Below are 65,046 nucleotides of genomic sequence, written 5' to 3' on the forward strand. Positions count from 1 at the left end.
AATATTATGAAGTATTTTTATTTGATCACCCAAGAACATACCTCAACTTGAGGACCCAGATTGTGGGGGCAATAAGCTGACTTTGTATAAATATACAAAAGTATGAAGGCTATTGCTTAACGCATTGTAAGCCGCCCTGAGTCTCTGGAGAAGGGCAGCATATAAATCAAATTTTTTTTAAAAAAAAGTTGAGCAAATGTGATGTGGATCTGAAATAAAGGCCATACTGGAATGGGCAGTTGCAGCTGCTTTCTGCTTGTGTGAGCTGGAATTCAGACACAAGTCTCCTACACATTTGGTCCTGTCAATTGGATAGGATAGGATAGGATAGGATAGGATAGGATAGGATAGGATAGGATAGGACAGGACAGGACAGGACAGGACAGGACAGGACAGGACAGGACAGGACAGGACAGGACAGGACAGAACAGAACAGAACAGAACAGAACAGGAGAGAAAAGAATAGGAAAGAATAGAACAGAATAGAATCACAGGGTTGGAAGGGATCTTGGACCTTGAATTTTTTAGTCCAACCAGCTGCCTATGGCAGGAGACCTGGACAAATGGTTGTCCAATGTTTTCATCAAAATTCCAGTGATGGAGCACCCAGATGGCAAGCTGTTAAACTGTTCTTACTATCAGGAAATTTCTCCTTTGTTCAAAGTTGGCTCTGTCTTTAATGAGCTTTCATCCGCTGTTTATTGTTCTACCCTCTATAACATGCTATTGTACAGTAAAATACATGGCCTTTTTTGGACAATTTGTACCCTGCAGATCATTCCAACAATCACCAGGAAGTCGATCTTCACTTGAATTGCATCTCTTTTAACTCACTATGGAAATAGCATGTTCTCTGACAGTGGCTATATTCTACATCAGAAAAACCTTCAGGAGAGTTGTGACTATTACAATTTCCATAGATGTATAAAAAATAAGATGCTTGAACTGATTGTTGCTGGGTGTTAATTCGGAGTCTGCAAAATATGAAACATATCCTGTTAGTGTGCTCCCTGCACCACTGCCATTTACATAAAAATAAATAAAACCAGTTATTCACTCTGTGTCCTTCCCTGGGCATTACAGATGGACCATTCACAATTCCACAGTCTGACTAGTGAGAATTACAGGATACATCCTAAGTCTTCCACTGCTCTGATCACTAGAATTACAACGTGGTTTCCAGAAACGATAAGTCTGAAGAAATCAGTTTCTTCACCAAAACCCCAACAACAGGCTTTGTTGCATTCTGTTAGCAGAGGCCCTGAGTTGCCCCACATGTTGGTGGTGTCTAACAATTTGATTTGCAGGCTTCCGGTTTGGCTTCCGTCGCTGCCAGATGGTCCCTTGAGACCGCCAGCCCCGTCGCCTGTAAAGAGCCGCCTTTACAGCTGAAAGGCGGCTCGAAAAACTCCGTTTCCATAAGGAAACGAGAGACAGAGCCGGCGAGGGCAGGTAGAGCCCTCTGCGAAGTCCCCAGAGTTCTTTTTTTGTCTCTGGGGAGGAAGCAGGATGAGGCTCCCTATTTTCGCTCGCCGCTGCTCCGGGCTTCGGGAGAACTCTGCGCTTGCAGAGCCAGGTGATGGGACCAGACCAACTAACGAAAACTAACAGATTCTTTGAATAAGTAGGATGAAATCCGGACCTGGGACCCTAAATTGCAAGTATTTCTAACAACCCTAAGACTGACTTTAAAAGTAAAGAAGAGTGGAAGGGGGAAAAAAGAAAATTTAAAATGGCGACTGGCTGAGGCTTGAGAAGAAAGCCGAAAGCGAAAGTCCTTCCGTTTGACTAGTTCAATATGTTACAAAGTAATTGAGACAATAGCGCTGGCTAGAAGTGAAGAGAAAAATTCCTATTTCATGCTTCTTCCTTCTTAGAGACTTGATATTGATATTGTTTGGAGAAAAGTTTTCTTCTTTAAAGGGAAAAAAAATCTGCTTGTGTGGCAGGATGGCGTTAAAACTGACAAAGCCAGACAACCAAGCTGTGGGGGGGGGCTCCCCCATTTATAAACCACATGAACAAGTTTTGAGCTTGCAGACGCAGAGGAATGGCTTTAAAGATCTAACGCAATTTGTTTTGGAGGAGATGGCAAGACATGATGAGATTGCGAACCAGAACCTTGAAAAATTTAGACAGGAAATTAAAGAGTTGGTTCAACAAAAGTATGATAAATTCAAGCAACATATGATAAATTTCTTAGACGCAATGATAAAGATGGATAAAGAGATTAATTTAGAAATAGAGTCTAAAATGAAGGAAGTTGATCATAAGATTTCTAATTTGGATAATAAAATATAAAGAATTGAAAATGATTTAACAATGATTCTAGAAAATAGCTCAGAAGTAGAGTCAAAAATAAAGGAAGCTGACAACAAGACTCACAATGCAGATAATACAAAACAAAGGATTGAAAATGAAGTCATAATGATGCAATTCAGATTTATGGAATTTGTGGTTAGAATTAGGGGCATACAGGAAAATAAAAAAAAAGATTTGAGAAAGACGTCTGCTGAAGTTCTGGCTGGGATTTTAAAGGTTAGTCCTGAAGAGGTATCCTGTAAGATTGATAAGGTCTACAGAGAAAATTCTTGGTTGGCAAAGCAAAGGCAGTTGCCTAGAGATGTGGTGATTTACTTTACTGATAAAAGAATAAGAAATGATATTGTGCAAAAGTCTTTTAACTCCACTCTTGAAATGCATGGAAGGAAGATTTGGATATTTAAAGAGCTGCTGCCCAAGATGTTAAAAGATAGAAAGGATTTTGGATTTTTGGTGACTGAGCTAAAGAAACAAAACATCCCATTTAGGTGGGATGCTCCAGTTGGAATAATATTGAGATATCAAGGAGAAAGATATCAACTAAATACTGTTGAAAAAGCGGAAGAATTTTATTATAAGGTTCTTAAAATGGATTCAACATCTCTATGTATAACACATGAGGGGAATAAAGAAAAGCAAAATCAACAAGAGATTGAAACCCAGGCTAAGCAGATGGAGGTGGAGGCAATGGAAAAACAACAAGTTACAGAGGCCTTTTTGGATGAGCCGCTTTTCGATTCTCCTTCAGAGGCTATAGTTGGATCACCTTTAAATACAAGAGAGGCGGCTTTGGATTCTAATGTGATGACTTATCAAGTTACAGACCAGCAAGGAAATCAATCAGCTGATATACAACTCTTAGAAAGGCAACCAGGATGGAGATCTAAGCCACAAAAAGTTAAGAAAAGAAGAAGCAGGACCTACAAAAATAAAATTTTTTGAGACCAAACAACAGTTTAATGCCAGTTACTTAAGAGACGATTAAATACATGAAAATATAGCTGAGGCAAAGTATTGGATTATACTATTTTGAGAAGAATGACAGATCTCTGCAGTGCTGTGCTTTTGGGATGTGGAAGATGGCCTTTAATTGAGTGGATTGGAACTTTCTATTTTGGACTCTTTGACAAATAGATTACGCTTGTGCTGAGCTACAAGGCAATAGAACTATGGGATTGGGGCATGCAGAAGATCTGGTTGTTACCCGAACACGGTGGTTGGAATGAATAATCTAGATGAAAGACATTACAAAAGACACTATATGGAATATAAATATAAAGTCACTCGGTTTTTTGATATATGAAAACATTTATCATTGATGGGGGCAGATGGTAATTGAAGATACCGAACATACTGTTGGAATTTGAATTTGATGTTACCCTAACATAAGGTGACCAGATTTTAAGATTGGTAAAGAGGGACACCACTGTGGGCGTGGCTTATTTTGTGGGCGTGGCTAGCTGGTCATGTGACTGAGTGGCCGTGGCTACCTGGTCATGTGACCGGGTTGCCATGGCTATGTGTATAGGGACTATTCAGAGGGCTGAAAAAAGTCATTTCTGACAGGTCCTCGCACTTTTGACTGGTCCTCACACTTATGACCATCCTCACATTTATGCCCATGCAGCATTCTTAACAACCATGTCACTCATTTCACAACTGCTTCTCTTCACCATGGTGATAAGACTGGGCAAAAAACGTAAAATGTGAGGACAGTCGTAAGTTTGAGGACTGGACAAAAGTGCGAGGACCAATCAAAAATAACTTTTTCAGCCCTCTGAGTAGTCCATATGCACAAAAGGACTAACCAGAGGGCTGAAAAAAGTCATTTCTGACAGGTCCTCGCACTTTTGACTGGTCCTCACACTTATGACCATCCTCACATTTATGCCCATGCAGCATCCTTAACAACCATATCACTCATTTCACAACTGCTTCTCTTCACCATGGTGGTAAGATAGGGCAAAAAACGTAAAATGTGAAGACAGTCGTAAGTTCGAGGACTGGTCAAAAGTGCGAGGACCAGTCAAAAATAACTTTTTCAGCCCTCTGAGTAGTCCATATGCATAAAAGGATACAGCAATAGAGAGGGATGAAGGAAGGGAAGGGAAATTAGAGTAGGAGTGAGGGTAAGAGGGGGAGGAAGAGAGGAGGAGAAGGAGAAAGGAAGAGGAAATAGGGAGGAGAAGAAGAGGGTGGGGGAAGAGAAAGTAAGAAGGAAAGAAAAGAGAGAGGTGGTAGGTTTGAGGAGAAAGATTGCTGTACAATAAAAAAGATGAAAGGGAAGAAAGCCAACCCCAAACAAATATAAAGATATTAAGATAAAGAATGAATGGTTAAACTTTAAAGAATAAAAGAGAACAAATATAAATAAATAGCAGTAATTAGAAACACACATACAAACATACAATTTATTTTCTTTGAACAGAGTATTTGGCCGGTTCACAAATTTAAACAGTGTTTAGTCACTTCAATTAAATTTACAATTTCTATATTTCCTTTTTGCCATATTTATTCCTCATCTATTTTTTTAAAAAAAACCAATATTACCCTTCATCCTCATCTCTAATCTTAATCAAATTCAATTTTTCCCTTCTATTCTATATTATACCCCTTTCCATTGTCATCTATTTTTATATCCATCCTCACATTGTTTAATTATGTAATTATGTAATACAGTTGTTTAATACAAATTCAACATTTTAATATAAATCAATTAGTTATAAAACTATCTTTTTTGTATATTAATCAATATGAACATGAATATTCCAATTATTTCCATGCAATCCAATTTCTTACAAATCAATTAATTATATTTACCAATAATAATAAACCAAATAATTTCCCCCATATATTCCTCTGAACCACAATTTAACTATTTCTGCTTTCAACACAATATACAATTAATAGTATCTCAATTATTACAATTCCCTAGTTAAATACAGCTTTTTTTTTCTTTTGTGTTTTAAAATCTTGAACTCTCCTCCTAAATTTCCCATTGTTTGCAGTTTTTCACCTACCTTTTTTGGGGAGGAAAAATAAAAATAAAAATAAATCTCTCTCTGCCTCATTTTGTCACGTTGCACCAAAGATCCTGGTTTCGGTTTCGGTTCTGCAGCTTAGCTAGGGGAAAAAAAACTGCTTCAGGAACTCTTTACACTGATTGCCTGTAGGGCGGCCCTTTGAAATTGCTAAAAATCGGGACTGTCCCGCCAAAAGCGGGACGTCTGGTCACCTTACCCTAACATGGGTGAGGTTCAACAATCCAGTTGAAAGACATTACAGAAGATATCATATGGATTACAAGTTTAAAGTCATTTGAGGATTTTATTTATATATGGAAATATTTTTTTTTTAGTGGTGTGGGCAGAAGAACAAAGATATTGAAAATATTATGTATGGTAGACCTGTAGGAAAGTGGGTAGAGATAGGTTAGCATATTGATTGTTTAGTTTAGGAAAAGGGATGTTATGTTATATTAATATACGTAAAAGATTTGAATTAAGAGATATATGCATGGGGGAGGAGGAAATGGATAGATTATGAGTAGAAATTGCTAAATTAGGATTTATTATATAATTTTACAGCTGAATGTTGCTTTGAAATGTATAGTATAAGGGGGATATAATAATATTGTTAGAAAGAAAGGGTCAGCATATGGGGGGGTGGAATAAAAAGGATGGGAAAGTATTATATAATCTGTTACTAATTTGGGTTTTATTTTGGAGAAGCCACAGGGGGAAGGGAGGGGGAGGGGGTTAGGGAGGAGGGGGGGAAAAAGGGGGAAAATCTGTATTTGAAAAACTTTTTCAATTAAAAAAAAACAATTTGATTTGCAGAACTGTTATTAAACACTTTGGAATCCGAGGCTACTATATTGTTTTCAAATGCACACAGACGTTTAAACCGTTGAACTTCAGAGTGGCCTGTATCTGACACATCTAGAACTCAGTGTGTGTGCAGAATCACTTTTAAGTAGACCCAAACATGAATTCTGACATGGCTCATGTGTCCTGAGCATGCCTGTCATAAACATGACTATGTAGAATCACAGCTTTATGTTTATTGATAAGAAGGCTGGAAGGGGTGGAGTGAAATTTTATACAGGGGGAGGGGAGATGAAGGAGGCAAAGTTGTTCTGGGAGTTTGTGTGTAAAGCTGAAAAAAAACTGCAAAGCAAGTTAAGTCTTAGCACATATAGCACATTGCTGTGGCAGAGATTGGGTTAGAAAGGAAGTCAGCTAAGCATTAAGAAGCTTTCCAAATATTTCCATTCAGTTCAATCTCCCCACTTTTTTTTCTTAAAAAATAAACTCCTGGGTGATTCTTTCTCTCCGCTCTTCAACCAGCCAGTCATTCATCAAGGTAAGTCACACATTTTGACACCCTCTTTACGCGCATAGTAAATTTAGCAAATTAAGTTATTAAAGGGGAGGGAGACTGGAGGGCAGAGGCAGAAAGTTTAGCTTCAGCACTAAATTGGGGGAGGAGGAAGGGAGATACATTGAGGATCTGAGGGTCTGGCCTATTAACTTATTATCAAACTATTAGGTGCTTTTGCAAATGATACATGCAATTCATTCTGTTGCTGAAATCAGCAATCTAATTTAGCACTGGCTTTGGTATCTGTTAGCAAAGAGCTAAGGAGGCTGACCTTAAATGCTTCATTATGTAAGAAATGTCTGTCTAACTGGCAGGTTGTTGCTGAAGATTTGCGCAAGTGGGCCCCTTGCTAGAACAGGGAAAGATTTATTTTTATTTATTTTATTCGATTTTTATACCGCCCTTCTCCTGCTGGACTCAGGGCCACAGCCAAAGATAAAAACAGTGCATACAAAATTTAAAATTTTAAAAGAATTAAACTAGTATTGGCCCAATAAAATTTAAAATTATCCCAACTAAAACCAATTTAACAATTAAAAATATCTAAGGTGGGAGTTCAAGCCAGCCCAGCTTGACCCCCCCCCCCCCCTGCCTTAGATAATGTGGCATTTAGCTTAAGTGCTATCAAGAATGTCCAGGCAAAGTCCAAAGGTAGAAAGTTTATCATTAATATGTTAAAAACAAATTACAGGTGAAGAACTTAGATAATTAAGTACACTCTCTATGCTTATTATGGGATGTTACCAGAGGTGGGTTTCAGCAGGTTCTGACCAGTTGTGGAGAACCGGTAGTGGAAATTTTGAGTAGTTCGGAGAACCGGTAGTAAAAATTCTGACTGGCCCCACCCCCATCTATTCTCTGCCTCCCAAGTCCCAGCTGATTGGGAGGAAATTGGGATTTTGTAGTAACCTTCCCCTGGTTTGGGAAGGGAATGAACGTTTTACAGTATCCATCCCCTGGAGTGGGGTGGGAATGGAGATTTTACAGTATCCTTTCCCTGCCATGCCCATCAAGCTGTGCCACGTCCACCAAGCCACACCCACAGAACCAATAGTAAAAAATTTTTGAAACCTACCACTGGATGTTACATGTCTCGAATAAATCAGGATCACGTGATGAAACATAAGGAAATTCTGATGTGTAGTTGTGGTTTTCTGGTATAAAAACTGTTGCATATCTGTAGGCACACTTGAGTTGGACTTGGATCCCAAATGTGCATTTTTATTTCTGTGCAAAAATAAAGCATTAGATCCTAATTTCCTCTACACAGCATGATATTATCATCCAATTGTACCAGATAAAATGAACCCAATGATGGATGGGCCCACACTTTCTAGAGCAGCGGTTCTCAACCTGGGGGTCGCGACCCCTTTGGGGGTCGAAGGGCCATTTCACAGAGGTCACCAAAGCCCTCTCTCACCCCCCCCCCCATGCCTTCACTCACCCTCACCCTCTGCCTCTGTTGGATCGCTGTTCGCTTACCCTGCCCACTCCCAATCTATTGCTGCCTCCTGAGTCCCAGCTGATGGCTAGAGGGGAAAAAACTGTTTAAATTCTTGCTGTGGGGCTTCAAAGGGCCGTCCTACAGCTGATCAGTGTTAAAAGAAAACAAATGAGTAGACCGGTGCCTGCAAAAATAGAAAAAACAGCCCCTTTCAGCTTCAGCATAGGTTAATTACCATAAGTTGATTTGATCAGCCTCCCGACTCTCAGCTGATTTGCTCTCAGCTGTTTTGCGGAGGGCTCTGTTGCTAGCTAGCTGCGAAGAGGTAAATTGTTGGAGCACATTTTTTCTCCCTAGCTATGCTGAAAAAGCGAAACTGAAAGTAAAGCAGGGTCTTTGCTGCAACGTGACAAAATGAGGCAGAGAGAGATTTCTTTTTCCTTTTCCTCACCAAAAAAGGTTGGTGCAAAACTGCAAACAATGGGAAATTTAGGGCAAAAGAGGAGGTTCAAGATTTTAAAACACAAAAGAAAAAAAGCTCTATTTAACTAGGGAATTGTAATAATTGAGATACTATTAATTGTATATTGTGTTGAAAGCAGAAATGGTTAAGTTGTGGTTTGGAGGAATATAGGGGGAAAATTATTTGGTTTATTATTATTGGTATAATTAATTGTAAGAAATTGGATTGCATGGAAATAATTGGAATATTCATGTTCATATTGATTAATATACAAAAAAGATAGTTATATAACTAATTGATTTATATTAAAATGTTGAATTTGTATTAAACAACTGTATTACATAATTACATAATTAACCAATGTGAGGATGGATATAAAAATAGATGACAATGCGAAGGGGTATAATATAGAATAGAAGGGAAAAATTGAATTTGATTACGATTAGAGATGAGGATGAAGGGTAATATTGGTTTGTTTAAAAAATAGATGAGGAATAAATATGGCAAAAAGGAAATATAGAAATTGTAAATTTAATTGAAATGACTAAACACTATTTAAATTTCAAAGAAAATACATTGTATGTTTGTATGTGTGTTTCTAATTATTGCTATTCATATTTGTTCTTTTTTATTCTTTAAAGTTTAACAATTCATTCTTTATCTTAATATCTTTAAATTTGTTTGTGGTTGGTTTTCTTCCCTTTCATCTTTTTTACAGCAATTTTTCTCCTCAAACCTACCACCTCTCTCTTTTCTTTCCTTCTTACTTTCTCTTTCCCCCCCCTTCTTCCCCTCCCTACTTCCTCTTCCTTTCTCCTTCTCCTCCTCTCTTCCTCCCTCTCTTACCCTCCCTCCTACTCTAATTTCCCTTCTCTTCCTTCATCCCTCTCCATCGCTGTATCCTTTTATGCATATGGACTACTCAGAGGGCTGAAAAAGTTATTTTTGACTGGTCCTCGCACTTTTGACCAGTCCTCGAACTTACTGTCCTCATTTTACGTTTTTGCCCTATCTTGTCACCATGGTGAAGAGAAGCAGTTGTGAAATGAGTGACACGGTTGTTAAGAATGCTACAATGGGCATAAATGATGACCAGTCATAAGTGCAAAGACCGGTCAAAAGTGCAAGGACCTGTCAGAAATCACTTTTTTCAACCCTCTGGGTAGTCCTTTTGTGCACATGGACTACTCAGAGGGCTGAAAAGGTTATTTTTGACTGGTCCTCGCACTTTTGACCAGTCCTCGAATTTACGACTGTCCTCACATTTTACGTTTTTTGCCCTATCTTATCACCATGGTGAAGAGAAGCAGTTGTGAAATGAGTGACATGGTTGTTAAGAATGCTGCACAGGCATAAATGTGAGGATGGTCATAAGTGTGAGGACCAGTCAAAAACGTGAGGACCTGTCAGAAATGACTTTTTTCAGCCCTCTGAGTAGTCCCTATACACATAATCATGGCCACCCGGTCACATGACCAGCTAGCCACACCCACCCAGTCACATGACATCCAAGCCACGCCCACAGAACCGGTAGGAACCCACCCCTGGTTGGGGGTCACCACAACATGAGGAACTGTATTAAAGGGTCCCGGCATTAGGAAGGTTGAGAACCACTGTTCCAAAGGGAAAAAAGAATGGGCCAATAACTAAATTTAAAAAAATCCTTGCAAAAATCATCAGAAAAAGATAACATGAGCAGCCTATGTTAAACTTTGAAAAATCACTCAACCCAATTTTTAAATGTGCTGATCACATGTTTGACCACACAAAATAATATTGCTCAACTTTTTAATGATACCATGTGCCCATTTATATATGGAAAGGAAACATATATAATTAATCTAAGATTTAATCTGGGTATAAACAGTAAAATCTGCATTCCATACTTTATAAATCCATAATGCTTCATATAATGATATATTCCAAGTCCTGGGCATATAGAAATATACTTTCATCTTTAAAACATACCAATATTTAAAAACTCTTTAATAAATTTATAGGTACTAGTCAGGGTTGGTATTCACTTACCTTCGCTACTGGTTCGCAAATATAAGCACGTTTCACACATGCGCAGAAGGTAAAAAACGGGACGTGATGACATCCGGGCAGGTAGGAGGAGCCTCCTGTTGGTGGCGCTACCAGATCGCGTGATCCAGATACAGGTGAAACTCGAAAAATTAGAATATCATGCAAAAGTTCATTTATTTCAGTAATGCAACTTAAAAGGTGAAACTAATATATGAGATAGACTAATTACATGCAAAGCGAGATAGTTCAAGCCTTGATTTGTCATACTTTTGATGATTATGGTTTACAGCTCATGAAAACCCCAAATTCACAATCTCAGAAAATTAGAATATTGTGAAAAGGTTCAATATTCTAGGCTCAAAGTATCCCACTCTAATCAGCTAATTAAGCCATAACACCTGCAAAGGGTTCCTGAGCCTTTAAATGGTCTCTCAGTCTGGTTCAGTAGGAAGCACAATCATGGGAAAGACTGCTGACCTGACAGTTGTGCAGAAAACCATCATTGACACCCTCCATAAGGAGGGAAAGCCTCAAAAGGTAATTGCAAAAGAAGTTGGATGTTCCCAAAGTGCTGTATCAAAGCACATTAATAGAAAGTTATGTGGAAGGGAAAAGTGTGGAAGAAAAAGGTACACAAGCAGAAGGGATGACCGCAGCCTGGAGAGGATTGTCAGTTAAAAGGCCATTCAAAAGTGTTGGGGACTTTCACAAGGAGTGGACTGAGGCTGGAGTCAGTGCATCAAGAGCCACCACACACGGACGAATCCTGGACATGGGCTTCAAATGTCATATTCCTCTTGTCAAGCCGCTCCTGAACAACAAACAACGTCAGAAGGGTCTTATCTGGGCTAAAGAAAAAAAGTGGTCCAAAGTCCTCTTTTCTGATGAGAGCAACTTTTGCATCTCATTTGGAAAGCAAGGACCCAGAATGTGGAGGAAGAATGGAGAGGCACACACTGCAAGATGCTTGAAGTCCAGCGTGAAGTTTCCACAGTCTGTGTTGATGTCATCTGCTGGTATTGGTCCACTGTGCTTCATTAAGTCCAGGGTCAACGCAGCCATCTACCAGGAGATTTTGGAACACTTCATGCTTCCTTCCGCAGACAAGCTTTATGCGGATGCTGACTTCATTTTCCAGCAGGACTTGGCACCTGCCCACACTGCCAAAAGTACCAAAACCTGGTTCAATGACCATGGGGTTACTGTGCTTGATTGGCCAGCAAACTCGCCTGACCTGAACCCCATACAGAATCTATGGGGTATTGCCAAGAGAAAGATGAGAGACATGAGACCGAACAATGCAGAAGAGCTGAAGGCCGCTATTGAAGCATCCTGGTCTTCCATAACACCTCAGCAGTGCCACAGGCTGATAGCATCCATGCCACGCCGCATTGAGGCAGTAATTGATGCAAAAGGGGCCCAAACCAAGTACTGACTACATATGCATGCTTATACTTTTCAGAGGTCCTATATTGTTCTATGTACAATCCTTGTTTTATTGATTTCATGTAATATTCTAATTTTCTGAGATTGTGAATTTGGGGTTTTCATGAGCTGTAAGCCATAATAATCAAAATTATGACAAATCAAGGCTTGAACTATCTCGCTTTGCATGTAATGAGTCTATCCCATATATTAGTTTCACCTTTTAAGTTGCATTACTGAAATAAATGAACTTTTGCACGATATTCTAGTTTTTCGAGTTTCACCTGTATGAAAACCAATCCATTTTATATCCCTGATCTTCTATTTCTTGCTTTAATTTAAATTCACCCTTTTCACCTAATAATTCTTTATATCTTATAATTTGTTTCCCTTTAAACATCACTGGATAAGAGAAAGCTTCATTTGTAGATATCCAGACCAGAATCTTCAGATACTGATATTTTTTAATCTTTTCCCAATTCAACCATAAGGCTTCACGTATTTTGTGTCTTCTAAAGTACCCCTGTGTTTTAGTTCCTTTATACCACAAAAAGGCATGCCATCCCAACAACAAATCATGTCCCTCCAAGTTTAATAATCTGGGTTTTTTTAATAGTATCCATTCTTTAATCCACATTAAACTAGCTGCTTGATAATAAAGTTCAAAGTTAGGTAAACCAAAACCGCCCCTCATTTTAGCATTTTGTAACAACTTAATTTTTATTCTTGCCTTTTTCCCTTGCCAAATATATTTCAGTATCATTTTATTCAATTCTGTAAAAAAATCCTTATTCGACTTAATCGGAATTGTCTGAAATAAATACAAGATTCTAGGCAAAACGTTCATCTTAAAAGTTGCAATTCTACCAATCAAAGATAATTGCAAATTTCCCCATTTTTCCAAATCTTATCCTATCTGTCGCTTAACCTTATTATAATCATTTTCCTTAAGAAAACTACACCTCGTTGTCAGTTGTATCCCCAAATATTTTACCTTGTTCGTGACCTGGATCTTTGAAATCTCCATCAGTTCTTCTTTTTGCTTTTTCAACATATTTTTAGTCATTATCTTTGTTTTATCTTTATTAATTTTCAAACCAGCTACTTTCCCAAACTCTCCAATGTTTTCCAACAATTTATTTATTGACATTAATGGTTCTTCAATAATAAAGACCAGGTCATCTGCAAAGGCTTGCAACATATATTCTTCTTTCTGAATTTTCATACCTTTTATTTCTTTTTTCTTCTCTAATATTTCTATTTAAGACTTCCAATGTCAATATAAACAATAATGGGCACAGTGGACATCCTTGCCTAGTGCCTTTTTCTATTTCAATAAAGTCAGTTGATTCTTCATTTATCATTACCTTGCCCTTTTGTTTAGAGTATATATCTTCAATTGTTTGGCAGAATTTCTTACCAAAGCCCATCTCTTCCATTTGTAACATCATAAATCGCCAATTCACATTATCAAAGGCTTTTTGTGCATCTAAAAATATCAAAGCCATCTGCTTTTCAGAATGTGCTTCATAATATTCTAAGGTATCCAAGATTATTCTTATATTGTCTCTAATTTGTCTTTTTGGCAATTTAATTAATTAATTAATTAAATTTATATGCTGCCCCTCTCCGAAGACTCAGGGCAGCTAAAACGGCAAAAAAACGTATTGATCAGGATGAATAAAGTTATTCAAATATCTCTTAAGTCTTTCTGCCAATATTGTAGCAAAGATTTTATAATCTGCATTTAGCAGAGATATAGGCCTATAGTTTTTGATTAGTTGTGAGTCTGTCTCTTCTTTGTGGATCAATGTGATATAAGCCTCAGTCCATGTTTGGGGTATTTCCTTTTTTATCATTACTTCATTCATAACCTCCAGTAGTGGAATCGATAAAGATTCTTGTAATGTCCTATAATATTCAACTGGCAGTCCATCTGGTCCTGGTGCCTTCCCATTCTTGTTTCTTAATTGCCTCAGTTAGTTCCATCATCGTTATATTTTCATCCAACATCTCCTCAACATCCTTGGGAATCTGACTTCCGGTGGCTCCATGAACACCGAACGGATGCTCCTGTAGGAGCTCCAGCCCCGCGATCTGTATAGCCGCTAGAACAGCGAAAACCAGCTGTCTAGCGGCTAAAAAATCTCCCCCTGGGAAAAAGGGGGAAAGAAGAGCAGAAGGGTCTGGGTAGAGCTCCCCTAGACCCCCAGGTTTTTTTCTTTTTAAGCCTGGGGTTTGCAGGGTGAGAGCTCCCTGAAAGCCCTTCGTTAGCTCCGGATCCGGGGTGAGTCTGCCTTTTGCAGACCGAGGCATAGCGACCACACCAGCAATGCAATTTTAAATTTTATAAGACATCATGACTTTGGATGCTGGCAGAGCAAAATCAGGAGAATGACAAAAAGCAAGTATTGAGCTTTAACTCCGTTTAAAAAAAGGGGGAAATGGCGCCTGAGGGCGTGAAAACGAAACTTACCAGTGAAAGGGCTTTTTAACATTTGCAACATTGTTAACAACTACCAGATTACACATTAAGAAAAAGATTTAAAGTGGAAGTGGAAAGCAAAAGACTATGGAATTGATTTCAACTAATTTACATTTTTAAATTGTGTGAATAATTGGACTTTGAAAAAAAAGAAAATGGCTGGTACCTTTGAAAGTGCTGAAGGACTATTATTACACACACCAACAAATACACCAATAAGAGTTATAATACATGAAATTGTTGAGTCACAAACCACTGCTTTACTGGAAAGTCTTAACGGTTTTTTTGATGAAAGGTTTCAGGAAGAGGAAACTGTTTTGACTCAAAACATGGAGACAAAGGAGAATATAGTATCATTTCAAGGCTTGTTAGACAGTAGTGAGCTGTTCGAAGAAGATGGGGCAGAAATCCAGTTTAATGTGACTTTGGATAAAAAGGATGCTTTCCAGATCAAGAGGGGAAAGCAAAGGAATCTGGAAGAGTTTAATCAGGAGGACTTGAGAGAGATTTATGGGGGTTTCAAATTAAATGAAATAACTTTAAGAAGACAAAAACTTTCAAAGAGACATCAACCTCAAATCCAAATTTTAAAATTTTCGAAAATAAAAGCAATTTAAAAGCTATTTTAAAAGGTATAGGTGATAAAATTGTTGAATAGATAAAGGTACAAATATAAAAGTAAATGTGGGGAAATGTTACAACAAATGAAATGATAATATCAAGATATGATAAATATTGGAGTAGTAAGAAGAAAAAAGATGTATTCAGATGATACACTGATTGATTGATTATATATTGTATGTATGCCTGTTTATAAAACAAAAACTTTTCAATAAAAAAAAACATCCTTAGGAATCTGTGGTAATTTTGCTTTTTGTAAATACCTTGCCACTTTATCCTCCTCTATTGTATCTTTCTTATACAATTGTGTATAATATTCTTGTATTATTTCCCCCATCTCTTTATTTCCAAATCTACTTTGTCCTTGATGGTTAGTTAATTGTATTATTTTCCTTGATTCTCTTTCTTTTTTTCAGTTTATATGCTAGCCATCTGCCTGGTTTGTTTGCATTTTCAAAATAATTCTGTTTGGCAGTTCTTATTTTTGAGCTAATTCTTCCTTCTCCAGTAGATCCATTTATGCTTTATAATATCCATTTTAATTTTTACATCTTATATGGATCTTTCTGGAGTTTCTTTTCAAATCTTTTAAAATCATCTGTCAATATTTTAAGAGTTTGTCTTTTCTTCATATTTCTTTTCCTTTCATAGTCTATAATTAGTCCTCTGGCAAAGGCCTTCATTGTATCCCAATGATTTTGTATCGATGTTTCTTTCTTATTTTCCTTAAAGAAAAAATCCATCTCTCATTGCATTTTCTATATAAAATCTTTCTCTTTTAGTATTGTGTTATTTAATGTCCATCTAGATCTACCTTTTCGCCCTTTCCAGATAGCAATCACCGGGTTGTGATCTGCCCATAAGTTAGTGTCTATTTTCACTTGTTCAGTATTCAAGGTCATTTCCATCTTGTCCAGATCATATCTAGTCTGGACCAGGATGAATGTCTATCAGAGTAGAAAGTATATTGTCTGTTTTTCCCATTTCTCTCCCTCCAGATGTCTTTCAAATTTATTTCCTCTGTCATTTTAAAAAAGGTTCTCGGCAGTACCTTTCTACTATGTCTTGTTATTTTGTGTGTTTTATAGTCCAATTCCTCATCCACAATTCCATTAAAGTCTCCCATCATGCAAACATTCTCATACTCCATTTCAATTATTTTATTATGTAGTTTTCTATAAAAGTCACTTTGATTGTTATTAGAAGCATAAATTGCTACTAAAAGTATTTTTATATTGTTATCAATTATTTCCACCATCAAAATTCTACCTTCTGGGTCAACGTATTTCTGCTCTGCCATTAATACATTTCTAACATATAGAGCAACTCCTCTTTTTTTACTTTGTGACAATGATAAAAACGTTTTGCCAAGTTTTGGTTGAATCAATAATTGTTCATGTTGTTTTTTAATATGCACTTCCTGCAAACAAATTATGTCAAATTTTAATTTTTCTAATTTGTGAAATACTATTCTTCTTTTATTGGCCATTTACATTTATTGAAATTAATTTCCTTTCTTCCATGTTCATACTTTATAAATAGGTTTTGTTGCTCTAGTCGATCTGGCTTCACATTGTTCCTTATGTTCCACAACTCCACCAACCGCTCCTTCTGTTGTTTCCAGCATTATCAATTCTTCTTCAGTGAATTTTATTGGAACTACTGTTGTTTGAGTTTCAGCTTCCATATCTACTTCTTTCTCTTTAAGGACTTCCTCATAGAAGGCTCTTGCTTTCTCAATTGTATTCAATCTATATCTTTGGAATTGCCATGTTAGGCCTACTCCTTCTGGGAACAGCCATCTATAGCTAGTCCCCTTTTGCAGCAAAACTTTGGTCAGAAATTGGTATCCTCTTCTTAACTCTCTGACTTTTCTTGGAATTTGTCTCAAAACTGTCACTTCTTTCCCTTTATATTTCAAGACCTTATCACGGACAGCCTGAAGAATTTGTGCCTTGACTGATTTCTTAGTAAATCTTATATGTACTTCTCTTGGGAGCTTATTACACTTTGCATATCCAGTGTAAACTCGATAAATTTCATCAACTCCTTCCATCATCTTCTCTTTAGTAACTTCTAAGACATCAGCTAGCATTGTATTCATAATCTCAGCTAAGTTCTCCCCTTTTTCTTCTTCCAAGTTTTGAAATCTTAAGTAAAATTCTGCTTTGTCCATCTCCCATGCAATTAGACCAAATGTTCCTTGTTCTACCTCTCCCAATCTATTCTCAATTTATTGTGGATAATTTGGACTGCTTTCTTGAACACTGATACTTTTTCACCACTCTATGTTGCATGACTAGCCAATTTGATATGGCTTGTGTGGATATCATACGTCAAATGAAAAAAAAAATCCTTCTGCAATCCAAGACCAGGCACATGGTTTATATAAAACAGTCTATTAGAAGGCCAGATCCTGAAGATGAAACTCAAATACTTTGGCCACCTAATGAGAAGGAAGGACTCACTGGAGAAGAGCCTAATGCTGGGAAAGATTGAGGGCAAAAAAAGAATGGGTTGATAGAGAACGAGGTGGCTGGATGGAGTCACTGAAGCAATAGGCGTGAGCATAAATGGACTGTAGAGGATGGTAGAGGACAGGAAGGCCTGGAGGAACATTGTCCATGGGATTGCGATGGATCAGACATGACTTCACACTTAACAACATATAAAGTTTTGGTACTTGCCTTAGCTTTCATCAAACTTCTTTTAAAATGATTTATCTTCAAACTTGTGTTGGTAAACTTTTAGTCCTAAATAATGAAAGAATTCACTTGTTCAACAGGCGCCCCATTTTAATAGCCATTTTACTTGCTACACACCTTCAATTTAGATTTAATGCTATTTATATTTAGAATTGAGAATGCAACAGTTTTCTCAGAACTGTTCTCATTGTCTAATTGACAATGCACTATTAGAGCCATATCATCAGCATTTAAAAGAATATTAATAACTTTACCATGGATCTTTGACCTGTGATGTCTGAACCATACAGGAATCCTGGAATATTTTTGATATAGAGATTAAAAAGCAACCCTGTCTAACATCCTTATGAATAAACATACTCTGATTTTGAGTTCCATTTACACTCATACACACTTTTAAATGGTATTTAAGTAGAGGATCGTAACCAGAAATAAGATTCTGGGTTCAAAAGCCCTCTTCCACTTGGTTAAAATAAGCAGGCCTTAATTGTTTGCTTGAAACTCAGGACAAATGGTGCTTCTCTGTAGGGAGGAAATTCCTATGTGAGACTCCCATGTTTCCAGTGTCTTTCTCCTGGCTTGGAACTGAACCAGATGGATATTTCTTCCAACACTACCATAAGCACAAAGATGGAAAAAATTCAGCATTACTCACCATGCAGAAAGGGTTAGTGAAATTGAAAGAACTTGCAGATTACAAAGAACATCTTTGTAATTAGAAGGAATTCCTGGAATAAATGGGTGCCTAATTACCCACATTATGTGAAAACAAGGAAATGCAACTTCAGTTTAAATGTTTGTTCAAACCTGATCAGTTCGAAGTTCGATGAGCACACTTCTTGCCAGAGTTTAAAACTTGAAAGATCAGGGTTTTAAAGAATGGACTCTCTGTTTACACTTTTGTTGCTTATTTTTGGAAGGAGGGTTGTAAGTAACAGTATTTTACTCTCAGTCCACATAAATTAACTTCTTTCCCATCATTTGGAGTTGGCTATAAATTCAAGACTTCTTTTTCAGGGTCATAACCCTTTCTCACTATTCTTACTAGAAAGAGAAAATATAAGGTTCTAATCAGTTCTGTGTTCATGAGATCCAGTGGGGCTTTTCTTTTGTTCCTATGCTTTTTCTCTTCAAGTTGTGCAACAGTTTACTGTTCTGTTCCCCAGGCATCTGGCTCCACTGGGAACAGGCAGATAAACTCTAGCAAATAGGTTTTCATGCAGATTATATTTATTTGGGAATCCTTGAACACATAAGACGTACAATCATAATGAGTCCAGGTGAGGTGCATCCATATTTCATAATCTGTCCCATTTCCTAGTGGAAAAGGATGGTAGTTTGTCCCCTTGTTCAGAAAGCATGTTCTCTCTTCTGAGGTAATTCAACATATGGCCAGGTCTTTGTTCTAAAACCCCAGCAGAGAGCCTCGGTGGCCAATCAGGTACACAGATATGATCACATGTCATGGACTACATCTCCCACAATGCAATCTTTTAAGGAGACAGCTCTTAATCCTTAAGGTAACTAACTCACCACAACTCACTATCTGTAACAGCACATCACTATCTGTAACAGCATAGTTTACCACAACACTTTTCTACATCAACACCCGCACCCCCAAAAAAGCAGAATGGGCTAGGAAAAGAGCCACAATTTTACAGTTTGCTTGAAGGCAGAGGAACTGAAGGTCCTTCTGAATCTACAAAAGGGTGCCGATTCAGGGAGCAGATACTGTGATAATAAGGCCATTTTCCCAGGTCATTGCTTGATCGGCAAGTCTCAAAGTGCCAACTCTGTCTGATCACACAGGATAGGCAGAACTAGAAGAGACAGATGGTATCTCAAATACTTGTCCCATGTAGGGTTCTGTAGGTAATACCTGTAGCTTGGGGAACTTACTAGTAACCAGTGCAGCTGATGAAACTGTGGTATTACATGGTTATCATAAGGCCTGACCAGCTTTGTTTGACTGACTAAGTGACCAAAACACAAGCGATGGAAGGAGGACCTCATTAGCCACTTTACTGCATGGATTTGTATTGCTTACTTTGATGTCACTGATTAAGCCTATTATCCTCTTCTTGTCCCCAAAATATATCTGAGACAGCTAATTCCACAAGACTTAAAGTTGCTAGGGATGAGAAACAATTGAACTGTTGGCACTTGACAGAATTAGCCTACAATACTGCATTCTAACCACTGGACTACCCTGACTCTTAATGCTGTAAAATGCTTTTGGAAAAGCATGATAAGACACCACCTGGATTGCATGAGAGCTTTTGATAAAACCTCTGATACTGAAAACATATATACAAACCACCCAAACCACCTCCACACTCACACACAATGGTGTAGACCCCATTTCTCCATGAACATACCCATGAAGCTGACAATAATATAGAAGTGATTTGTCATGACTTTCTGATCCCTTATTGACTATGTTGGTCAGACTGTTTGTGCAATCATGGTATCTGAACTGATAAAATTTAAAGTGCCAGCTAAAAGTTTGCCAGCATCTATTTGAATAAATGAGCTGTTCCACAAAATTAGGATGGACAACATCGTTACAATTATTAACCCAATGTATTGAACTTGGCTGCATTTGCAGAAAACAAGCTGTCATCAGGTCCACACAAATCAAGATCATATACCGTAGTTCAATTAAAGGTTGAAACATTGCACAATAAAATTATTCCTTGCATAGCCTGAAACATATTTTCCTGTAAAGATTATACAATAAACACACTAGGCCCCTCAAAACGCTACAGCTTTCATTTTCTATGCATTTATAAAATTCTCCTTTCTTCCTTTGGCCAAATGCTTTTGTTTCAGTTGCCTTCCAGGAGCTCTATGGGAGCTGAGCTCTATAGCACATTTTTCAGTGAATGCTCAGAAGCCACAGCACGCGATGCAACTCTTGTTCATACGTCCGACAGTCGATCCAGTGTGAAATTCTAATTATGTACTCTTGCCATATTGAATGGATTTTCATGGAACACATTTAGGTGACATTTCAGCTAAGATTTTTCTGGTATGATTATACCTATTCAGCATAGCTCTTAGATAGAGCATGCAGGGGTTCCCCCATAATGAGGTACTGTTGCCTTTGGAGGGGGCAGTAATATAACAACTCTTATGTAAATTTATATATGGAAATTGGGATTGGGATTCAGGTTTGAACAATAACAATGCAATAATTTTGTTCTGGCTGCATCTCCTATTGGTAAATCAGTAATTCTTCATATAATGATACATTCCAAATACTTGGCATGCAAATCAGATGTGCCTTTGTATTTTTAAAACATACTGATTTTTATAGCAACACTTCAATAAATTTATGGATACAGTGAGACAAGCGTGATACAGGTCTACATCAGCTAAGAAAGTTCCCCTTGACCCGTTTTACATTTCCAAATTAGGTTATTACTCAATCGTGTCAATGTCCTCTCTTGCTCATTTTTGGAATACAGAAGTACTGCTGAAACAATGATTGACTAAAGATCAGCCTTCTTAATATTTGAGCATTCTACAGAAGTTTAAGTACATTGACAAACTATTGCAAATAAACTGGTTTAAGGACATGACATGAGTGGACTGTCAGAGTCCATATAGATAAGGTAAGAAAAGAAAAGAATTGCAATTAGTATGTTCTTAACATTGTAATTAAACTTTCTCTTCTACACATAAATTTTAGATTCCAAGAACAGCAAATTTACTCTTTGCAATGGAAACTTTTATGGATGAAAATTGAGTTCATGGAATTAATGAATTAATTAGGGAAACTAATCTAATAACATATACATCATTTTTCTTTATGTTAGCAGGATTCATGGTTTTTAAAGAACTGAATTAATACAATATTGAACATAAATGTAGGAAGTATTGGTAATTGCTCTATTATTACATCAACAGCTGAAGAAATGGAGCCAGTGGATGAGTCCCTGTATAAATACAAAGGACTCTATTTCATAACTGACTTGTCCTCACCTGAAAATTTAGATTCACTGGACAGTTTTGAAATCCGAGATGATGATATATTCCTAATCACATATCCTAAATCTGGTAAGTTCAAAGTTGTCTTCCAAGAAAGAGTTAATCTTGTATCCAATGCTGTTATTCAGTTCTTCAGTATGTTGGTTGTTGTGACTCTGTTGTGCTATAACCAGATTTTAAAATTTAGCATTTTATAAAAAGCTGGAAATGTAGGGAAAATAAAGCTGCTAAACCTCTACTTTCAACATTTATATTTTACTCGACATTGCTGAATGGGTGACCTTGGCTAATCTATCAATTTTAGTAGAGTTAGTTGTCTTTATGCATCTCTGAAACATTTGCTATTCTCCCTGATAGGAAGGTTGGGTTTACATAAGTTCAATGTTCTTCAAATTATAATGGGTGAATTAATTTAATTATTCCTTATTTGCAGGCACAATATGGACTCAGAATATTGTCAGCTTGATTCTTTATGAAGGTCACCGAGATGGAACTGAAAATATTAGCCTGATTGACCGAGCACCATGGCTGGAGTATAATATGTTCCATGTAGATTTACCTAGTCGCCCATCACCTCGGGTCATTTGTTCCCATCTGCCCTACTATTTGGTACCCAAAGGATTACAAAATAGAAGAGCAAAAGTAGGACATATTTTGCTAACTTGTCAGGTGGAGTGGGCTACTGTCTGAGTCCTATTCTTTCAGCTCTGTATCTGAATGTTTTATTAACAAATAGACAAGGGTACACAAACAAATATTACATTGTTCCAATATGTTTGGTAGACAATAGTAAATTCTGAAGTGTGTGTGGGGGGGGGGAGGACCACAAACAAGCAGTGTTAAAATGAGAAGGTCATGCCCAGCAGAAATAGCTAAGAACCAAACGGAATATCAAACCCTTAAATTTATTTTTCCCAAGAACTCCCAGATGGATAGTAACAGTTTGTGTTGCATGGCCAGTTGCTATCTTAACATATCTGGAGGATGTCAAGTTGAGGGATGCTATCTTTAGCCCTCAAAATCCCTTCCCACAATTTCCATTCTCAGTCACTCATGCCCTAGTCACCGGAAGCTTTAGTGGTGCAAAATGCAGACGCAAAGGGCATTGGTGTATTCTCTAGAACTGCATACATTACAGCTCTACTTTGGAAACTGCTTTGGCTACTAGATTACTTCTAGATCCAATTCATGGTGCTGGTTTTGACCTTCAAATTCCTTCATGAATTAGGAACATGTTATTTGAAGGCCCACCCCTCCCCAGTTGCACCTATGCATCTCATCAAGTCCAGCAGGAAAGGCATGTCAGGGTCCCATCAGCTAGTGAGAGTTGTCAGGCAGGATTTAGGAGGAAAGCCTTTTCTTCTTTGGTCTCTGCCATATGGAAAATCATTCCCCCAAGTCAACGTTGGCTCCAATCCTCCTGGTCTGCTGAAAGGCTGTCAAACATGGTTTTGCTAAGGAGCTTTGAGATCTCATGAGAGAATGGAGCATGTTAGATGAATGTCTGAGAGTTACTTGATGCAGTCTCTGTATGCTTTGCTTACAATTCCAACATTTCCGGTTCCATGGTGTTAATACATATATACATATTATTTACTTGTTATTCACATAATATTACCTCGTTACATTATCTTAATTTGAAGGGTATTACCCATAGTAATGCATGATTCTTTGTAGACATATATCCATATTATTCACATGTAATTTACATATTCTTACATCTATACTCAATTGCAGTTGGTACTACAGGTACTACTGCTCATTTCTATATAACCATTATAAATTAATTATTGAATTAAACTTTAAGCTCTCTCGAGCTTCACTTTTGTTTTGTTTTCTCTAACCACTCATACCACATATCCCACACGCTATAATAATCCGTATCCTCTCTATCATTAATTTCTAGTGTTAGTTTGTTCATTTCGGCGCACTCCAATATTTTCCTGATTACGTGTTCTTCAGGTGATAACTTTTTTTCTTTCCAATACTGGGCGAAGGAGATTCTTGCAGCTGTTATTATGTGTGTAATTAAGTACCTCTTCTTTTTTGCATATTCTGTTTTCAGAATTCCCAGGAGAAATATTTTTGGTTCTAAATCAATAGTGTCTCCTGTTATTTCCGAGATCCACTTCCGTATTATCCTCCAGAATTTTTTCACTTGGGCACAGGTCCACCAACAATGATAGTAGGTGCCTTGCTGATGGCCACATTTCCAGCAATTTGAACTCATATTGGGATAAATTTTTGCGATCCTAGCTGGTGCTAAATGCCACCTGTAAATCATCTTGTATTGATTTTCCTTATAGGTTATCGCCCTAGTCATTTTAAGATTGCTGTTCCAAATTTGGTCCCATTCATTTAAATTTATGTTTTGCCCGATGTTTTTGGCCCATGCTATCATTGGGTCCTTAACCACCTCCTCTATCATATCATAATCCAACAGGTAATTGTATAATTTAGCTAGTATTTTATTATCAGTGCCCATCCAAATCTTATCGAATCCATTAGTGCCAGTCTCAATGCCAAATTCCTCCTTATCCTTTTTATACCTTGATTTTATTTGTGCATATGGCCACCAATCTATGGGAATGCCCTGTTCTTTCAATTCTTCCATTGTTTTAAGGTTCCCTCCCCCATCTAATATCTCTTTATATTTAACCGTTTTTCCCATTTCCAGCACATTGGGATATATTATCGCCTCCATCGTGGAGAGCCATCTCGGAACTTTTGTGTATTGTTTTCATCTTATTTCTCCCCATGTCAGCATAAGTGTATCCCTTATTTTGTGTCTGTGGAAGTATGTTCTCATTCTTTTCTCTATATCCCAGAGGTAAGCATGCCAGCCCTTCTGGAGATCATGCCCTTCCAAGGTCAGGAGTCTTTTATTTCCCAAGGTTGCCCACTCTTTTAACCATACTAGATTTGCCGCTTTATAATAGGTCCCCCATATTGGGAGTCCGAAACCTCCCCTATCTTTTTTGTCTTGCAAATTTCTAATCGCTATCCTTGGTTTCTTCCCCCCTCCCGATGAATTTTCTGATAGTAGAATTAAGTTCCCAAAAAAATTTTTTATCTAATTTAACTGGGGCAGTTTGAAATAGGTACAGTAACTTGGGTAATACGCTCATTTTTGTTGCAGCTATCCTGCCTAGGAGTGATATCTGAAGTTTTCCCCACTTTTCTAAGTCCTGTTTAATGTTCTTGATCAGGGGCACATAATTGTCTTCCTTAAGGGCCGAGCATTTTGCTGAGATCCATACTCCTAAATATTTTACCTTCTTGACTACTTGTAGCCCCATTGATACTTCCACAGCTTTCTTTTGGTCCTCAGTCATATTTTTGGTCAACAATTTAGTTTTGGATTTGTTTAGTTTGAACCCTGCTACATCTCCATACTTACCCAGCTCTTCCAGGATTTTAACACCTGTTTCCGATGGCTCCTCCATAATTAGTCAATCCCTTGATTTGGTTATTATCTCTAATCCTTTTTAATAATACTTCTAGGGCTAGTATAAATAGAAGTGGTGACAGGGGGCACCCTTGTCTCACCCCCTTTCTAATTTGGAAAGTTTTTGTCAATTCTCCATTAAGTAAAATTTTTGCCCTTTGGTTTTCATAAATCGTGGTTATCGTATTTACAAAATTTGGTCTGAATCCCATCTTATTAATTTGTTGTTTCATGAACTCCCAATTCAGGTTATCAAACGCCTTCTGGGCATCTAAGAAGACCAGTGCTACCTCTTTATCTGGGTGTTCCTCGTAATATTCAAGTATATCTAATACCATCCTTGTATTGCTTCTTATCTGTCTCCCTGGAAGGAATCCATTTTGATCACTATGTATTAAATTACTCAAAATTATCTTTAGTCTTCCTGCTATGATGCTCATGTAAATCTTATAATCCGTTTTAAAGAGGGAAATTGGCCTGTAATTTTTTATCAATTTTAAGTCCGCTCCTTCTTTCTGGAGGAATGTAATAAATGCCTCCCTCCACGATTCCGGTATTTTAGATTTTGTCAAGGCCTCATTATAAATTTCCAACAGTTTTGGTAGGAGGATTTCCTCTAAATCTGGATTTTTATATAGTTCCCCTGGGAATCCATCTGGGCCTGGTGATTTGTTCTTTTTGAGTTTGGATATTGCTGTCTTTAATTCTGTCATTGTAATTTCTTTGTTAAGCATTTCTTTCTCCTCCTCCCCGATCAGTGGAAGTTTTTCTTCCGACAAGTATTGGTCCACTTTGTCTTTGGGAATTTCTTCTTCTTTATATAAAGTAGCATAATATTCACGAACCATCTCTAATTTCTCCTCTTCTTTGTTTACAATGTGCCCCTCTGAATCTTCCAGCTGGTGAATGATCCCTTTCTCTTTTTCTTTTTTTAATCTGTAGGACAGCCATCTGCCTAGTTTGTTGGCGTTTTCAAAATAATATTGTTTAGTTCGTTTTATTTTATAAGCCAGGTTTTCCTGATCAATAACATTTAGTCTATGACGGATAATCATCCAATTTCTTTAGCTGTCTCCTTATCCGGGTTTTGCTGCACTTCCTTCTCTGCATTACCTAGATCTTCCAACAATTGCTTCTGAATCTCTCTTTTTTCTTTGTTCTTATGTGCACCATATGCTATTGCCAGGCCTCTCAGGAACGCCTTCATTGCATCCCATATTATTCCTCGATCAGTTGGTTCCTCAATGTGCGTCCCTCCCAAAGCTGCGCACTCGGTGGAAGAGGACGACCATCCCAGATAGGAGTGTACCGATCTTCGGTCAAGGGTATACGATAGCTGCGCTCCCCTGCTAGAACCTCCAAACAAGCTCAACCAACCAACTCTGTATGCTTTGCTGTCCATCTGTCTTTTTTCTTGGTTTTTTCTTTTTTTAAAAAAACTAGATATTATCATCTTTTTCTTACAGATTATTTATGTGCTTAGAAATCCAAAAGATGTCTTGATTTCTAACTATCATTTTCACAAACTATCAGTCAAAATAGAAACCCCAAAAGACTTTGATATCTTCTTTGAGAAGTTTCTGGCTGGCAAAGGTAAGAAGAATTTGATTATGACAATGTTTTGTCCCTTTTTGTTTTGGATAAGAGATTATGAATATATTTCAATCCGCTTCCCACCATGAGCAAACAATCCATCCTTTCTCTTTACATAAGAAATGAATAATGATTCTCTATACACATGCAGTAAGTTGTGTAAACTCTACACAAATATTTTATAGTAGGATGGGTGGGTGCAGAAGAATGCAGGGCTCCTAGGACAACTATGACGTAAAAGTGAGTGGAAGAGGCAAGGGAAGCGGGAAGCGTTTTAAGGGTTGGAAAGAGAAAAGAGCTAACCAGAGTTAGTTCTTTGAATATTTGAAGAAGTATAGGGATCATAATGGAGTAAACTCAAGCATTAACAATGTAGAAAGAGCTGTGGTGGCGCAGTGGTTAGAATGCAGTACTGCAGGCTACATCTGTTGACTGCCGGCTGCCTTCAATTTAGCAGTTCGAATTTCACCAGACTCAAGGTTGACTCAGCCTTCCATCCTTTGGAGTTTGGTAAAATGAGGACCCAGATTGTTGGGGGCAATAGGCTGACTCTGTAAAACCACCTAGAGAGTAAAGCACTGTGAAGCAGTATATAAATCTAAGTGCTATTGCTATCCCTGAGACAGATGGTCAGTTGGATCATTGCATCAGAGACGAACAACTGAACTCAGCGACTTTGAAGACTGTTCTCATGTTTATGCTAAACTCATTTCTCTCATATCAGTGTTTTGCAGTTCATGGCTAGACCATGTTGAAGGTTGGTGCACTCATAAGGATGATTTCAATATTCTCTTTCTGTCTTATGAAGAAATGAAAAAGGTAAGATGTGTTTGTGTTGTGTCGTGCAATATGAACAACCATCAAGCACAGAAAGCTTTAGAAATGATGGGATGTGTAAATAACTTATTCCAACAAGGAGCAGTAGAGGTGACCACCGAGCCAATCTTAGTTATTTCTATGATGTCCTAGAGGACTGGTGAGATCTCTGAAGAAAAATAAGTTTCTGTCTCTTCAAAAGGATGGTGGAGGATCCAGGAAACTAGAATGCTGTCAGCTTGATATCAAAAAGATTAATAAAAGGTGTATTTGTGAGCACTTGGCTTGTCATGCTAGAATTCACAGGATGCATGTCTTGTAAATGAGTTCAGGAAAAAAAAACTGATCTAATTTTTGACAGACTTAAATAGATAAGGGAAATCCAATTAGCACAATGTACCTGTAATCAGCAAAATCTTGGCCAAAGTGTCTCATAACATTTTCCTGTTTGGGCTCAGAAGAGATTGGCTCAACTCAACTGCATTTTTAAGAGGCCAAGGCATTTTTTTAGCCTCGCTTGGGAACTGGCCAGCCTCTGATGTAGCCAATATTGCTACGAATATAAGAGTCTGAATCTGTGGCACATAAATATATTGTGAACTAAAAATGTTTCTCAACAACCTGCCTCCCCAAAACATTTATTAGAAGTCCTAAAGCAGCATTTCTTTGTTTAATTCATTGATACAGCTTCTATGTACAGTTTTCATTTTAAAAAAAATAGTTTATATCAAAGTAATTTTTTCAGTAGAAATTTGAAGTTTAATATGCAAGATATAAGAGGGATGCGGTGGCTCAGTGGCTAAGACGCTGAGCTTGTCGATCAAAAGGTTGGCAGTTCAGCGGTTCGAATCCCTAGTGCCGCGTAATGGGGTCAGCTCTCGTTACTTGTCCCAGCTTCTACCAACTTACCAGTTCGGAAGCACGTAAAAAATGCAAGTAGAAAAATAGGGACCACCTATTGGGAAGGTAACAGCACCCATTGTTATGGATGAACTAAAATAAAATTCTATCAAATTGCAGGATCTGAGAAGTTCTGTACTGAAAATATGCGACTTCCTTGGAAGAGAACTAAATGGAAAGGAGGTGGATGATGTGGTGGATAAAGCTACATTTGATAACATGAAAATGGATTCTAGAGCAAACTACACATTCTTGCCTCCTGATATCCTAGATTTCAGCAAAGGAAACTTTCTTCACAAAGGTAGATGAGTAATAATTCATACTCTGGGGCTATGCTTTTGGAATGTTCCAGGCTTCATCTGAAACCAGGGTTACCACCAGGGGTGAAATGTAATATCTGTTACTACCGGTTCTATGGGCGTGGTTTGGTGGGGGGAGGGGTAATGTGACTGGGTGGGCATGGCCAACTTTTTTTTTTTAACTTTACAAAGCATTTTTTCTAATGCTTTGAAAAGCCTCTCTGCCGATCAGGGAACTCAGCTGGGATCGTCAGAGAGGCTCTTTAAAAAATGCCTTTCTGCTGATCAGGAACTCAGCTGGGATCATCAGAGAGGCTCTTTAAAAAATGCCTTTCTGCTGATCAGGAACTCAGCTGGGATAGTCAGAGAGCCTCTTTTTTTTACTTTTAAAGCTTTTTTTCATTGGAAGAGGTTGTAGAAAAAAATGCTTTTAAAAGTAAAAAAAAAAAGCCTCTGATGATCATGTGGCTCAGCTGGGCATGGTGGGGGGGGGGGGGCGCAGGGATTTTTGCTACCGGTTCTTCGAACCACCCGCCATTGCTATAGGATCAGGCGATCCAGTCCAAACCGGGAGCATTTCACCCCTGGTTACCACCCTCATCTGAAAAGCACTTTCTAAAGTGGTATGGATATGTCCCAACAGCCTCTCTTTCTGCTGTCTCTCCATTATGTTGTCTTTGTCTTATGATCAGCCTACATTTGAGGCAGCCATAAGCCTTTCTTAGTTGTGCTAATGTTGAGGTGGTGTTCTCTTTTTCACCCTAACAAATTTCTGGTATGGATATAATCCGATCTGTTTCAATTATCATTCTGTTGGTTGTACAGTCTACTGATCCTTTGGGAGGGGGATTGTTTTAGCTCATACTGACCACTTTACCACTTTCACAACCCTAACCCTAAAACCGAAATGTGAGGATTTTACTAGTCTCCAGCATTGTCTTAACACAATGCCCAAGAGGAAGGACATTAGTAATAATATTAGAGAACCAATTGTTGCTGACTATCAGTGTAGGTATGATTATTAGGTAATTTCCAAACAATTGAAAGCACATTATTCTACGGTGAGGAAGATTACTCACAAGCGGAAAACATTCAAGAGCGCTGCCTATCTTCCTAAGAGTGGACATCCCAGCAAATTCACCCCAAGGTCAGACCATGCAATGCTCAGACAAATTGCAAAAAATCCAAGAGTTACATCTCAGCCAGCATGTTAAAGTTCATGATAGTTCAATTGGAAAATGACTGAACAAGTATGGTTTGTTGGAAAGGTTGCCAGGAGAAGGTCTCTTCTCTCTAAAAAGAGCATTGCAGCACAGCTTTGATTTCCAAAGTTGCATCTGAACAAATCACAAGACTTCTGGAACACTCTCCTTTGGACAGATGAGACCAAAGTGGAGATGTTTGGCCACAATACAAAGTGCCACGTTTGGTGAAAACCAAGCAGTAGATATCAGCACAAACATCTCATACCAACCGTCATGCATAGTGGTGGAGGGGGGATGATTTGGACTTGTTTTGCAGTCATAGGACATGGACACCTTGCAGTCACTGAGTTGACAATGAACTCCTCTGTATACCAAAGTATTCTAGAGTCACATGTGAAGCCATCTGTCTGACAGCTAAAGATTGGCCAACATTGGATCATGTAACAGGACAATGACCCCAAGCACACCAGCAAAACTACAACAGAATGGCTGAAAAGGAAAAGAATTAAGGTGTAGCAATGGTCCGGTCAAAGTCCAGACGGCAACCCGAATGAAATGCTGTAGTGGGACCTCAAGTGAACTGTACATAAATAAAGGCTCACAAACTTCAATTAACTGAAGCAATGTTGCAAAGAATAGTGGGCCAAAATTCTTCCAAAATGGAATCAAAATTTTTCCCAAACTATTGAAGCGTACGTTTTACACACACAGCTTCTCCATTTTGGCTTTCTATTTATAAAACAAATCATGACATGGTGTAATGTCATGTTGTTCATCTGAGGTTGTATTTACTTACTTTTAAGAACTGCTAAGACCAGGTTTTCAGTATTTTGTCACTCATAAAACTATGGAACTGAAACAGGGTATACTTCCTGTTTACATGAGTCTATATACATTCATACACAAACTTAGTCACAGAAAAATGTGTAAGAATGAACATTTTGGTGACAGGATGACGTAAATAGCCTCTAGTTTAATTGAATGCAAAAACTGTTGACATATTTTTAACCATTGTTTCCCAGGCACTATTGGGGACTGGAAGAACCTCATGACTGTTGCCCAGAGTGAAAGGTTTGACCGTGTCTTTAAGGAGAGAGTGGAAAAGCTGCCCTTCAGATTCTGCTGGGATATGCAGGAGGATCCTGAGCCTATTTTTAGCTCAGTGCGGGAAAATTAATGTGTGATACACACCTTCAAATGGTTTGAATCAGAAATGACCTTTCAAGAAGAATCTTTATATCATCTTGTAATGTTTAATTCTCAGCTCTGCAGGGATCATAGAACACAGCAACATTAAATTCTGTGTTATTATTAAATATTGTACGCCATTTTTTTATTTATTTAGATTTCCATAGCTACCTGACACTGGGTGTTTTGCAGTGGTGAAATCTAAAATTTGTCACTACCGGTTCTGTGGGGGTAGCTTGGGGGGGGGGTAATGTGACTGGGTGGGCGTGGCCAATTTTTTTAAAAAAAACTTTTAAAACCATTTTTTTTACAACCTCTTTGGCGAAGAGGTTGTAAAAAAATGCTTTCAAAAGGCTCTGACGATCCCAGCTGAGTTGCCTGATCGGCAGAGACTTTTTTTCTTTTAAATGCCTCTGACGATCAAGCAACTCAGCTTGGATCGTCAGAGGCATTTAAAAGAAAAAAACCCTTTAAATGCCTCTGACGATCCAAGCTGAGTTGCCTGATCATTAAGAGGCATTTAAAAGAAAAAAAGGGTATTTTCTTTTAAAAGCCTTTGATGTTCCCAGTTGAGCCGCGCGATCATCAGAGGCTTTTTTCTTTTTACTTTGAAAAGCATTTTTTCGGCCGAAGAGGTTGTAGGAAAAATGCTTTTAAAAGTAAAAAAAAAAAAAAAAAAGCCTCTGATGGTTGTGCGGCTCAGCTGGGCATTTGGGGGGGGGGAGGCAGGGATTTTTGCTACCGGTTCTCCGAACCACCTGCTGCCATCGCTACCGGGTCGGGCGATCCAGTCCGAAACGGGAGCATTTCACCCCAGGTATTATGTCTCATTAGATTATATTATTATTTAAAGAAGTTCATATAGCCACCCAGCTCATATATGATGCCTCCAGGTGGCTTCCAACATTAAAGCAGTGTAAAACCCATATTTCCTTCACCCACCCCAGCAACAGTGACCACACAGTTACATCATAATTGGCTCCTTATCAGTTAGGGAGTCCCTGGGCTCACTGACAAAATCATGTCTTCAGAACCTTCCAGAAAAGTAAAGAGGCGGGGCCAATCTTATCTCCAGGGTATAATGTTCCCAGATTTACGCACCTTCCGCCGTGCCCTCAAGACCAATTTATTTCAACAGGCTGGCCTGGCCTAACTTCCCTTTTAATTGTAATTTTTAAAATTGGTTTTAAAATATTAGGGGTGTTTTAAATTGTTTTGGGCCAAATTATTTAATGGGTTTTTATATTGTCTTTTAAATTTTGTAGTTTGTGTGTTTTATTTTTCTGACTGTTCACCACCCTGAGTCCTTCGGGAGTAGGGCAGTATATAAATCTAATAAAATGAAAATGAAATAAAAATGAAAAAGCTATCATTCTTTGGAGAAGTTATACATCTCAGCCTTCTTCTAAAATAAGCATCCTATCATAATTCTGTAATCTTCAAGGTGATGCCAAGAGTGGTATGCTCCAAACAAAACAGACAATTTCTCTTCAGAACTGTCCTCCTACAATCAACTACTGTGATTTATAATTGAAGGGGGGGAAAGCCCCTCAAATATCAGGAACTACAGTACTTTTGCCTTTGAAGTCTGAAGAGTGATGACTAGATAATTTCCACTGGTAGATAATATGGGGTGCCATGATTAAATTGAATTATCTTAAAACAAACGTAACATATTACACCTAAGACATCATCCTTAGTTACAATATGGGCTTGGTCTAAATTGGTACATGCAACCATTATTTGCATAGGCCTTCTCCACTCCCTTACCCCAATATGTTTTCTGCATACTATATGAGAGCAAATTAGGTTTTCTTTCTGTGTTTAATACAATTGTAAACAAAGACAAAAATCCTAGCTTACTTGGAAGTTATAATTTGGAAATTACAGTGCCCCTATAGAAGAGAAGACCCCTACTGAGTTTGTTAACCTTTATCACTTATAGAACTAAGGTATGTGATATTAGTAACATGTACAATTCAAGCATGCAGTTTTGTATATAGTGTTACTTTGGTACTTAACTACTTTGAAACTCACAGAATTTTGACATGAAAATTTTGTCCCAGTACTCATTTGTTTGATACTCAATGCACAAGCTAGAACTTATCGATGCTGGCTGCCTTGTGACTCACTACATTGTTCCTTACAGGAAAAAATTGTTTGGGACTCATCGTTTTTCATAACTCATCGTGCTCCCAGAACCAATTAATAATGAGTACTGAGGTACCATTGTATTTCTTTGCATCTCCTGTAAAAATATTCAAACATTTATCAATGTCAACTGTTTAACTTCTGTATTATTGTGGATAATTTGGACTGCTTTCTTGAACACTGATATTTTTTCACCACTCTGTGTTGCATGACTAACCAATTTGATACGGCTTGTGTGGATTTCATACGTCAAATGAAAAAAAAAATCCTTCGGCAATCCAAGACCAGGCACATGGCTTATATAAGACACTCTATTAGAAGGCCAGATCCTGAAGATGAAACTCAAATACTTTGGCCACCTAATGAGAAGGAAGGACTCACTGGAGAAGAGCCTAAAGCTGGGAAAGATTGAGGGCAAGAGAAGAACGGATTGACAGAGAATGAGGTGGCTGGATGGAGTCACTGAAGCAGTAGGCATGAGCATAAATGGACTGCAGAGGATGGTAGAGGACAGGAAAGCCTGGAGGAATGTTGTCCATGGGATCGCGATGGGTCAGACATGACTTCACACTTAACAACATATAAAGTTTTGGTACTTGCCTTAGCTTTCATCAAACTTCTTTTAAAATGATTTATCTTCAAACCTGCATTGGTAAACTTTTAGTCCTAAATAATGAAAGAATTCACTTGTTCAACAGGCACCCCATTTTAATAGCCATTTTACTTTGCTACACACCTTCAATTTAGATTTAATGCTATTTATATTTAGAATTGAGAATGCAACAGTTTTCTCAGAACTGTTCTCATTGTCTAACTGACAATGCACTATTAGAGCCATATCATCAGCATTTAAAAGAATATTAATAACTTTACCATGGATCTTTGACCTGTGATGTCTGAACCATACAGGAATCCTGGAATATTTTTGATATAGAGATTAAAAAGCAACCCTGTCTAACACCCTTATGAATAAACATACTCTGATTCTGAGCACCATTTACACTCATACACACTTTTAAATGGTATTTAAGTAGAGGATCGTAACCAGAAATAAGATTCTGGGTTCAAAAGTCCTCCTCCACTTGGTTAAAATAAGGAGGCCTTCATTGTTTGCTTGAAACTCAGGACCAACGGAGCAGAGTCTGTTTCTCTGTAGGGAGGAAATTCCTATGTGTGGTGGTTGTGATAAAAAATGCCCACTTCCTAGCGCCAAGCAGGTGACATTCTTGTCCTAGATGACATCTGCAAGGAACTGATCTATTTCAAAATCACATCACGGCGACGTAACATATCGGGACGTTTTTCCCCTTTGCTAAACCGGACATGGGTGTGGCCATTGTATGATGCATCCGGCCCGCAGGCCACGAGTTTGACAGCCCTGATCTATTTGATCAGAATTCCAGATGAGAAAAATAGAAAAGAATAGAATAGAATTCTTTATTGGCCAAGTGTGATTGGACACACAAGGAATTGTGTGTATATGCTTTGGTGTATATGCTCTCAGTGTACATAAGGAGAATAAAATACATTCATCAAGAATAAAAAGATACACCACTTAGTGAGAGTCAAGGTTAATAATAAGCTATCAAAATCGTATTCTTGGCAATTTTTTTCCCTTAAAAGCAAGTAAGTTGCTTTAAAAGATTAACATTGAAATCAAAGAAATGCAAGAAGGCTGCCAGTGTCAGCCTTTTATAAATAGTGCTGTTCAATTTTTTGCAGCTTTTTTATATGTCCACCAAGCATGATTAAATATCTCTACATATTGTTCACCTACGTTTTACAACAAATTTTGGATTCAAAAACAGACATTGATACATTGAGTTTTAAAGATTAATATTCGATTGAAGCCAGATTTTTTTCATTTTAGTCTTAAGGGATAACAGTTATAAAAAAGCCTTGGAAGATTAGCTCAATGTATGATTTTTGTGGCAAGACTACTGTACAAAGTTAGCACCTACCCCTCTCCTAAAAGAAAGAAATATTTTGGGAAATATTAAAAAAAGGCAGAATATTATATTTCCCTAAAGGAGAAACATGCTCTTGGAAAGCATCTCCCACCTTTGTTAATAGCCCCAGCAGGACTGGGCCAACCTATCTGCAAGACAAAAGACCTTCAGCTCCAGGTGATGACCCTCCAGATAGGATTATCTAGTAGCAGAGCTCAGTGCACTGCAAAACCTCCAAAGGACATCGTATCACCCAGCACACTTCAACCAAACTTATCTCAGACAAACATGACCCCACATGGTCCCATGGGAGTCTGACAACAGCCAATAGAATACATGTTCTTGCACTGGAACAAGAAGCTCAAATTCAAAGCCCAAGAGAAGGTATAACAGCCCCCCCCCCCACTCTCAACTCCATGTGGAGCTGCACCAGGACCATGTGCGTGGCAGTTATGTTCACCATTAAACCCTCTTTCCAATCAGACTCCCATGTTTCCAGTGTCTTTCTCCTGGCTTGGAACTGAACCAGATGGATATTTCTTCCAACACTACCATATGCACAAAGATGGAAAAAATTCAGCATTACTCACCATGCAGGAAGGGTTAGTAAAATTGAAAGAACTTGCTGAGAAAAATAAACTGGCCTCTTTGATTAGAAAAAGAATAATATCTAAAAATACTACAAGTGCAAAAAAAAAAAGGGTCCTTATTACATGAGAGCAAAAAGTTTATGTAACTGAGCAGCATAGATGTGGTCACAGCAACTCTAAACCATGGTGAGATGTCAGAATGCCTAAATCTATGCTACATTTTAAATTTTTATTTTGAATTCTATAATTATTCTGTGATTTTATTATTAGTAACTGAATTATAAGCACATTCCATTTATCCTTTACTGTAATATATAATTAATAAACATATAAAAAACCATATTTAAGATGTTTTATTGTATATTGCCATATAGATGGAATCAACTGCCATATTTTACGGATATTTGTAATTTCAAAAAATGCAAATTCAAACAATGCAACCACTTCATGGGATTTATTGTCCAAATGAAACAAGATCTACTTGTATTTTGATTGTAACAATATCCAGATTTTTTTTTCATTGTGCTTTAGCACTGAGAAACAGGAGAACAATATCAAATAAATTAATAATAGTTAATAGTAAGGTCTGAAAAATAATACATTGTCCTTGCCTCCAAACTTCCAATGTGAGCAGGAAGCTGAATTTTTACATCTTATGAGAGCAGAATCATTCTTCTCAAATGCAAGAAGGACAGATTTATGTCAAGCCATCGATGTTAGGAAATGCAAAATCATCTTTATAATTAGAAGGAATTCCTGGAATAAATGGGTGCCTAATTACCCACATTATGTGAAAACAAGAAATACAACTTCAGTTTAAATGTTTGTTCAAACCTGATCAGTTCGAAGTTCAATGAGCACACTTCTTGCCAGAGTTTAAAACTTGAAAGATCACGGTCTTAAAGAATGGACTCCCTGTTTACACTTTTGTTGCTTATTTTTGGAAGGAGGGTTGTAAGTAACAGTATTTTACTCTCAGTCCACATAAATTAACTTCTTTCCCATCATTTGGAGTTGGCTATAAATTCAAGACTTCTTTTTCAGGGTCATAACCCTTTCTCACTATTCTTACTACAAAGAGAAAATATAAGGTTCTAATCAGTTCTGTGTTCATGAGATCCAGTGGGGCTTTTCTTTTGCTCATATGCTTTTTCTCTACAAGTTGTGCAACAGTTTACTGTTCTGTTCCCCAGGCATCTGGCTCCACTGGGAACAGGCAGATAAACTCTAGCAAATAGGTTTTCATGCAGATTATATTTATTTGGGAATCCTTGAACACATAAGACTTACAATTTATCATTTATTGTTTGTTTGTTTGTTTGTTTGTTTGTTTGTTTGTTTGTTTGTTTGTTTGATTGATTTTTATACTGCCCTTCTCCAACAGGACTCAGGGCGGTGAACAGCCGAGATAAAACATAGCATATAAAATTTAAAAACAGTTTAAAAGATATTAAATAATTTCAGCCCACAATTTAAAACAACCCAGTTAAAACCAATTTCAAATTAAAACCGAAAGGATGGGATCAAGCCAGCCTGGCTAGATGAAATAAATGAGTTTTCAGGGCCCGAGGAAAAGTCCGGAGGTCTGGTATCATGCGTATCTCTGGGGGTAGGTCATTCCAGAGGGCAAGTGTCACCACAGAGAAGGCTCTCCCCCTAGGGGTCGCCAGCCAACATTGTCTGGCCAACAGCACCCTGAGGAGGCCCTCTCTGTGTGAGCGTACTGGCCGGTGGGAAGCTATTGGCAGCAGAAGGCGGTCTCGTAGATACCCCGGCCCTAAGCCATGGGGCGCTTTAAAGGTGGTCACCAACACCTTTAAGCGCACCCGGAAGACCACCGGGAGCCAGTGCAGCTCGTGCAGGAGAGGTGTCACATGGGAGCGCCCCGTGGCTCCCATAATCCCCTGCATTCTGGACCAGCTGGAGCCTCCGGGTGCACCCCAAGGGGAGCCCCATGTAGAGAGCATTGCAGTAGTCCAGGCGGGAAGTGATGAGTGCCTGAGTAACCGTGTGTAGGGAGTCCCGATCCAGAAAGGGACGCAACTGGCGTATCAGGCGAAAAAAAAATAAAAAGCTGATAAAAAGCCCCCTGGCCACGGCCGTCATATGCTCTTCTAAAGACAGCCGTGCATCCAGGAGGATGCCCAAGTTGCAAGCCCTCTCCGTGGGGCCAATGATTCGCCCCCGATAACCAGCAATGGCACCCGCTGGCTATATCGGGACGTTGGAAGCCATAGCCACTCGGTCTCGGAAGGGTTGAGTTGAAGCCTGTTTCTCCCCATCCAGGCCTGCATGGCCTCCAGGCACCGGGACATTGTTGGGGTGGCCTGGGTGGAGATGTACAGCTGGGTGTCATCAGCGTACTGATGGAACTCCACCCCAAAGCCACGGATGATCTCACCCAGTGGCTTTACATAAATGTTGAACAGAAGGGGCGAGAGGACCAACCCTTGCGGCATCCCACAAACAAGGCGCCTCGGGATCGACCGCTGCCCCCCTGCCAACACAGATTGCAACCGGTCAGAGAGGTAGGAGGAGAACCTACAACACGGTGCCCCCCACCCCCAACCCCTCCAACCGGCGCAACATGATACCATGGTCGATGGTATCAAAAGCCGCTGAGAGACCTAAAAAGACTAGGATAGAGGAGAAACCCCTATCCCGAGCCCTCCAGAGATCATCCACCAACGCAACCAATGCCGTTTCTGTGCTGTGCCCAGGCCTGAAGCCGGACTGGAATGGATCTAGATAGACAGCTTCATCCAGGTACTGTGGAAGCTGCCGCGTCACCACACTCTCAACAACCTTCGCAATAAAATGAAGGTTGGAGACTGGACGATAGTTAGCCAAAACAGCCGGATCCAGAGAGGGCTTCTTGAGGAGGGGCCTCACCATCGCTTCTTTCAAGGTGGCCGGCAGGACACCCTCACTCAAAGAAGCATTAATAATCCTCTGGAGCCAGCCTCGTGTACCCTCCCGGGAAGCCAGCACCAACCAGGAGGAACACGGGTCCAATAAACATGTGGTCGTGTTCAGCCATCCCAGAATCCTGTCCACATCCTCGGGAGCCACAGGATCAAACTCCTCCCAGATAACACTCTCAAGACCTGTCTCAATCATCCCATCCAGACTTACCCAGTCAGAGGCCAGGCCTTCCTGAATCTGAGCGATTTTATCATACAGATACTGCACAAAATCCTCAGCTCGACCTTGCAAGGGATTATCCCACGCTCCCAGATGGAGGAGGGAGCGGGTCACCCTAAACAGGGTGGCTGGGCGATTATCTGATGACGCAATAAGAGCGGCAAAATAGCTAGATTTTGCTGCTTTTATCGCCACTAGGTAGGTCTTAATATGAGACCTCACCAGTGTTCGGTTGGATTCGGAATGGCTGGTCCTCCAACCGCTCTCCAGGCGCCTTTTCTGACACTTCATCTCTCTCAGCCCCTCCTCAGAGAACCAAGGAGCTAGGTGAGTTCAATTGCCAGGTCAGAGGCCGCAAAGGCATGACGCGGTCCAAAGCCCCGGCAGCCGCACTGTCCCAGGTGGCCACCAAGTCTTCAGCCGAGTCATGAGCCAGAGTCTCAGGAAATGGCCCAAGCTTCATCTGGAACCTATCAGGATCCATCAGGCGCCTGGGGCGGAACCACCTAGTCGGTCCCGCCTCCCTGCGGTGGGGTGTAGCAGTTAGAAAGTCAAGTCGAAGGAGCGAGTGGTCAGACCATGACAAGAGTTTGATGACTATATCCCCTGTATCAAGGCCACTCGACCACTGACCAGAGATAAAAACTAAGTCCAGAGTGTGCCCGCCCGTGTGAGTAGGGCCATGAATTAACTGAGTCAGGTCCATGGCCGTCATGGAAGCCATGAACTCCCAAGCCACCTCAGATGTTTCACCGATGGATGGCAGGTTGAAATCCCCCATGACCAAAAGCTATGACGTTGAGCAGCTCAGGCAGGGCCATTGCCACGTGGCAGGGAGCCAGGTATGTGATCAACAAGCCCATCTGCACTCCAAGGCCCCACTTCACAAGAAGGGACTCACATCCGGCTATCTGTGGAACAGTGGTCTCCCTCCGATCAAGACCTTCCTTTATAATAACCGCCGCCACCACCACCCGCCCCTGCCCTGAGCTCTCGGCTGATGGAATGCACGGAAGCCTGATGGGCACATATCTACGAGAGGAACTCCCCCCTCATAGTGAGTCCAGGTGAGGTGCATCCATATTTCATAATCTGTCCCATTTCCTAGTGTAAAAGGATGGTAGTTTGTCCCCTTGTTCAGAAAGCATGTTCTCTCTTCTGAGGTAATTCAACATATGGCCAGGTCTTTGTTCTTAACCCCAGCAGAGAGCCTCGGTGGCCAATCAGGTACACAGAAATGGCCACATGTCATGGACTACATTTCCCATAATGCAATCTCTCACTACATCTCCCACAATACAATCTCTTAAGGAGACAGCTCTTAATCCTTCAGGTAACTAACTCAACACAACTCGCTATCTGTAACAGCACATCACTATCTGTAACAGCACAGTTTACCACAAAACTTTTCTACATCAACACCCACCCCCCAAAAAAGCAGAATGCATATTCGCCAAAGGGCTAGGAAAAGAGCCACAATTTTACAGTTTGCTTGAAGGCAGAAGAACTGAACGTCCTTCTGAATCTACAAAAGGGTGCCGATTCAGGGAGCAGGTACTGTGATAATAAGGCCATTTTCCCAGGTCATTGCTTGATCGGCAAGTCTCAAACTCTGTCTGACCACACAGGATAGGCAGAACTAGAAGAGACAGATGGTATCTTGTCCCATGTAGGGTTCTGTAGGTAATACCTGTAGCTTGGGGAACTTACTAGTAACCAGTGCAGCTGATGAAACAGTGGTATTACATGGTTATCATAAGGCCTGACCAGTTCTGTTTTACTGCCCAAGTGACCAAAACACAAGTGATGGAAGGAGGACCTCATTAGCCATTTTACTGCATGGATTTGTATTGCTTACTTTGATGTCACTGATTAAGCCTAATATCCTCTTCTTGTCCCCAAAATATATCTGAGACAGCTAACTCCACAAGACTTAAAGTTGCTAGGGATGAGAAACAATCGAACTGTTGGCACTTGACAGAATTAGCCTGCAATACTGCATTCTAACCACTGACTCTTAATGCTGTAAAATGCTTTTGGAAAAGCATGATAAGACACCACCTGGATTGCATGAGAGCTTTTGATAAAACCTCTGATACCGAAAACATATATACAAACCACCCAAACCACCTACACACTCACACACAATAGTGTAGACCCATCAAGTTTCTTCATGAACTTATCCATGAAGCTGACAATAATATAGAAGTGATTTGTCATACCTTCTGATCCCTTATTGACTATGTTGGTCAGAATGTTTGTGCAATCATGGTATCTGAACTGATAAAGTTTAAAGTGCCAGCTAAAAGTTTGCCAGCATCTATTTGAATAAATGAGCAGTTCCACAAAATTAGGATGGACAACATCGTTACAATTATTAACCCAATGTATTGAACTTGGCTGCATTTGCAGAAAACAAGCTGTCATCAGGTCCACACAAATCAAGATCATGTACCGTAGTTCAATTAAAGGTTGCAACATTGCACAAAAAAATTATTCCTTGCATAGCCTGAAACATATATTTTCCTGTAAAGATTATACAATAAACACACTAGGCCCCTCAAAACTCTACAGCTTTCATTTTCTATGCATTTATAAAATTCTCCTTTCTTCCTTTGGCCAAATGCTTTTGTTTCAGTTGCCTTCCAGGAGCTCCATGGGAGCTGAGCTCTATAGCACATTTTTCCATGAATGCTCAGAAGCCACAGCACGTGATGCAACTCTTGTTCATACGTCCGACAGTCGATCCAGTGTGAAATTCTAATTATGTACTCTCGCCATATTGAATGGATTTTCATGGAACACATTTAGGTGACATTTCAGCTAAGATTTTTCTGGTATGATTACACCTATTCAGCATAGCTGTTAGATAGAGCATGCAGGGGTTCCCCCATAATGAGGTACTGTTGCCTTTGGAGGGGGCAGTAATATAACAACTCTTATGTAAATTTATATATGGAAATTGGGATTGGGATTCAGGTTTGAACAATAACAATGCAATAATTTTGTTCTGGCCGCATCTCCTATTGGTAAATCCGTAATTCTTCATATAATGATACATTCCAAATACTTGGCATGCAAATCAGAAGTGCCTTTGTATTTTTAAAACATACTGATTTTTATAGCAACACTTCAATAAATTTATGGATACAGTGAGACAAGCGTGATACAGGTCTACATCAGCTAAGAAAGTTCCCCTTGACCCGTTTTACATTTCCAAATTAGGTTATTACTCAATCGTGTTCAATGTCCTCTCTTGCTCATTTTTGGAATACAGAAGTACTGCTGAAACAATGATTGACTAAAGATCAGCCTTCTTAATAGTTGAGCACTCTACAGAAGTAATAAAATAAGCTGGTTTAAGGACATGACATGAGTGGACTGTCAGAGTCCATATAGATAAGGTAAGAAAAGAAAAGAATTGCAATTAGTATGTTCTTAACATTGTAATTAAACTTTCTCTTCTACACATAAATTTTAGATTCCAAGAAGAACAGCAAATTTACTCTTTGCAATGGAAACTTTTATGGATGAAAATTGAGTTCATGGAACTAATGGATTAATTAGAGAAACTAATCTAATAACATATACATCATTTTTCTTTATGTTAGCAGGATTCATGATTTTTAAAGAACTGAATTAATACAATATTGAGCATAAATGTAGGAAATATTGATAATTGCTCTATTATTACATCAACAGCTGAAGAAATGGAGTCAGTGGATGAGTCCCTGTATAAATACAAAGGACTCTATTTCGTAACTGACTTGTGCTCACCTGAAAATTTAGATTCATTGGATAGTTTTGAAATCCGAGATGATGATATATTCGTAATCACATATCCTAAATCTGGTAAGTTCAAAGTTGTCTTCCAAGAAAGAGTTAATCTTGTATCCAATGCTGTTATTCAGTTCTTCAGGATTTTGGTTATGTGACTCTGTTGTGCTATAACCAGATTTTAAAATTTAGCATTTTATAAAAAGCTGGAAATGTAGGGAAAATAAAGCTGCTAAACCTCTACTTTCAACATTTATATTTTACTCGACATTGCTGAATGGGTGACCTTGGCTAATCTATCAATTTTAGTAGAGTTAGTTGTCTTAATGCATCTCTGAAACATTTGCTATTCTCCCTGATAGGAAGGTTGGGTTTACATAAGTTCAATGTTCTTCAAATTATAATGGGTGAATTAATTTAATTATTCCTTATTTGCAGGCACAATATGGACTCAGAATATTGTCAGCTTGATTCTTTATGAAGGTCACCGAGATGGAACTGAAAATATTAGCCTGATTGACTGAGCACCATGGCTGGAGTATAATATTTTCCATGTAGATTTATCTAGTCGCCCATCACCTCGTGTCATTTGTTCCCATCTGCCCTACTATTTGGTACCCAAAGGATTACAAAATAGAAGAGCAAAAGTATGACATATTTTGTTAATTTGTCAGGTGGAGTGGGCTACTGTCTGAGTCCTGTTCTTTCAGCTCTGTATCTGAATATTTTATTAAAAATAGGCAAGGGTACACAAACAAATATTACATTGTTCTAATATGTTTGGTAGACAATAGCAAATTCTGACGTGTGGGGGGGGGGAACCACAAACAAAACAGTGTTAAAATGAGAAGGTCATTGTCAGCAAAAATAGCTAAGAACCAAATGGAATATCGAACCCCTTAAGCTTATTTTTCTCCTAGATAGATTGTAACACTTTGTGTTGCATGGCCAGTTGCTATCTTAACATATCTGGAGGATGTCAAGTTGAGGGATGCTATCTTTAGCCCTCAAAATCCCTTCCTACAATTTCCACTCTCAGTCACTCATGCCCTAGTCACCAGAAGCTTTAGTGGTGCAAAATGCAGACGGAATGGGCATTGGTGTATTCTCTAGAACTGTATACATTACAGCTCTACTTTGGAAACTGCATTGGCTACTAGATTACTTCTAGATCTAATTCATGGTGCTGGTTTTGACGTTTAACCCCTAAATGAATTGGGAACATGTTATTTTTTTTTTATTATTTATATGCCGCCCTTCTCCGGAGACTCAGGGCGGCTTACAATGCGTTAAGCAATAGCCTTCATTCTTTTGTATATTTTATACAAAGTCAGCTTATTGCCCCCCACAAACTGGGTCCTCATTTCACCTACCTTAGAAAGGATGGAAGGCTGAGTCAACCTTGAGCCTTGGAGAGATTTGAACCAGCAGAAATTGCAGGCAGCTGTGTTAATAACAGGGTGCACTAAACCACTGTACTATCAAGGCTATTTGAAGGACCACCCCACCCCAGTTGCAGCTATGCATCTAATCAAGTCCAGCAGGAAAGGCATGTCGGGGTCCCATCAGCTAGTGAGATTTGTCAGGCAGGATTTAGGAGGAAACCTTTTCTTCTTTGGTCTCTGCCATATGGAAAATCATTCACCCAAGTCAATGTTGGCTCCAATCCTCCTGGTCTGCTGAAAGGCTGTCAAACATGGTTTTGCTAAAGAGCTTTGAGAACCCATGAGAGAATGGAGCATGTTAGATGAATGTCTGAGAGTTACTTGATGCAGTCTCTGTATGCTTTGCTGTCCATCTGTCTTTTTTCTTGTTTTTTTCTTTTTTAAAAAAACTAGATATTATCATCTTTTTTTACAGATTATTTATGTGCTTAGAAATCCAAAAGATGTCTTGGTTTCTGACTATCATTTTCACAAAGTATCAGTCAAAGTAGAAACCCCAAAAGACTTTGATATCTTCATTGAGAAGTTTTTGGCTGGCAAAGGTAAGAAGAATTTGATCATGACAATGTTTTGTCCCTTTTTGTTTTGGATAAGAGATTATGAATATATTTCAATCTGCTTCCCACCATGAGCAAACAATCCACCCTCTCTCCTTACATAAGAAATGAATAATGATTTCCTATACTCCTGCAGTAATTTGTGTAAACTCTACACAAATGTTTTATAGTAGGATGGGTGGGTGCAGAAGAATGCAGGGCTCCTAGGACAACTATGACGTAAAAGTGAGTGGGAGAGGCAAGGGAAGCGGGAAGCGTTTTAAGGGTTGGAAAGAGAAGAGAGATAACCAGAGTTAGTTCTTTGAATATTTGAAGAAGTATAAAAAAATTAAGAAATATAAAAAGAAGTATTAAAAAGTTCCAAATACGAAAAACCAAAGAAATGAAACAATACAGCAGCATCTTGACAAAAATCCCCCCTTAACAAGTTGGAGTATGCAACCACATTAGTTACAACTCTCATACTTTCTCCTTTCTCTCCACATTCAGTGACATTAGGTTAGCCCCTCAGTTGTGCTCTCATGCTTTGATTTTTAGGCTACCAGGATCATAATGGAGGAAACTCAAGCATTAACAATGTAGAAAGAGCTGTGGTGGCGCAGTGGTTAGAATGCAGTACTGCAGGCTACGTCTGTTGATTGCCGGCTGCCTTCAATTTGGCAGTTCGAATCTCACCAGACTCAAGGTTGACTCAACCTTCCATCCTTTGGAGTTTGGTGAAATGCGGACCCAGATTGTTGGGGGAAATATGCTGACTCTGTAAAACCACTTAGAGAGTAAAGCACTGTGAAGCAGTATATAAATCTAAGTGCTATTGCTATCCCTGAGACAGATGGTCAGTTGGATCATTGCATCACAGAAACGAACAACTGAACTCAGCGACTTTGAAGACTGTTCTCATGTTTATGCTAAACTCATTTATCTCCTATCAGTGTTTTGCAGTTCGTGTTTTGTACTTCTTGACTAGACCATGTAGATATTAGGGTAGCCTCTAATTGAGTATCGTGCTTTGATCTTTAGGCCCACCAGGACCATAAAGTTAAGTGGAGGAAATTCAAGCATTAATCCTCATGTTTATGCTAAACTCATTTCTCTCCTATCAGTCGTTTGTAGTTCATGGCTAGACCATGTTGAAGGTTGGTGCGCTCATAAGGATGATTTCAATATTCTCTTCCTGTCTTATGAAGAAATGAAAAAGGTAAGATGTGTTTGTGTTGTGTCGTGCAATATGAACAACCATCAAGCACAGAAAGCTTTAGAAATGATGGGATGTGTAAATAACCTATTCCAACAAGGAGTAGCATAGGTGACTACAGAGGCAATCTTAAGTTATTTCTATGATCTCTGGACTGGTGAGATCTCTGAAGAAAAATAAGTTTCTGTCTCTTCAAAAGGATGGTGGAGGATCCAGGAAACTAGAATGCTGTCAGCTTGATATCAAAAAGATTAATAAAAGGTGTATTTGTGAGCAATTGTCATGCTAGAATTCACAGGATGCATGTCTTGTAAACGAGTTCAGGAAAACAAAGCTGATCTAATTTTTGACAGACTTACTTAAATAGACAAGGGAAATCCAATTAGCACAATGTACCTGTAATCAGCAAAATCTTAACCAAAGCCTCTCATAACATTTTCCTGTTTGGGCTCAGAAGAGATTGGCTCAACTCAACTGCATTTTTAAGAGAGGCCAAGGCATTTTTTTAGCCTTGCTTGGGGACTGGCCAGCCTCTGATGTAACCAATATTGCTACAAATATAAGAGTCTGAATCTGTGGCACATAAATATATTATGAACTAAAAATGTTTCTCAACAACCTGCCTCCCCAAAACATTTATTAGAAGTCCTAAAGCAGCATTTCTTTGTTTAATTCATTGATACAGCTTCAATGTAGTTTTCATTTTTTAAAAGTACTTTATATCAAGGTAATTTTTTCAGTAGGAGAAGAATTGAAGTTTAATATGCAAGATATAAGAGGGATGTGGTGGCTCAGTGGCTAAGACACTGAGCTTGTCAATCAAAAGGTTGGCAGTTCAGCGGTTCGAATCCCTAGTGCCGCGTAATGGGGTCAGCTCTTATTACTTCTCCGAGCTTCTGCCAACCTACCAGTTCGAAAGCACATAAAAAATGCAAGTAGAAAAATAGGGACCACCTTTGGTGGGACGGTAACAGCATCCATTGTTATGGATGAACTAATATAAAATTCTATCAAATTGCAGGATCTGAGAAGTTCTGTACTGAAAATATGCAACTTCCTTGGAAGAGAACTAAGTGGAAAGGAGGTGGATGATGTGGTGGATAAAGCTACATTTGATAACATGAAAGTGGATTCTAGAGCAAACTACACATTCATGCCTCCTGATATCCTAGATTTCAGCAAAGGAAACTTTCTTCGCAAAGGTACATGAGCAATAATTCATACTCTGGGGCTATGCTTTTGGAATGTGCCAGACTTCATCTGAAACCAGGGTTACCACCCTCATCTGAAAAGCACTTTCTAAAGTGGTATGGACATGTCCCAACAGCCTCTCTTTCTGCTGTCTCTCCATGATGTTGTCTTTGTCTCATGAGCAGCCTACATTTGAGGCAGCCATAAGCTTTTCTTAGTTGTGCCAATGTGGAAGTGGTGTTTTTTTTTTCACCCTAACTAATTTCTGGTGTGGATATAATCCGACCTGTTTCAATGATCATTCTGTTGGTTGTACAGTCTAATAATCCTTTTCTCGGCTCTTCTGATCCGCGGCTGGCAGCTCTTCAGATGAATCACCAAACGGAATACCAGAGTTTAGTCAAACAATCTTTAGACACCTCTCCCACTGACAAATGTGTCGAGCTGATGTCGGGCTCAACACCTTTGAGAGGGGGATTATTTTAGCTCATACTGACCACTTTACGATGGTGGAGACACAACCTCTTCACAACCCTAACCCTATAAAACCCAAAGTTTGAGGATTTTACTAGTCTCCGACATTGAGGTGCGTCTTAACACAATGCCCAAGAGGAAGGACATTAGTAATAATATTAGAGAACCAATTGTTGCTGACTATCAGTCTAGGAAGGATTATTAGGTCATTTCCAAACAATTGAAAGCACACCATTCTACGGTGAGGAAGATTACTCACAAGCAGAAAACATTCAAGAGCATTGCCTATCTTCCTAAGAGTGGACATCTCAGCAAATTCACCCCAAGGTCAGACCATGCAATGCTCAGACAAATTGCAAAAAATCCAAGAGTTACATTTCAGCCAACTTGTTAAAGTTCATGACAGTATAATTGGAAAATGACTGAACAAGTATGGTTTGTTTGGAAAGGTTGCCAGGAGAAGGTCTCTTCTCTCTAAAAAGAGCATTGCAGCACAGCTTTGATTTCCAAAGTTGCATCTGAACAAATCACAAGACTTCTGGAACACTGTCCTTTGGACAGATGAGACCAAAGTGGAGATGTTTGGCCACAATACAAAGTGCCACATTTGTTGAATACCAAGCACTAGATATCAGCACAAACATCTCATACCAACCATCATGCATCATGGTGGAGGGGGGATGATTTGGACTTGTTTTGCAGTCACAGGACCTGGACACCTTGCAGTCACTGAGTTGACCATGAACTCCTCTATATACCAAAGTATTCTAGAGTCACATGTGAAGCCATCTGTCTGACAGCTAAAGATTGGCCAACATTGGATCATGTAACAGGACAATGACCCCAAGCACACCAGCAAAACTACAACAGAATGGCTGAAAAGGAAAAGAATTAAGGTGTAGCAATGGTCCAGTCAAAGTCCAGACCGCAACCCGAATAAAATGCTGTAGTGGGAAGTGAACTGTACATAAACAAAGGCTTACAAACTTCATTTAACTGAAGCAATGTTGCAAAGAATAGTGGGCCAAAATTCTTCTATCTGACATAAATAACCTCTAGTTTAATTGAATGCAAAAACTGTTGACATATTTTTAACCATTGTTTCCCAGGCACTATCGGGGACTGGAAGAACCACATGACTGTTGCCCAGAGTGAAAGGTTTGACAGTGTCTTTAAGGAGAGGATGGAAAAGCTGCCCTTCAGGTTCTGCTGGGATATGCAGGAGGATCCTGAGCCTATTTTTAGCTCAGTGCAGGAAAATTAATGTGTGATACACACTTTCAAATGGTTTGAATCAGAAATGACCTTCCAAGAAGAATATTTATATCACCTTGTAATGTTTAATTCTCAGCTCTGCAGGGATCATAGAACACAGCAACATTAAATTCTGCATTATTATTAAATATTGTACGCCATTTGTTTATTGATTTAGATTTCCATAGCTACCTGACATTGGGTGTTATGTCTCATTAAATTATATTATTATTTAAAGAAGTTCATATAGCCACCCAGCTCATATATGGTGCCTCCAGGTGGCTTCCAACATTAAAGCAGTGTAAAACCCATATTTCCTTCACCCACCCCAGCAACAGTGACCACACAGTTACATCATGATTGGCTCCTTATCAGTTAGGTAGTCCCTGGGCTCACTGACAAAATCATGTCTTCAGAACCTTCCAGAAAAGTAAAGAGGCGGGCCCAATCTTATCTCCAGGATATAATGTTCCCAGATTTACGCACCTTCCGCCGTGCCCTCAAGTCCAATTTATTTCAACAGGCTGCCCTGGCCTAACTTCCCTTTTAATTGTAATTTTTAAAATTGGTTTTAAAATATTAGGGGTGTTTTAAATTGTTTTGGGCCAAATTATTTAATGGGTTTTTATATTGTCTTTTAGATTTTGTAGTTTGTGTGTTTTATTTTTCTGACTGTTCACCACCCTGAGTCCTTCGGGAGTAGGGCAGTATATAAATCTAATAAAATGAAAATGAAATGAAATGAAAAAGCTATCATTCTTTGGAGAAGTTATATATCTCAGCCTTCTTCTAAAATAAGCATCCTATCATAATTCTGTAATCTTCAAGGTGATGCCAAGATTGGTATGCTCCAAACAAAACAGACAATTTCTCTTCAGAACTGTCCTCCTACAATCAACTACTGTGATTTATAATTGAAGGGGGGGGGAAAGCCCCTCAAATATCAGGAACTACAGTACTTTTGCCTTTGAAGTCTGAAGAGTGATGACTAGATAATTTCCACTGGTAGATAATATGGGATGCCATGATTAAATTGAATTATCTTAAAACAAACGTAACATATTACACCTAAGACATCATCCTTAGTTACAATATGGGCTTGGTCTAAATTTGTACATGCAACCATTATTTGCATAGACCTTCTCCACTCCCTTACCCCAATATGTTTTCTGCATACTATATGAGAGCAAATTAGGTTTTCTTTCTGTGTTTAATACAATTGTAAACAAAGACAAAAATCCTAGCTTACTTGGAAGTTATAATTTGGAAATTACAGTGCCCCTATAGAAGAGAAGACCCCTACTGAGTTTGATAACCTTTATCTCTTATAGAACTAAGGTATGTGATATTAGTAACGTACAATTCAAGCATGCAGTTTCGTATATAGTGTTACTTTGGTACTCAACTACTTTGAAACTCACAGAATTTTGACATGAAAATTTTGTCCCAGTACTCATTTGTTTGATACTCTTTTTTTGTTTTTGTTTTAATGTTTTATTAAGAAATTATAATAATACAATTTTTATCCATCCAGTTACATAGTATGGAAAAAGAAATAAATAAAAATTACATATTGTACATATATAAATAATCTCTGCAGACCAGTTACATGGTATAAAAGAAATTGTGTTCTCATATCATTCTTAGTGTATATTTATATAATAATCTTTTACGATAAATTATTAAATACATAAATCACGTCTTTTGCTTACCCATGTAACCTTTCCTTGCCTTATTATATTTCCTACCATCTGCAGTACATCTTCTCTTTCTTTTTCATTTAACTATTCGTTGTACTTGCTCTGGTCTTTTTCCTTTTTTTTTAATTTCAACTTCCTCTTCTCTAACCACCCGTACCACTTGTCCCATACACTATAATAATCAGAATCTTCTCTGTCATTAATTTCTAATGTTAATTTATTCATCTCGGCACATTCCATTATTTTGCCAATTACTTGTTCCTTAGTTGGTATTTTTTCCTCTTTCCACTGTTGAGCGAAAGCGATTCTTGCTGCTGTTATTATATGCACTGCCAAGTATTTCTTCTTTTTTGCCATTTCCGTCTTAAGAATTCCCAGGAGAAGTATTTTAGGATCTAATTCAAAGGTTTCACCTATTATTTCTGAAAGCCAATTGCAAATCATCTTCCAATATTTTTTTGCTTGAGAGCAGGTCCACCAGCAGTGGTAAAAAGTACCTTGCTGGTGTCCACACTTCCAGCACTTTGGGTTTGAGTTAGGGTAAATCTTGGCAATCCTAGCTGGTGCTAGGTGCCACCTATAAATCATCTTGTACTGGTTCTCCTTGTAAGTGGTTGCCTTAGTAAATCTTATATTGTTGTTCCATATTTGATCCCATTCTTCCAGATTTATATTCTTCCCAATATTTTTGGCCCATGCTAGCATTGGGTCTTTAACCACTTCTTCCATCAGGTCATATTCTACTAAGTAATTATACAATTTAGCTAATAATTTATTATCTGTACTCATCCAAATCTTATCAAAATCTTTGCTACCCATTTCTATACCATATTGTTCTTTATCTTTTTTGTATCTTGATTTTATCTGTGCGTATGTCCACCATTCAACAAAAGTGCCTTGTTCTTTTAATTGTTCTATTGTTTTGAGATTCCCTGCTTCATCTAGAATTTCTTTATATTTTACAGTTTTACCATGATCCAAAACGTTTGGGTAAATTTTCACCTCCATGGTTGAAAGCCAGCAGGGAATTTTGGAGTAGTGTTTTCGTCTTATTTCTTCCCACGTTGACTTCAATATATCCCTCAATTTATGTTTATTGAAATGTGTTTTGGTTTTTTTCCCCGTTTCCCATAAATAGGCATGCCAACCCATCTGGAGATCATGCCCTTCTAGCGTTAGGATTCTTTTGTTCGCTAAAGTCGCCCATTCTTTTAGCCAAACAAGAATTGCTGCTTTATAATATGTTTCCCATATAGGTAATCCAAGCCCTCCTCTATTTTTTTTATCTTGTAAACTCCTGATTGCTATTCTTGGTTTTTTTCCTCCCCAAATAAATTTCCTGATAGTGGCATTAAATTCGCTAAAAAAAATTTTGTCTAATTTAATTGGCGCTGTTTGGAACAAATAAAACAGTTTGGGTAGGATGCTCATTTTAATTGTCGCTATCCTCCCAAGGAAGGAAATTTGCAGTTTCCCCCACTTCTCTAAGTCTTGTTTAATGCTTTTTACCAAGGGGACATAGTTATCCTCTTTGAGGGCCAGGTACTTTGTTGAGATCCATACTCCCAGATATTTAACTTTTTTCACAATTTGGATTCCCATAGATTTCTCCAAGGTTTCCTTCTGGTTTTTCGTCATATTTTTGGTGAGCATTTTGGTTTTAGATTTATTTAATTTGAGCCCCGCTACTTCTCCATATTTATCAAGTATTTCCAATATTTGTATACCTGTTTCCACCGGTTCTTCCATGATTAAAACGACATCGTCCGCGAACGCTTGAACTTTATATGTTTCTTTCCTAATTTTAAGCCCTTTAATTTGATCACTCTCTCTAATCTTCTTCAATAGTACTTCTAGTGCCAATATATACAAAAGTGGTGACATTGGGCATCCCTGTCTTACTCCTTTGCTGATCTGAAATGTTTTGGTGAGTTCACCGTTTACTAAAATATTGGCCCTTTGTTTCTCATAAATCGTGTTTATTGTGTTTGTAAAATTTTGTCCAAATCCCATTATATTCAGTTGTTGCTTTATAAACTCCCAGTTCAAATTGTCGAAGGCCTTCTGTGCGTCTAAAAATACTAATGCCACCTCTTTTTCCGGGTGTTCCTCATAATATTCTATCACATCCAGAATCGTCCTTGTGTTATTCCTAATTTGCCTCCCTGGGAGGAATCCATTCTGATCGCTATGTATTATCTTATTGAGGATTCTTTTTAATCTTTCTGCTAATATGTTCATGTATATTTTATAATCAATATTAAGAAGGGAAATTGGCCTATAATTCTGTATCAATTTGGTATCCGATCCTTCTTTTGGTAAGAGTGTAATATAGGCCTCTCTCCAAGATTCTGGTATTTTGTTTTTCATTAAGGCCTCATTAAAAATTTCAAGCATTCTTGGGAGTAAAATGTCTTCTAATTCTAAATTTTTATATAATTCCCCTGGGAATCCATCCGGCCCAGAGATTTGTTTTTTTTCAATTTGGCAATTGCAGTCTTTAACTCTGTTAATGTGATCTCTTTGTTCAACATCTCTTTTTCCTCCTCTCCAATCTGTGGCATTCCCTCCTCCAATAAATATTGTTTTACTTTCTCTTTGGGTATATCTTCTTCTTTATATAAAGACGCATAGAAGTCGCGTGCTATTTCCTGTTTTTCTTCTTCCTTAGTTGTGATATGGCCTTCGGTGTCTTCTAATTGGAGAATAATTCCTCTCTCTCTCTCTCTTTTAATTCTGTAGGATAACCACCTTCCTGGCTTATTGGCGTTCTCGAAGTAATATTGTTTTGTTCTCTTAATATTATATGCTAATTTTTCTTGATCAATTATATTTAATTTATGACGAATATTCATCCAATTTTCTTTTATTATTTCATTGTCAGGGTTTTGTTGCGCCTCTTTCTCTGCCTTTGCTAGTTCTTCTAGCAATGTTCTTTGAACTTCTCTCCTCTCTTTATTTCTATATGCTCCATATGATATCATTAGGCCTTTTAAATAGGCCTTCATCGTGTCCCAGATTATTCCCCGGTCCATTAATTCTTTTTCATTTTCTTCAAAAAAAAATGCTAACTCCCCCCTGACTTTGTCAATATTTTTTTTGTCTCCCAAAAATTGTGTATTGATTCTCCATCTTGTGTTCTTTCTCTTATATCTACTTTTCCATCTGATTTCCAATAGATTGTGGTCTGCCCAGGTATTGGGTAAGATTTCTGCTGATACAATGTCCATACCCAAGTTCCTGCTTATCCACATCATGTCTATTCTAGACCATGATTTATTGGGGTTAGAATAAAAGGTGTATTGTCTTTTATTGGGGTGTAGTGTTCGTCAAATATCTACAAGGTTTAGTTCATCCACTAAGTCGAAGAAGGTTTTTGGTAAATTTTTCCTTTTTTTCTTTTGACCTCTGGGTCTTTTGTGATCTTTGTTCGCGTCGACCACTCCGTTGAAATCCCCAATGATGCAAATATTGTTGTTATCTAATCCTCTTATTATTTCTCGTGTCTTATTGAAAAACTCTTTCAGATTTTTATTTGGTGCATAAATCGCTGCTATTAATATTGCCAAATTGCCCCTCTCAATTTCAACAATTAGTAATCTCCCTTTGGGGTCTACATATTTCAGTTCTGTCTTCATTTCTTTTTTAATATATAATGCCACCCCTCTCTTTTTCTTCATGGCTAAGGAAGTGTAGAGATTCCCCAATTTTTTATATTCCAAATATTTTTTGTGTTCTTGTTTAATGTGTACCTCCTGGAGGCAGACTATGTCTGCATTTTGTGTGACTAATTTGTTAAAGAAGGTTTTTCTTTTTTTATGATCATTAAGTCCATTTACATTAATCGATAGGATTTTCCAATCATCCATCCTTTTTGCCTTGTGTTAATTTACTTAAATTTGAGGTTGGTGTTTGCTCGGATTGCTCTTTGAGGTCTTTGTTTCTTCCCTGCTTCTCTACTTTCTTTCTCTTCCTTTTCTTTCTCCTCTGAGCTCTCTTTCCCCGTCGGGACCTCTTCTTGGGATCTTCTTTGGGTGAGTTCTTCTTCTGTGATCACAGCTTCCAATTCCTCTTTGCTACTTTGTTCGTCTTCTGACCCTCTCAGTTGGTCAAGGAATTCTTGAGCCTCCACCAAACTGTTTATTTTAATTCTCCTCCCTTCACAAGTGATCAGCATACCCTCCGGCAAGGTCCATCTGAAAAGTATATTCCTTTTGTTCAGCTGTGTGGCAAGGAATCTGTAGTCTCTTCGTTGTTCTCTCACCCTCCTCAGCACTTGCTTCAGGACAACCACCTCCTTTTCCTTATAATTGATCGGTTCTTCTTTTACCATTTTATAAAAGATATCCTTAACTTTCTTTCTTGCGAACCTTATATGTACCTCTCTGGGTAGTTTATTCCGTCTAGCGTAGTTCGTCTGTACTCTAAACACCTCGTCCAATTCTTTTATTATATCGTCTGTATCCTGTTGGAGCACCTCCACTATTAATTCAGCCATTACTTGGCGTAAATTTTTGTCCTTGTCTTCTGTAACGTTTTGGAAATGCAGATAGAAAGAAGCTCTATCCATTTCCAACTGCGTAATCGAGTCCTCCAAATCTCTGTTCTGGGCCATTAATTTTTGATCTACTGTCTCTAGATCTTTCTCTTGTTGTTCCACCTTGGATTCTATTTTTTGTATTCTCTGTTCATTCTTTTGTATGGCTTGTTGTATGTCACTCATTTTTTGGTCAATGCCTTGTATGTCTGTTTTCATTTCCTGATGGTTATTAGACATTTTCTCTTGCATTAAGAGCATTGTCTCTTGGATCATTGCTAATGACGACTGCATCGCTTGCATTGTTGGAATCACTGATGATTTCTCGATTTTTGGTAGCCCCTCTATCGATTTTTGGGTTGCAGGGGACGACATTATAATTGTGGGACTTGATACGCTGGGAGTTACTTTCTTTTCTGTTTTTGCCACAGTGGATGCAAAACTTGTCATCTCCCTCAGTACTTTCGCCTGTTCTTTGACTATCCTTTCTATGTTTCTCCAAACAGTCATCCACTAATTGACTTCCCTTGCTTAATTTACCAGGACTAAGAAGAGAATTTTTTGGGGTATTCCCAATTTACAAAACAGGTAGTAATAATACAGTCGACCTTTTCTCCGCTATGCTGCCCACTACTTAGCTTTGTTGACTAATCAATATTTAGGAACTGTGTTTCTTATTTAGTTTAACTCCTGATATTAATTAATTAGATTCTCAATTCTTAAACAGAAAAAAAGGTAATAATAATAATAAATCCTTTCAGTACAAATATATATAATCAATAAATTAATACTCAGTGTCCAATCAGTAAGCACTTAATTAATTGAAGTTATAGAATAAATCACTATTTTATAAAAATTAATCCTTGGTAATATTAAACACAGTGATCAGTCAATAGCCACTCTATGCAATGGAAAATAGAAAAACAAGACAAAAAAGTATCTAATGAATAAGTGATATATAAATAGATAAATAGATAGATAAGTAGATATATAAATATAAATATGTAAATATGTAAATAAATGGGTATATAAATAGATAGATAAATAGAAGAGAGTAGATTCTAATATGTCTATACAGATATTTAAATATATTAATTAGCTATGTTGTATTACTACTTTTAATACTTTGAATATATAGGTACTTTAAATATTTTGAATACTTATATAAATATTTTAAATACTTTAAATGTATAGAGAAGCAAAAGAAAGAAGAATAAATATGTATATATTATAATTTTAGACTATTTTTAAACTAATAACAATATGTGTTAATATAAATTTAAATTCAGCTCTCCTTAGTCCCTTCAAGTACCACACTTGCTAGAGTCTATGCAGAAAGGTACATTAATTTAATATCACCCTTCTACTTCTCGCTTCTTCAAGATCTCCAACACCTTGTAAAAGTAAGTTTGATTGTTCCGTTTATCTCTTCCTGGTGCTCCTTCTTTCCTCTCTAGCTCTTCGTTGTTCTTCTCGTTGGTATTAAGTATGGTTGCACTTCCGGTCCTAAATTTCCAGTCGTTCTCCTCTCCAGTCAGCAGAATCTCTTTCCCACGTCCTCAGCGCTCAATCTATACAGCAAGTTAGATCCAAAAAGGTAGTGCCGCTGTTCCGCTTGCCGATCTTTCCTCCTTCTTTCTTGCCGGCCTGTCTGCAATCTTTTTAGCTGTCAAACCTCCTCCTCTCTTTCAATCGCCGCTTTTTTCCTCTTATGAGTCCTTCCACTCCGACCCAGCCAGCGAAGCTTTGCCAATCTCAGGCGCGCTCTGAAGAAAGTGGTTACGAGTGTGCTCGCCTCTCTTTCCCGGAATCTTTGCTTCCCCTCTTGTTGGCTATCGTGGCTTCGAGTCTGCCATTAAGAGGCAGACGCGCCCCGTTAGCTTGACAGTGGAAATCGGGTGGGTTTGCACTCCACCACTCGACTCACTGAAGCCCCACTATTGTCCGCGAAGCCCTCCAGGCTTCCACGCCTCGAACGGTCCCCAAAACGTTGCGTTAAGTGGCAGTGGGAGAGAGCGATCATTCTCACCACGCCATGACACCACGAGTCACCAACCGGAAGTCAAGCCATTTGTTTGATACTCAATGCACAAGCTAGAACTTATCAATGTCGGCTGCCTTGTGACTCACTACATTGTTCCTTACAGGAAAAAATTGTTTGGGACTCATCGTTTTTCATAACTCATCGTGCTCCCAGTACCAATTAATAATGAGCACTGATGTACCATTGCATTTCTTTGCATCTCTTGTAATAATATTCAAACATTTATCAATGTCAACTGTTTAACTTCTGTATTATTGTGGATAATTTGGACTGCTTTCTTGAACACTGATATTTTTTCACCACTCTGTGTTGCATGACTAACCAATTTGATACGGCTTGTGTGGATTTCATACGTCAAATGAAAAGAAAAATCCTTCGGCAATCCAAGACCAGGCACATGGCTTATATAAGACACTCTATTAGAAGGCCAGATCCTGAAGATGAAACTAAAATACTTTGGCCAACTAATGAGAAGGAAGGCCTCACTGGAGAAGAGCCTAATGCTGGGAAAGATTGAGGGCAAAAGAAGAATGGGTTGACAGAGAATGAGGTGGCTGGATGGAGTCACTGAAGCAGTAGGCGTGAGCTTAAATGGACTGCAGAGGATGGTAGAGGACAGGAAAGCCTGGAGGAACGTTGTCCATGGGATTGCAATGGGTCAGACATGACTTCACACTTAACAACATATAAAGTTTTGGTACTTGCCTTAGCTTTCATCAAACTTCTTTTAAAATGATTTATCTTCAAACCTGCGTTGGTAAACTTTTAGTCCTAAATAATGAAAGAATTCACTTGTTCAACAGGCACCCCATTTTAATAGCCATTTTACGTTGCTACACACCTTCAATTTAGATTTAATGCTATTTATATTTAGAATTGAGAATGCAACAGTTTTCTCAGAACTGTTCTCATTGTCTAATTGACAATGCACTATTAGAGCCAGATCATCAGCATTTAAAAGAATATTAATAACTTTATCATGGATCTTTGACCTGTGATGTCTGAACCATACAGGAATCCTGGAATATTTTTGATATAGTGATTAAAAAGCAACCCTGTCTAACACCCTTATGAATAAACATACTCTGATTTTGTTCTCCATTTACACTCATACATACTTTTAAATGGTATTTAAGTAGAGGATCGTAACCAGAAATAAGATTCTGGGTTCAAAAGTCCTCCTCCACTTGGTTAAAATAAGGAGGCCTTCATTGTTTGCTTGAAACTCAGGACAAATGGAGCAGAGTCTGTTTCTCTGTAGGGAGGAAATTCCTATGTGTGGTGGTTGTGATAAAAAATGCCCACTTCCTAGCGCCAAGCAGGTGGCATTCTTGTCCTAGATGACATCTGCAGGGAACTGATCTATTTCAGGGGTGTCAAACTCACATCACAGCGACGTAACATATCGGGACATTTTTCCCCTTTGCTAAACCGGACATGGGTGTGGCCATTGCATGATGCATCCGGCCCGCAGGCCACGAGTTTGACAGCCCTGATCTATTTGATCAGAATTCCAGATGAGAAAAATAGAAAAGAATAGAATAGAATTCTTTATTGGCCAAGTGTGATTGGACACACAAGGAATTTGTCTTTGGTGTATATGCTCTCAGTGTACATAAGGAGAATAAAATACATTCATCAAGAATAAAAAGATACACCACTTAGTGAGAGTCAAGGTTAATAATAAGCTATCAAAATCGTATTCTTGGCAATTTTTTTCCCTTAAAAGCAAGTAAATTGCTTTAAAAGATTAACATTGAAATCAAAGAAATGCAAGAAGGCTGCCAGTGTCAGCCTTTTATAAATAGTGCTGTTCAATTTTTTGCAGCTTTTTTATATGTCCACCAAGCATGATTAAATATCTCTACATGTTGTTCACCTACGTTTTACAACAAATTTTGGATTCAAAAACAGACATTGATACATTGAGTTTTAAAGATTAATATTCGATTGAAGCCAGATTTTTTTCATTTTAGTCTTAAGGGATAACAGTTATAAAAAAGCCTTGGAAGATTAGCTCAATGTATGATTTTTGTGGCAAGACTACTGTACAAAGTTAGCACCTACCCCTCTCCTAAAAGAAAGAAATATTTTGGGAAATATTAAAAAAAGGCAGAATATTATATTTCCCTAAAGGAGAAACATGCTCTTGGAAAGCATCCCCCACCTTTGTTAATAGCCCCAGCAGGACTGGGCCAACCTATCTGCAAGACAAAAGACCTTCAGCTCCAGGTGATGGGGTGAGATTAAGACATGACCCTCCAGATAGGATTATCTAGTAGCAGAGCTCAGTGCACTGCAAAACCTCCAAAGGACATCGTATCACCCAGCACACTTCAACCAAACTTATCTCAGACAAACATGACCCCACATGGTCCCATGGGAGTCTGACAACAGCCAATAGAATACATGTTCTTGCACTGGAACAAGAAGCTCAAATTCAAAGCCCAAGAGAAGGTATAACAGCCCCCCCCACTCTCAACTCCATGTGGAGCTGCACCAGGACCATGTGCATGGCAGTTCTGTTCACCATCACCTCTTTCCAATCAGACTCCCATGTTTCCAGTGTCTTTCTCCTGGCTTGGAACTGAACCAGATGGATATTTCTTCCAACACTACCATATGCACAAAGATGGAAAAAATTCAGCATTACTCACCATGCAGGAAGGGTTAGTAAAATTGAAAGAACTTGCTGAGAAGGATAAACTGGCCTCTTTGATTAGAAAAAGAATAATATCTAAAAATACTACAAGTGCAAAAAAAAAAAAGAGGGTCGTTATTACATGAGAGCAAAAAGTTTATGTAACTGAGCAGCATAGATGTGGTCACAGCAACTCTAAACCATGGTGAGATGTCAGAATGCCTAAATCTATGCTACATTTTAAATTTTTATTTTGAATTCTATAATTATTCTGTGATTTTATTATTAGTAACTGAATTATAAGCACATTCCATTTATCCTTTACTGTAATATATAATTAATAAACATATAAAAAACCATATTTAAGATGTTTTATTGTATATTGCCATATAGATGGAATCAACTGCCATATTTTACAGATATTTGTAATTTCAAAAAATGCAAATTCAAACAATGCAACCACTTCATGAGATTTATTGTCCAAATGAAACAAAATCTACTTGTATTTTGATTGTAACAATATCCAGATTTTTTTTTCATTGTGCTTTAGCACTGAGAAACAGGAGAACAATATCAAATAAATTAATAATAGTTAATAGTAAGGTCTGAAAAATAATACACTGTCCTTGCCTCCAAACTTCCAATGTGAGCAGGAAGCTGAATTTTTACATCTTATGAGAGCAGAATCATTCTTCTCAAATGCAAGAAGGACAGATTTATGTCAAGCCATCGATGTTAGGAAATGCAAAATCATCTTTATAATTAGAAGGAATTCCTGGAATAAATGGGTGCCTAATTACCCACATTATGTGAAAACAAGGAAATGCAACTTCAGTTTAAATGTTTGTTCAAACCTGATCAGTTCGAAGTTTGATGAGCACACTTTTTGCCAGTTTAAAACTTGAAAGATCACGGTCTTAAAGAATGGACTCCCTGTTTACACTTTTGTTGCTTATTTTTGGAAGGAGGATTGTAAGTAACAGTATTTTACTCTCAGTCCACATAAATTAACTTCTTTCCCATCATTTGGAGTTGGCTATAAATTCAAGACTTCTTTTTCAGAGTCATAACCCTTTCTCACTATTCTTACTAGAAAGAGAAAATATAAGGTTCTAATCAGTTCTGTGTTCATGAGATCCAGTGGGGCTTTTCTTTTGCTCATATGCTTTTTCTCTACAAGTTGTGCAACAGTTTACTGTTCTGTTCCCCAGGCATCTGGCTCCACTGGGAACAGGCAGATAAACTCTAGCAAATAGAGATTTATATTTATTTGGGAATCCTTGAACACATAAGACTTACAATTTATTATTGTTTGTTTGTTTGTTTGTTTGTTTGTTTGTTTGTTTGTTTGTTTGTTTGATTGATTGATTGATTTTTATACCGCCCTTCTCCAACAGGACTCAGGGCGGTGAACAGCCAAGATAAAACATAGCATATAAAATTTAAAAACAGTTTAAAAGATATTAAATAATTTCAGCCCACAATTTAAAACAACCCAGTTAAAACCAATTTCAAATTAAAACCGAAAGGATGGGATCAAGCCAGCCTGGCTAGATGAAATAAATGAGTTTTCAGGGCCCGACAAAAAGTCCGGAGGTCTGGTATCATGCGTATCTCTGGGGGTAGGTCATTCCAGAGGGCAAGTGTCACCACAGAGAAGGCTCTCCCCCTGGGGGTCGCCAGCCAACATTGTCTGGCCGACGGCAGCCTGAGGAAGCCCTCTCTGTGTGAGCGTACTGGCCGGTGGGAAGCTATTGGCAGCAGAAGGAGGTCTCGTAGATACCCCGGCCCTAAGCCATGGAGCGCTTTAAAGGTGGTCACCAACACCTTTAAGCGCACCCGGAAGACCACCGGGAGCCAGTGCAGCTCGTGCAGGAGAGGTGTCACATGGAAGCGCCCCATGACTCCCATAATCCCCTGCATTCTGGACCAGCTGGAGCCTCCGGGTGCACCCAAGGGGAGCCCCATGTAGAGATCATTGCAGTAGTCCAGGCGGGAAGTGATGAGTGCCTGAGTGACCGTGCGTAGGGAGTCCCGATCCAGAAAGGGACGCAACTGGCGTATCAGGCGAACCTGATAAAAAGCCCCCTGGCCACGGCCGTCATATGCTCTTCTAAAGACAGCCGTGCATCCAGGAGGATGCCCAAGTTGCAAGCCCTCTCCGTGGGGGCCAATGATTCACCCCCGATAACCAGCAATGGCACCAGCTGGCTATATCGGGACGTCGGAAGCCACAGCCACTCGGTCTCGGAAGGGTTGAGTCGAAGCCTGTTTCTCCCCATCCAGGCCCGCATGGCCTCCAGGCACCGGGACATCATTGGGGTGGCCTGGGGTGGAGATGTACAGCTGGGTGTCATCAGCGTACTGATGAAACTCCACCCCAAAGCCACGGATGATCTCACCCAGTGACTTTACATAAATGTTGAACAGAAGGGGCGAGAGGACCGACCCTTGCGGCACCCCACAAACAAGGCACCTCGGGGTCGACCGCTGCCCCCCTGCCCCCAGATTGCAACCGGACAGAGAGGTAGGAGGAGAACCTACAAAACGGTGCCCCCCACCCCCAACCCCTCCAACCGGCGCAACATGATACCATGGTCGATGGTATCAAAAGCCGCTGAGAGACCTAAAAGGACTAGGATAGAGGAGAAACCCCTATCCCTCCAGAGATCATCCACCAACGCAACCAATGCCATTTCTGTGCTGTGCCCAGGCCTGAAGCTGGACTGGAGTGCATCTGGATAGACAGCTTCATCCAGGTACTGTGGAAGCTGCCGCGTCACCACACTCTCAACAACCTTCGCAATAAAATGGAGGTTGGAGACTGGACGATAGTTAGCCAAAACAGCCGGATCCAGAGAGGGCTTCTTGAGGAGGGGCCTCACCACTGCTTCTTTCAAGGCGGCCAGCAGGACACCCTCACTCAAAGAAGCATTAATAATCCTCTGGAGCCAGCCTCGTGTACCCTCCCGGGAAGCCAGCACCAACCAGGAGGGACACGGGTCCAATAAACATGTTGTTGCATTCAGCCATCCCAGAATCCTGTCCACATCCTCGGGAGCCACAGGATCAAACTCCTCCCAGATAACACTCTCAAGACCTGTCTCAATCATCCCGTCCAGACTTACCCAGTCAGAGGCCAGGCCTTCCTGAATCTGAGCGATTTTATCATACAGATACTGCACAAAATCCTCAGCTCGACCCTGCAAGGGATCATCCCACGCTCCCAGATGGAGGGAGGAGCGGGTCACCCTAAACAGGGCGGCTGGGTGATTATCTGATGACGCAATAAGAGCGGCAAAATAGCTAGATTTTGCTGCTTTTATTGCCACTAGGTAGGTCTTAATATGAGACCTCACCAGTGTTTGGTTGGATTTGGAATGGCTGGTCCTCCAACCGCTCTCCAGGTGCCTTTTCCGGGACTTCATCTCCCTCAGCCCCTCCTCAGAGAACCAAGGAGCTAGGTGAGTTCAATTGCCGGGTCAGAGGCCGCAAAGGCATGACGCGGTCCAAAGCCCCGGCGGCCGCACTGTCCCAGGTGGCCACCAAGTCTTCAGCCGAGTCATGAGCCAGAGTCTCAGGAAATGGCCCAAGCTCCATCTGGAACCTATCAGGATCCATCAGGCGCCTGGGGCGCAACCACCTAGTCGGTCCCGCCTCCCTGCGGTGGGGTGTAGCAGTTAGAAAGTCAAGTCGAAGGAGCGAGTGGTCAGACCATGACAAGAGTTCGATGACTATATCCCCTGTATCAAGGCCACTCGACCACTGACCAGAGATAAAAACTAAGTCCAGAGTGTGCCCACCCGTGTGAGTAGGGCCATGAATTAACTGAGTCAGGTCCATGGCCATCATGGAAGCCATGAACTCCCAAGCCACCTCAGATGTTTCACCGATGGATGGCAGGTTGAAATCCCCCATGACCAAAAGTCTGGGGGTATCAACCGCCACCTCGGCTATGACGTTGAGCAGCTCAGGCAGGGCCATTGCCACGTGGCAGGGAGTCAGGTATGTGATCAACAAGCCCATCTGCACTCCAAGGCCCCACTTCACAAGAAGGGACTCACATCCGGCTATCTGTGGAACAGTGGTCTCCCTCCGATCAAGACCTTCCTTTATAATAACCGCCACCACCACCCCCCGCCCCTGCCCTGAGCTCTCGGCTGATGGAATGCACGGAAGCCTGATGGGCACATATCTACGAGAGGAACTCCCCCCTCATAGTGAGTCCAGGTGAGGTGCATCCATATTTCATAATCTGTCCCATTTCCCAGTGTAAAAGGATGGTAGTTTGTCCCCTTGTTCAGAAAGCATGTTCTCTCTTCTGAGGTAATTCAACATATGGCCAGGTCTTTGTTCTAAACCCCAGCAGAGAGCCTCAGTGGCCAATCAGGTACACAGATATGGTCACATGTCATGGACTACATTTCCCATAATGCAATCTCTCACTACATCTCCCACAATACAATCTCTTAAGGAGACAGCTCTTCATCCTTCAGGTAACTAACTCAACACAACTCGCTATCTGTAACAGCACATCACTATCTGTAACAGCACAGTTTACAACAACACTTTTCTTCATCAACACCCACCCCCAAAAAAGCAGAATGCATATTCGCCAAAGGGCTAGGAAAAGAGCCACAATTTTACAGTTTGCTTGAAGGCAGAAGAACTGAACGTCCTTCTGAATCTGCAAAAGGGTGCCGATTCAGGGAGCAGGTACTGTGATAATAAGGCCATTTTCCCAGGTCATTGCTTGATCGGCAAGTCTCAAAGTGCCAACTCTGTCTGACCACACAGGATAGGCAAAATTAGAAGAGACAGATGGTATCTCAAATACTTGTCCCATGTAGGGTTCTGTAGGTAATACCTGTAGCTTGGGGAACTTACTAGTAACCAGTGCAGCTGATGAAACAGTGGTATTACATGGTTATCATAAGGCCTGACCAGTTCTGTTTTACTGACCAAGTGACCAAAACACAAGTGATGGAAGGAGGACCTCATTAGCCATTTTACTGCATGGATTTGTATTGCTTACTTTGATGTCACTGATTAAGCCTAATATCCTCTTCTTGTCCCCAA

The 65,046-nt window shown here is 39.1% G+C and overlaps 1 protein-coding gene and 1 pseudogene across 2 annotated transcripts; both read left to right on the plus strand.

Annotated features, from left to right (window-relative positions):
• The first annotated feature begins 6,622 nt into the window (after nt 1–6,622).
• On the plus strand, nt 6,623–31,451 carry LOC139308868 (amine sulfotransferase-like). 2 transcript variants are annotated; one of them, XM_070932798.1, is made up of 7 exons: nt 6,623–6,687; nt 21,789–21,938; nt 22,303–22,511; nt 26,784–26,910; nt 27,635–27,729; nt 28,747–28,927; nt 31,153–31,451. In XM_070932798.1, exons 2-7 carry the CDS (start codon nt 21,797–21,799, stop codon nt 31,305–31,307), a joined length of 909 nt encoding a protein of 302 aa, XP_070788899.1. In that variant the 5' UTR covers nt 6,623–6,687; nt 21,789–21,796; the 3' UTR covers nt 31,308–31,451. The 2 variants fall into 2 exon arrangements, with proteins under 2 accessions (XP_070788899.1, XP_070788898.1); XM_070932797.1 differs by lacking the exon at nt 6,623–6,687 and adding an exon at nt 21,442–21,493.
• Nucleotides 31,452–42,505: 11,054 nt separating this feature from the next.
• LOC139308867 (amine sulfotransferase-like) lies at nt 42,506–49,757 on the plus strand (annotated as a pseudogene).
• Nucleotides 49,758–65,046: the final 15,289 nt, after the last annotated feature.

The sequence above is a fragment of the Pituophis catenifer genome, unplaced genomic scaffold (assembly GCF_029215685.1).
Source record: "Pituophis catenifer annectens isolate HBS135680 unplaced genomic scaffold, rPitCat1.0.hap2 SCAF_1, whole genome shotgun sequence".
Taxonomy (NCBI): domain Eukaryota; kingdom Metazoa; phylum Chordata; class Lepidosauria; order Squamata; family Colubridae; genus Pituophis; species Pituophis catenifer.

Coding starts and splice junctions, on each gene's coding strand:
- LOC139308868 (XM_070932798.1), top strand. CDS start 21,797: ATGGAGCCAGTGGATGAGTCCCTGTATAAATACAAAGGACTCTATTTC. Junction 21,939..22,302: donor AATCACATATCCTAAATCTG/GTAAGTTCAAAG, acceptor CCTTATTTGCAG/GCACAATATGGACTCAGAAT. Junction 22,512..26,783: donor TACAAAATAGAAGAGCAAAA/GTAGGACATATT, acceptor TTTTTCTTACAG/ATTATTTATGTGCTTAGAAA.